Consider the following 72,089-nt stretch of genomic DNA (forward strand, 5'->3'; position numbering starts at 1 on the left):
ATTTCATTTTGGACTTGAAATTAAACTTGAGATTGAAATGAAAACTTGTAATTTATTATCTATGAATTTTCATATGAATGCAATAGATGATACTTCATTTTGAGATCTCATAAATAGTTGTGAATGATATGATAAAAGAGAATATGATATGGAAATATGTGAGATGACTATGAATATGTTAACAGGTGATAATGGAACCCACTAGATGCTAATAAAACAGAGGAGGATCTGTCCGGGTCTCCATAGAAATAAGATATAAAAAAAAAAATTCTACACATAAATTACCTGACTTAAATGACATTAAAATTTACAATAGACATGACAAGATAAGATAGGGTGCTCCGGCATCGAATGTGGCACTTCTTGCTCGGCTATACGGTAGACGGGTAAGGAGCGTCACAATCTGTCTGTCTTGAGATTGAAGGCTGATTAAAGAAAACAACAAATTAAAACATAGAAGGAAAGCGAAATAACATAAGCATTAAGCAAGACCCTCACTTTCTTACAAAGTTCCCCTACTGTATTCATTATTCCTTTTGTCCCCCTATGAAATTTTACATATTTATGCAGTATAAATGAATTGGGTGGTGGGGAAGTTCCCACAGGTGAATGTTTGGCTTGGATGAATGATTTGCTAAAATTGTTAATTATCATATCTCAGAACCCTTTAATTTGTATCTAACTGCATAGCTACTGCCTTTTTCCGATATCCACAGTGAACAAAAATATAACATGTAAAGTTTTATATCTTGAATTATAATAATTTAGCTATATAGAATTTTCCCATTCTGGCCACCTTCCTTATCTACCTGGGGCCAATTCACAATTGCTTGATTTGCTCTATGCTAATTATTACATCTCATGGCCATACATTATTTCATGTTATTATTAGATTAATTAAAAAGAACTAAGAATAAATCATCCTAAAACTCTTAAATTATGCTTTTTTTATTGAGTAATTAATTTTTAATAATCTATATTAAGCTCTTATAATTTTATTAAATTTCATAAACATTTTTTGAATTAACAACCACATATGTGTAAGTTTCACTTTTGTTAATTTTGAGAAACTAACTTAGAATAGAAATGGGGTAATTTCATAGGACAAAAAAATTATCCTAATATTCTGTGTTTTTCCTGTATCAAAAATTTTTTTTTCTGTTCTAAATTATATTTATATAAATTGATATCACATAAAATTCACAACTATTGAAAATTTATTATTAATAGTGATGCAATTTTGAAAATATGTTGTTCTAATGTCTCCATTCTGCTGTACTCGTAAAATTGAAGGTTTAATTGATAATCAACTTGTTGTTTTACGGTGATTTGGAATAAAAATTTTGTGCTGAATATAAGGCTTGAATAAACTTTTTTCTTTTCAGTTAATTTATGGGATTGAGTTAGGCTCAATTTATATTTTCTTTTTTTACATGATATTAGAATCTACACTGCTTTAATATTAAGCCGCTCATAGATGTGTTCACTAATAAACTTCATGCTCTAAATATTTATGTTTGAACATGAAAGGTGTGTTGTACCCCATTGATTTGGGATAAAAATTTTGCGCTAAATATAATAGTTGTGCAAGTCTCTTCCTCTTGAACTAGTTTTTAGGATTACTTTAGACTTGATCCATTTTCTCTGCATAATTCAAAGATCCAAGGGATCGAACTTGAAGCAAATCCATTTATGAAAATATGCAATATTGACAATCAACCTATATCTAATCAATAGAAAATAATAGTTTATGAGATTTTAAAATATTTATTTAAATTACCATGCGGACAAAATAAATTTCTAAACAAAATATTGATAAATAATTAATTAAAGGTGGCAAATTTTAACCCGATCAATCAACTCGACTTGAACTCGCTCCATCTCAAAGTAATTCATAATTCTTTTTAATTTAAAAAAATTTAAAATAATTCTAACTCAAATGAATCATGAAATGATAGTTCGATTACAATCAACTGAACAAATGAAATGACTCGATTTAAAAGAGTGTTTGGTTTAACTTATAAGTCAGTCAAATCTAAATATAAGTAGGAAGTAAAAAGTAAATTAATTTTTAGTTTCACTTATAAGTTAAAAAAAAATACTTATTAATTGTTTTGTTAAATAGTTTTAAGTGTATAGTTAAAAGGTATTTAAAAAGCCCTTAATTTGTCAAAATGACAAAAATGATATATCATTAAGTATTGTGATTGTTAAAATAAGAACAATATTGACATTTTAAAAAATTATTAGGATAATATAATATTTTACTTGATTAAGAAATATATTTAAAATAAGTACATAAATTATAAGGGTGCCTTACTTATGATTTTTGACTTATTGTAAATATTTTTTTAACTTATAAGTCAAAATATATGCTAATTTACTCACGATTTCTACTTATAAATAGATTTGACTGATTTATAAGTCAAATCAAACACCCTAATAGTATAAATAGATAGAAGAGTTGGTATTTCAGAAGTTCTGCAGTTGAACTACTATGCTTGTAATTATGTTGAAATCTTAGGTATAAACTAATTAATTAAAAAGCATGAATGGACACTAACACAGTATTCATCTTGACAACTTTTTAAATAATTATGATGAAGTTTGGTGTGTAATTATTGATCATTTGATAATATGGGAGCCAAGAGAAAAACAACAACTTTCTGCTCGTCTGTAATTCTTTTGAGCTTTCTTTTTCAAACATTTTCGCAGCTCCATGGAAGTCTCGACAAAGGCTTCATGGATGAGGTTCAAGTCGGAGTGGTTCTTGATATGGCATCACCAGAAGGGAAGATTATACAAAGCTGTAACTCATTACTCATTGAAGCAAGCATGTAACACTTAGCTCTCATATCATGCTCCTTCCACTTGTCCAAAGTTTCATGTTCTTCTTGATGCATACATTTTGCATAATCATTTAGGTTTAATTTCATAGCCATTTTATTTGATTATTAGTCACTTTTAGCTAATTTCATTAGTTATTTAGTTAGTTTTTCATAATTGTCAATTTTGGATTAATTTGTAATTTTTACTTTGTTTTGTAGGAAAAATGGTGTTTTTGAAGGACTGAAAAGAAATTTTGCCATTGAGGAGTGACTTCTACAGCCAAAGATGTCAAAAACAAGTTTTCAAGTGGAAATATGCATTGACAAAATTGCGCATAACTTGCCACATAAGCTATGCAGATCCGCATGAGGAGAAGAAACACTGTTCCAACACCTGCCGAATTGTGCATAAGGAGAGTGCATAGCTTATGCAGATTCACGCCTCCCTTATGCAATCTCATGGAAATGTGCATAACTTATGCGCTAAGTCATGCAGTTTTGCATAAGTGAACCAGAAACAGCCGAAAACTGCATAAGGGAATGCATAACTTATGCAGTCCACTTATGCAGTCCCACAAAGGTTTCATTAATGAGCTGGCAGAAGATTCCCTCAGAAAATTCCTCCTAAAACACACCATTTTAGGGCTCCATATCAGAAAAATGCTATAAATAGTCCCATTTCCCATTTTAGAAAAGAGGGAAGCAAGTAGAGGAAGAAAAGGAATAGGGGAGGCAGCAGCTGAAGAGTCACAATCATCTCCCACTCCATTTCCAATCAGATTTGGAGATTTCTTTCTTTTCTTACATTTTTCCTACATTTCTAGTGTTTAGTTTCTTGTTTCTTAGCTTAGATTAAAGCTTTATTTCCTTATAAACTCAGAATTTCTTGTAAACATTATGGATAGTGAGTAGTTTTACTTTGATTCTGGAGTAAGGGATGTAATATTTTAGTTATTTTTGTGGATTTGAACTGGGTTAGTCCCAATTTAATGAATTTATGAGGTTTAATCCATTTCTTGTGTGCTTATTCACATGCTTAATGAAGGGCCCCATTAAGTTATGTTCTTAATCCTTGGTTGAAGCACCGAAAGGAGAAAACCAAGTGATAGTTAATCAAGAAATTGGACTTAATTAACTTAGATCTAGAAATAGACTAAGGGTTAAGAGGGTTTTAATAGATTGATTAAAGAACCTAATGGGTCTTGGTTAATTTTAACTCCACGAAAGTAGGATTAAGTTAATTGAGGCACTCTTTGTCTCACTCGAAAGAGTTTTCAAAGGATTTTAGAATTAATCTCCTTTAAACCCATAAATTTCATGGATTGGGCTAGCTAGGGAAAATCCCAAAATGACTTAAATATGAACCCTTAACTCCAGAATCGTCTTTCATCAATTATTGCTTGGAATTTTACTTTTGAGTGTTTAGTTTAATCTCATTTTATTAATTTTCATTATTATCAATTTCTTTATTTTGCGAATTATTAAATTAGTCATTGTTTGAATTTAGTTTTGCATTTTCATACCTTATGCTTCAAATTCCTAAATTTCTTTTATTAATTTGATTAAAATACAATTTTAATATATTTTATTTTACATCAAAAATTCAATCATTAACACAACTCCTTATGGGAACGATATCTTTTTCTATACTACTTGAAGGACCCGTGCACTTGCGGTTGGGACACATCAAGTTTTTGGAGCCGTTGCCGGGGAGTTGTTTGTTTAAGATTGAATTCTTGATTATTTTAGTTGTTTATAGTTTTATCTTTGTTATCTTTTCATTTTGTGTTTGTTTGTTTTTTTTTAGGTACTCTTAATCTTTTATGAGAAGAGCTAGAAGCACAAGTGATACATCCATATTATTTAATACTGAAATTGAGAAGTTTTGTAGAGCCAACAAGAAAGAAACTAGAAGAAGAAAAGAAGCATTGAGAGCAGCTGAAACTGAACAAGAAATGGCTGAAGAAAGAGTTGGAATTGGTGGTGGTAATGCTGGAAATGATCGAAACAATGAAAATGCAGCTCATGGTGAAGAAGTTGTAAATGCTAATGTGCCTAAGGGAAGTATGATGGATCATGCATTTCCTCATTTTGATGACTTAAGAGAGAGTATAGCAAGACCAAGAATTGATGCAAATAGTTATAAGATGGATTTTGGAGTACTACAAATGATTCAGAATTCTCAATTTGGAGGTCATCCTTCAGAAAATCCTCATACTCATCTTAAGAAGTTTGTTATGATCTGTGACATGCAAAAGCAACCAGGAGTGTCTGATGATGCAGCAAGGCTAAAATTGTTTCCATTCTCTTTGAAAGATAGAGCATTGGATTGGCTTGATTCTTTACCTCACAACTCAATTACAAATTGGGAGCAGCTCACTGATGCATTTCTTGCCCAATACTTTCCACCTGGAAAAACTCAAGAGTTGAGGAATCAAATGATTGCTTTTAGACCAAGAGAAGATGAGACTCTTTATGAGTCATGGATGAGATGGAAGGAGTTGGAGAGACAATGTCCACATCATGCCATTCCTAAATGGATGATAAATCAGAAATTTTACACAAATGTCACTCCTGCTATCAGAGAAATCATTGATGCTCAAACTGGAGGGGAATTCATCATTAAGCATGAAGATGAATCTTATGAGTTGTTAGAGAAAATAGCAAAGAATACTCATCTTTGGAGTAGTCCAAGAGGACCAGCTCCAACTCAAAAGAGGCAAGCTGCTGGAATGTATGAGCTTGATCCATTCAACATGATCAATGCCAAATTTGATGCACTCACTAATGTCCTTGCTAAGAAAATGGAGGATTTAAGTATGCTAGTCAGTTCATCATCATGCTTTGGGAATTCTCAACAAGTTACTTATGCAGAAGGAACAATGAGCTGTGGAGTAGATTATCCTTCATATGCTTGGAGGAATCATCCAAATTTTTCATGGGGGAATCAGCAAACTCAAGCTTTAACTCAGAACTTTCCACCACAACAACAAGGGCATCAATACCAATGATGTGACTTATCCGCAAGTATACGGGTCGTATCAAGTAATAGAGTGATAAGTAAAGTATCGTTCCCACGAGGAATTGTGTTTGAGTACTAGACTATGGTTATTTCGATTATTTAGACTAATGACAATTTGTAAGAACTAATTTTACTAAATGCAGCAATTTAAGTAGAAAATAAAGAAAACAGGTAATGGGTAATGTAAATAAAGTGTTAATCTAAGCAAAAATTAACTAAATTAATAATGGGTAAGCAAAAACAAAGACTAATTAATAGTAAAATTGATTCCAAAGTTGGGGTTTATGAATTAAGTCTATTGGGATTTGTCTTGGGTCATCCAATTTTAAAAGAAAATAGAGTTAGAAGGTGATTGATTCTAAAATCCTTTGATATCTTTTTCAAGCAAACCAAAGAGTATTTTAAGAAAACCAAACCTACTTTAAATACGATATTTGATTAACTTAAAACCCATTAAGTTTTGTAATCAATCAATGAATCCTCTTAAAACCCTAGTTTATTTCTAAATCTAGGGGATTTCAAGTTCTAATCCTTGATTATCTATCAATGATTTTCACCTTTCGGTCCTTCAATCAAAGATTAAAAACTAGACCCAATGGGATCCAACATTAGGTAAGTCATAAAGCACACAAAGAAAAGAATCAAAACTCATATTTATATAAATCTAGATAAAACCCAATCCAAATCCACAAATAGATTCAAAATAGTGCGACCCAACTCTGAAATCTTAGAAAAACTATTCTATCATGATAAAATTTACAAGAGGAAATGATAAAGCTAGCAAAAGAAACATAAAAATAGACTAAGAAATAGAAAAACCCAGGGGAAGGAGAGCCCAAAACTCTGAAAAACTGCAGGTGGACATCACTTGGCAGCAGCTCTCCAGCAGAAATGGCGTGCTCCTTCTCCTTCTTATTCTTTCTTGCGTTCTTTTTTTTTTTTCTTTTCTTTGTTTCTTTCCGTTTTTCTCTCTTTTCTCCCCCTTCCTCTTGTGGCAAAAATAAGGAAATGATGAATTTATATGGTCTCAAAAAGTTGCCCTAAAAGTAAATAAGAGCCAAGGAGTGGATAGGAAATGAGGTGTAAAATTATCCAAGTCAGCAGCACTATTCACGTTCTGGGCAGTCTGCTTAAGGTTCGGCTTAACCCTAAGCAGCTTCTTAGCAAATTTCAGCTTTTAGTCGCACTGTCTGCTTAAGGTTAAGCAGACCTTCAGCAAATCTCGGCAGACTTAGAGTAGAATGGACTCTTTTGCTGGTGCTTGACTTGTGCTGCTCCTTAACTACTGCCGCTTTACCCTAAGCATGACCTTAAGCAAAGTCTCAAGCAAATTTCAGCTAACTTGCTCTTTCAAAGCTTGATATCTTCAACTTTCCTCCATGCTTAAAGAATCCCAAATTTCTTCAAATCACTTCCTAATGCACTCATTGATCCTCGATTTGCCACAAAATCCTATCAAAAACAACAAAATTACAAAAATCAAATATAAAGTATCTAAAATTAACAAATAAGCTAAAATAAAGCTAAAAACATAAAATATACTAAAATATAAGGGCAAAATGGATGCAAAACTACCCTAAAATGCCTATATGAAATGAGTATAACAAATTCCCCCAAACTCAAACCTTTGTTTGTCCTCAAGCAAATTAAAACAATTAATACAATTTGGGGTACCTTACCTTAAATTTATGAAAATTACTTATCCAAACTCTCAAGCTTACTTTTAGCCACCAATAAACTATATACCCACTTTCAAGATGCAAAGAATTCAATCCTTACCAAAGTTATCACCGCTTAGCCTTGGGTCAATTATCCATATCATTAAGCCCAAACCAATCAATCACAGAGAATAATCATGTCTAAATAGACATTAGGGTAATCCACAAACTAAAGTGTCTCAAATAATGATGGAAGTAAATGAATGGATTAATGATATCACAATCCCATAGGCAATTCTCCTATTCCAATCTCCACTAATGTAGCAAAACACCATCAAAAGATCAAAAGGACTTTCAAGGGTCGTAATGGGGCTAAGGGGGTGATAATGTGGCTAACAAGAAAGGGATAAGGATAATAAAATATGAGAATAATCAAATTATTAAAAGATCAAGACACACAAATTTTTTTTTTTTTTTTTTTAGGAAGGATTTGGGAGAAGGAACTTTACAACTATTCACCAATGCTAGCATATAATTTTGAAGCTTTTAGAGGGACTATATAAATAATATTGACTTTGAATTACAATTGTCCCTTTCAATTCACCCCCAAACTCATTTCTTTATGTATTTGGGTGGTGAATTACTTTACATACCATAATTGAATTTGCTAGCCCTTTTTTTTTTAGTCACTTCTCCCAACTAATTATTATTATTATTATTATTTTAATTGTATCTATCACTCAAAGGATTATCTCATAGAGGGTAGGTAAGTGTTTGGGTTTATGGCTAGGTATTAATGTGGGTTCCAAAGGAATAAGAGGGATAAATGTAGGCTCAAATTGGTTCCAAAGGGAAATTTTTAAGTAAGGTTGGCTAAGGCTAAAATATGGGTTTAAAATTCAAAGAATGCCTAGATTATTTCTTTTTCAAGTGTATGCTATGATTTCGCCTTGAAAGGTTTAGAAAGATTGTTCTAGGATTGGTGAGACATCAATTAGCTACTTCTCACCCTTGAGTTTTCTCTAAGCACTCAAAGTCAATGCAATTGATTGGGTGGCCCTTGGCTAAGAAGATATAAACTAAAGCAAGAATCTAATAACTTTGCACCTATCTAGAACTTTCAATCCATCAAACCCTTCTAAAAGTAAGCTCAATTGCTCTTCAAAGCAATTCTCAATCCTCTAAGGACAAGGTAAAAAAAAAAAAATTATTTTTTTATGATATGCATGATCCTAAAATGAATGCATAAATCAAATTAAAACTAAGTGTAATCTATATGAAAACTATATGCAAATATATGTGTATGAGTATAGACATGTGTGTGGTTTATGTATAAGTGTATGAATTATCTATATATGGATGAATGAAATGCAATAAATGAATGAATGAATGAATGAAAATTTTAAAGAAAATTTTAAAAATTTTGCCCTCACCCCCAAACTCAAATGAAACATTGTCCTCAATGTCTAAAATGAATGCAAAGATGGACAAAATTGTGTGAACTAATCAATTAATGAAATATATACAATTGGGGATTAAATCAATGTAAGCTCAAGTATTTCAAAATTAGCTCAAAATGATATTAACAATGAAGCTTTAGAGAGAAAAAAATGTGAAAAAGTATCCCAAATGTATGAATTTACACTGCTTAAGATGTTGCTTTACCTGTTGCGTAGGGTAAAGCGAAAGCATAAGCATTGGCAACATACCATAGGCATAAATAGTAAAAGGGTAAGCTGTTACCTCCAAATGATGTGAAACAGATGCGACTCAAAGGAAATTGTGCAACTCATCAATATCAACAAAATTAGGATTGAAGAAAAAGATAAAGTGCAAAAATAATGTGCAAGAAAATGAAAAAGTGTAAAGAAATAAAATCTAACATTTAAATAAAAAAAATTAAATCAAAAAGCATTCACAGAGTAACTATGTCCATAGCAGAAAATAAAATAAAAGTTTGAAGATTAAAATAAACAAATTACAAAATAAACCTAACACAGAAACTAAAACTGAATTGAAAAACTAGTACTGTTACTGCTATTACAACTGCACTAAAATTAATACTAAATTGCTGCTACTGTTCAAGCTCTGCTGTCAAGGCTTTGTTGCTGCATCAGGGTCTGCTTCAGGTTCTGCAGTAGGTTCATTGTGGTCCAAGCTTCGTACAGCTTTCTAAATTTTCTGTGAGGTCTTTCATTTCTTGAAGCATGTAGAATGAGAGTTGTGGCTTATCGGGAGTGTGGGCGAGGGTTTTATAAAAATGGCGGAAGTTTTGGGCTTTTTAAAATGTGGGATGCATAACCGATAACTGGTCAGGCTTGGGGTTAAGCATAAGGTTCAGCAGAATTTGCTTAAGACTCTGCTTGACAAGCAACATCATCAGCAAGTTTCGGCAGGTTTTGAGAAAAATTGTGGTTTTGCTTACCAAAAACAGTTCAAATGCTATGGAATCTTTGTCACATGACCCTTAGCAATTATCAAATACACACAAACACCATAAATTTGAGGAATTTAAGCTCATCATCTCTTAGAACTCATCAAACACTATATATTTTCATTTAGCTTATGCAAGCATTTTTCAATTTAGGCATCAATTTTGACTACCTTTGTGCACACTTAATGAAATGGTCTCCTTTCTCTACTTATACCAAAGGTACATTTCAGCAGCATTTGAGACAAGTTCCAAACATTCAAGAATTGCAGAAAAGACATAGAAATTGACTTTTTAAGCGAGATGAACAGAGCATGAATAAAGAATAAAAATCATAGATCGCAAAAACTAGCGAGAATTCAAACAAAAACATGTAAATTCCTAACAAACTACAAAATTATGTATACACTAAAAGGTAAAACTTAACAAACACTATTTTTGCACTTCAATAAAGCTCACATCAGTCCTAAATATCAAAATTGATCCTCATTCAAGTTGTATATCACAGAATTTACACAAGACACAAAATTAAACATGTGCTATCAAGTAGATTGCAATATCAGCAATTTAGCACAAGTTTAAAGGTGTTACTGTTCACAGGTACTGCATAAAGTGCAGAATTTTGCTTTACACTTGTTCCTTCTCAATTCTTCATTTTTGCTACAAGTGTTAATTTGCCCAATCTTCATGAATTACCTACAAAAGATAAACAAATGTCACTTTTGAGTTTTATGAGGGTAAAAACTAAAATGAAATGAAATGGAAATTAATAAACTATAAAAGGATACGCTTGGGTTGCCTCCCAAGAAGCGCTCGTTTAAGGTCTTTAGCTTGACCCCTTCAAATATGCTAATCAAAAAGTGGCTTCCTTCCATAATAATTATCATATAATATGACATATGGGTCTTGATGTAAAGTGCCCTCAAGATTGGCCAGATTTGAAGCAAATTTGCATGTAGCATGAACAGCACTTGGAGTTGAATCACATGCTTGAGTTGAAGAAAGCTTTAGCTCATGTAGGATATAAAATGATGAAGGAGGTATCCATGAGAGAAAAGGGTCTTCTGGTGGTGTATGTGAAAGATCCATCAATGACCTCAAGTTAATGGTTTTATCAATTTCCTCAACCACCAACTTCTTTTCTAACTCATTTCCATAGAAGCCCTCTTCTAATGACTCTCTAAGGATAAAAGAGTTGTTTTCTTCAACTTTAAGTTCTATTTCTTCTTCAAGTAACTCATTTTCTTGTGGAAACTCTATTGGTAACTCATCTTCAAAGGATTTTTCTTTTTCTGATTAAGGCTCCACTTCTTCTGCAGATTCAAATTCCCATGAAGCATTATCATAGTTTAACCCATTGTCCCCAGCTTGAGTATTTTGTTCCTCCTCATAAACTCCATTCATCATCTTAATTGATAGCTCATTTTTCTTCATTGATGTTTCAAGATCATCCAATTTAGCTACCATCTCTTTAAGTTTCATTCCTTGGTCTTCTTGAATCTTCAATAATTGGTTAAAGAGATTTTCATATTTATCTTCTACCTCTTCATGTCCCACTCCCTTCTCTTCTTCAAACTCAAATGATTGGTGTAAAATATTGGGTTTTTTGTGGTATGGGGGATATTGGTGACTCCAACCCTGCAGTGAAGGGTCCCAATGCCAATGGTAATCAAAATCCGCCATGTCATTCAACAAGTGAATGACATCCTCATGACCTCTTTGAAGAACATGATCACCAGTTGCCCAAGCTCCATAATCTACCCAATTTCTTGTCGCTTCATCCAAACCATCATAGAAACAAAGAATTAGAGACTGATTTGAAAGGTTGTGGTTGGAAAATCTCTCTACCATATCATTAAATCTTCCCCAAGCATCATAAAAGGGCTCCAAGTGTAGTTGAGCAAAACTTGTGAAGACTTGTACATGAAACATTTTGAAAATACCTCACAAGATAAGCAAATGGAAACAAAATTAGAAAGAAAAATTCAAAAAGAAAAACACAAAGTAAAGTAATAATAAAAGAAAATTAAAAAGAAAATGTCTAAATTAACCAAACAACCAAATCATCTAATATCAAACAACAATTCCCCGGCAACGGCGCCAAAAACTTGATGTGACTTATCCGCAAGTATACGGGTCGTATCAAGTAATAGAGTGATAAGTAAAGTATCGTTCCCACGAGGAATTGTGTTTGAGTACTAGACTATGGTTATTTCGATTATTTAGACTAATGACAATTTGTAAGAACTAATTTTACTAAATGCAGCAATTTAAGTAGAAAATAAAGAAAACAGGTAATGGGTAATGTAAATAAAGTGTTAATCTAAGCAAAAATTAACTAAATTAATAATGGGTAAGCAAAAACAAAGACTAATTAATAGTAAAATTGATTCCAAAGTTGGGGTTTATGAATTAAGTCTATTGGGATTTGTCTTGGGTCATCCAATTTTAAAAGAAAATAGAGTTTGAAGGTGATTGATTCTAAAATCCTTTGATATCTTTTTCAAGCAAACCAAAGAGTATTTTAAGAAAACCAAACCTACTTTCGTACGATATTTGATTAACTTAAAACCCATTAAGTTTTGTAATCAATCAATGAATCCTCTTAAAACCCTAGTTTATTTCTAAATCTAGGGGATTTCAAGTTCTAATCCTTGATTATCTATCAATGATTTTCACCTTTCGGTCCTTCAATCAAAGATTAAAAACTAGACCCAATGGGATCCAACATTAGGTAAGTCATAAAGCACACAAAGAAAAGAATCAAAACTCATATTTATATAAATCTAGATAAAACCCAATCCAAATCCACAAATAGATTCAAAATAGTGCGACCCAACTCTGAAATCTTAGAAAAACTATTCTATCATGATAAAATTTACAAGAGGAAATGATAAAGCTAGCAAAAGAAACATAAAAATAGACTAAGAAATAGAAAAACCCAGGGGAAGGAGAGCCCAAAACTCTGAAAAACTGCAGGTGGACATCACTTGGCAGCAGCTCTCCAGCAGAAATGGCGTGCTCCTTCTCCTTCTTATTCTTTCTTGCGTTCTTTTTTTTTTTCTTTTCTTTGTTTCTTTCCGTTTTTCTCTCTTTTATCCCCCTTCCTCTTGTGGCAAAAATAAGGAAATGATGAATTTATATGGTCCCAAAAAGTTGCCCTAAAAGTAAATAAGAGCCAAGGAGTGGATAGGAAATGAGGTGTAAAATTATCCAAGTCAAGAAGACTATTCACGTTACCGCTTAAGGTTCGGCTTAACCCTAAGCAGCTTCTTAGCAAATTTCAGCTTTTAGTCGCACTGTCTGCTTAAGGTTAAGCAGACCTTCAGCAAATCTCGGCAGACTTAGAGTAGAATGGACTCTTTTGCTGGTGCTTGACTTGTGCTGCTCCTTAACTACTGCCGCTTTACCCTAAGCATGACCTTAAGCAAAGTCTCAAGCAAATTTCGGCTAACTTGCTCTTTCAAAGCTTGATATCTTCAACTTTCCTCCATGCTTAAAGAATCCCAAATTTCTTCAAATCACTTCCTAATGCACTCATTGATCCTCGATTTGCCACAAAATCCTATCAAAAACAACAAAATTACAAAAATCAAATATAAAGTATCTAAAATTAACAAATAAGCTAAAATAAAGCTAAAAACATAAAATATACTAAAATATAAGGGCAAAATGGATGCAAAACTACCCTAAAATGCCTATATGAAATGAGTATAACAACCAACAACCTTGGCAACCACCACCTAGTTTTCAGCAAAAGAATGCAAATCCTGCACCTCTACCAAAACAGCAAGAACAAAGTTCCACCACAGAGGCTTTATTACAACAAATTCTTGCTAATCAAACTAAGCGTGATGAAGAGATGAGAGAGATGAAAGCAAGGCTGGAACAAATGCAAACACACAATAGGATGCTGGAAAATCAGATTGCACAACAAGCACGCTCATCAAGTACCAAATCTATGGGGAAACTTCCTAGTCAAACAGAAAATCCAAGGGAGCAATGTCATGCCATCACACTGAGGAGTGGTAAAATAGTGCATACTGAGAAGAGTGAAAAAGTTGAGAAGAGAGAAAATGAGAAAGATGTTGAGAGAGATGAAAAACAAAAGAGTGAAAAAGGGAGTGCAAGAAAGAAGAGAAATATATACCTTCAGAGCCTTACAAGCCACAGCTTCCCTTTCCACAGAGATTTCAAAAAGCCAAGATTGATAAGCAATTTGGGAAGTTCTTAGAGGTTTTAAAGAAGCTATATATAGATGTGCCTTTTATTGATGCTCTTTCCCAAATGACTTCTTATGCTAAGTTTTTGAAAGAAATTCTCTCAAACAAAAGAAGACTTGAAGATTATGAGATCAGAGCCTTAATCGAGGAATGCAGTGCTATCCTCCAAAGGAAACTTCCTCCAAAGCTCAAGGATCCAGGGAGTTTTTCAATTCCATGCCACATTGGGGAATCATGTTCTATAAAAGCTTTATGTGATTTAGGGGCAGTGAAAGCCTTATGCCCCTCTCCATCTATGAGAAGCTCAACATGAGAGATCTTAAGCCGACTCACATTTCTCTTCAGTTAGCTGACAGATCAATTAAGTATCCTGAAGGGATTTTGGAGAATGTGCCTCTAAAGGTTGGGAAATTCTACATACCTGTTGACTTTGTCATCTTGGACATGGAAGAGGATTCTAATATCCCAATCATTTTGGGGAGGCCTTTCCTAGCTACAGCTAGTGCTTTGATTGACGTGAAAGGTGAAAAGCTCACTCTCAGAGTCGGAGAGGATCATTTAGTCTTCAACATTGGCAATGATAAGAAGAAGCAACATGAAGATGTAGACTCTTGTTTGAGAATTGATATAGTTGATGAGTTAGTAAAAGAGCACTTTAGAAAGAGCTATCCGAAGGCTTCTCTTGAAAGTTGTCTTATCCATGAAGGGAGTATCAATGATGAAAATCCAAAAGAGGCTGCATTTGCACAACATTTGAATAGTAATCCACCTTGTCCTATGGCACCAATCTTTCAAGTTGAGCAAGTGGAGAAAAGTGAGGTCAAGCAACCATCTCTCAAAGGAAAAGATACACCAAAGGTTGTCAAGAAAGAAATGGTCGGATTTTTAGACAAAGCAACAAGGATCTTCTCATGTGATGGAAAGAAAATGAAGTGTAGATTCATTGAAGCACCTATTGAAAATAGAGGCAATAAATTCCAATTCCAGCCACCATGAAAAATGACAAAAGTCCAGCTAAGGACTATAAATTAGCGCTCTTGGGAGGCACCCCAAGTTCTTTTCTTTTGCTTTTGTTGATTTACTTTTATTTACATTACTTTTGTTTTTATCTTAAATCTCCCCAAATTCAATTTTTGACATTGTTGAATCTTGTCCCTTGTAGATGTATTTCAATGGAGGAAGGTTGGTGAACTGCTGGGGAGTGATTCTTAACCTGAAAATTTTGTCCTTCAAACTCTCCCAAAATTGATTGATTTTTACTGCATAACCTGTGCAGGGTTGCTATCTGGTTTATGCAGAGCAAAAATGACATTTTGCAGCAAGGAAGGGTCTGCAGCAGATGACTTATGTTCTTGGTGAGGTTGGGTGTGTAACTTTTAAGTATTTGTGCTTATCATGTTTATGTGGTGGTAAGTGGGTCATTTTTGTAGTTTTGAGCTTATTTGGGTTGTGAGATTCAAGGTGGATGTGCTGCATTTTCTTGGCATAACTTGGGGAGTCATTTCTCATTTGTGGAAAAATGCAACTTTATGCAGATTTTATGGAGTTTTATGTGCTAAAGGTTGATTTGCAGAATTTGAGTTGAAATGGCATGGTTCACAAAGGCCTTTTATGTAGGATTCACTTCTATAAGCTTGTGTGATGCAATTTTGATGGACTTTGTATATATTGATGTGTTTTTGATGACAATTTCTTATGATTTATGCTTCATAGAATTATATTTCTTCATTCTAGGGTATTTTTCACACTTGCAAATCATTTTCCATTGTAATCTCAATCTTGTTGAATTGTGCATAAGCAACTGCATAGCTTATGCAATCCTGCATAACCTCAATTCTTGCCATTTTCATCCCTGTTGCAAACTGCATAAGGAGAGTGCATAGCTTATGCAACTCTGCATAGCCTTATTTTTGTCAAATTTTATATCTGCCGAAACTTGCATAAGTGTGTGCATGACTTCACATCCTGCATTTTCTCTTTCCACCGAGACCTGCATAAGGGGAGTGCATAACTTATGCACTTCCGCATGACCACACTCTCCAAATTCCAAAACCTGCCGAGAGGTGCATAAGGAGAGTGCATAACTTATGCACTTCCGCATAACCACCAACCCCAAATTTCAAAACCTGCCGAGACCTGCATAAGGAGCGTGCATGGCTTATGCACTTCCGCATAACCACCAACTCTGAATTCCAAAACCTATCGAGAGGTGCATAAGCAGGGTGCATAACTTATGCACTTCCGCATGACCACAAATTCTGAAAACCAAAACTTGCCGAGAAGTGCATAAGAAGAGTGCACGGCTTATGCACTTCCGCATGACCACAATTCCTACACTTCCATTTTTAATCGAAACTTGCATAATTTAGCGCATAAGCTATGCACTCTTGCATAATCAATTTTTCACACCCTTTATCTTCCACCGAAACCTGCATAAGAAAGTGCATAAGTTATGCACACCAGTTCTCCCCTTATGCAGTTTTACACAAGTCCTGTGCAAAAAAAAAAAAAAAAATTTCGGCACCCACTTTCCCACTTCCCACTTTTCCACTAGGTATATTTTCATTGCCTTTACTAACCTTTTGTGCATACTTGTCCATACACTGTATATATTTGCATGCTTCTACTACTGTTTGCACATTTTTCCTTGCTAATCATCATGCAGCAGCTTTTGAATATACTGCACTGGCTGTGAATCCCCTTATGCAAATGTTTTGCATAGCCTGTGCAGTCCTTATTGCCACTCATGCAGAACTGCATAGCTTATGCACCCTCCTTATGCACTGCTCGACAAAGACTTTATTCTCGCATAACATGCGACTTCTTATGCATCCCCATTATCTCTTGAATTCTCATCTGCTCTATACCAGGTAACTCTTTCTTTTTGCTCTTAAATTTCACAATTCCTGGTAACTACTCTTTGCTTTGAGATTTGATAATACACTACTTGAGACATTGAGGACAATGTCCAATTTTGAGTTTGGGGGTGTGCATTTTGATTTTTGCTACATTTTTCACATTTTGAGTATAGGAACATCTCATCCCATTCCATTTACACATATTGTAAATATTTTACATATACATCCACACATACATATACATAAGTCATTTACACACACATTATACATCATTTACACACACATTATACATAACTTAGAAATTGTACACATTGCATACAAATAGATTTCCTCCATTTAGTTAATGCATTGTTCATTTTTAGGAATCATGCATCATGCATTAAAATCTTTTGTCAAATCCCTTGAGTATTGAAAAGTTACCTATGAGAGTGATTTGACTTACCTTTAGTTAGGTTTGTGGATTGAAAGTTTCCTAAGAGGTCCAAGGTTTTGAAGTGTCTATCCCTTGCCTATATCTTCTTAGCCAAAAAGCCACCCAACTAGTCCTTTAGAGATTGGAGTGTTTAGAGGGAGTTATTGGATATAAGGTAGTCAAATGATGTCTCACCAATCCTAGAACAAATTTTCTAAACCTTTCAAGGCGAAATACCAGCTTGTACTTGAAAAGAGAGATGATTAGGCATTCTTTGATTTAAACCTCCTCATTTTAAACCTTTGGCCCTTTTCTTTTCCTAATTAAAATTGACCCTTGCAAACCCCCTTGAGCCTTTTTATTCCTAATTTTCCTTAAAACCCTTATTGCTACCTAGCTAATGAACCAAACACTCCAACCCTTTTCATGAGAATAATAATTCATAATATTAGGTACATATTCAAAAAAAAATAATAAAAAAAATAAAAAATAAAAAAATATATAATAAAAAGGAGAAGAAGTGCTTGTCATCTTGTAAAAGTGCTAGTATATGTGTTTTTCACTATTGTCATTCAAAATGAAAGAAATCCACCCAAAGTATTAAAAGAAATGAGCTTGGGGGTGGCATTTTTAGGGACAATCATCAAAAGAAAATGCAAGATACAAGTTTAAAGTATCAAAATGTCCCTCCATTTTTATGTGTTTTGTATATTATGCTAGCACTTGACAATTCTCATTATGTATTTCTCTCCTCCATATATAAAAAAAAAAAAAGAGAAAAAGAAAAAGATATAATAAAATAAGAAGTGTACCTTATGTTGTCAAGATTGAAAATATTCTCATGCTTTGAATCCTTTTTACCCATCTTTCTTCTTAGCCTCATTTTGAACCCCATGGCCCCATTACATCCCTGAAAAGACCTTTGATCTCTTGATAGTACTTGCTCATTAGTGGAGATGGGAGTAGGGAATTTGCCTATGGGATTGGAAAACTATTCATTCATTCATTCAATTCCATCATTCCATATAGAGACACTTTGACTATTGATTGTCCTAGAATTCCTTTTGAGCATGACTCTCTCTTTTGATTGGTTGGTTTGGGGATTTTGAATGATAATTGACTTGATAGCTAAGCGGTGAAAGCTTGGATAAGCATTAGATTCTTTGCATTTTGAAGGATGGGTATATGGATTGCTGGTATGGCTAAAGGTGTGTTAAGTTACTTTAATAGGTGATTTTCATAGCTCTTTGGATAAGGCACCCCTAAAAATTGCATCACACTTTAAAGTTTGCTTGAGGACAAGCAAAAGCTTGAGTTTGGGGGTATTTGATGCATACATTTTGCATAATCATTTAGGTTTAATTTCATAGCCATTTTATTTGATTATTAGTCACTTTTAGCTAATTTCATTAGTTATTTAGTTAGTTTTTCATAATTGTCAATTTTGGATTAATTTGTAATTTTTACTTTGTTTTGTAGGAAAAATGGTGTTTTTGAAGGACTGAAAAGAAATTTTGCCATTGAGGAGTGACTTCTACAGCCAAAGATGTCAAAAACAAGTTTTCAAGTGGAAATATGCATTGACAAAATTGCGCATAACTTGCCGCATAAGCTATGCAGATCCGCATGAGGAGAAGAAACACTGTTCCAACACCTGCCGAATTGTGCATAAGGAGAGTGCATAGCTTATGCAGATTCACGCCTCCCTTATGCAATCTCACGGAAATGTGCATAACCTATGCGCCAAGTCATGCAGTTTTGCATAAGTGAACCAGAAACAGCCGAAAACTGCATAAGGGACTGCATAACTTATGCAGTCCACTTATGCAGTCCCACAAAGGTTTCATTAATGAGCTGGCAGAAGATTCCCTCAGAAAATTCCTCCTAAAACACACCATTTTAGGGCTCCATGTCAGAAAAATGCTATAAATAGTCCCATTTCCCATTTTAGAAAGGGGGGAAGCAAGTAGAGGAAGAAAAGGAATAGGGGAGGCAGCAGCTGAAGAGTCACAATCATCTCCCACTCCATTTCCAACCAGATTTGGAGATTTCTTTCTTTTCTTACATTTTTCCTACATTTCTAGTGTTTAGTTTCTTGTTTCTTAGCTTAGATTAAAGCTTTATTTCCTTATAAACTCAGAATTTCTTGTAAACATTATGGATAGTGAGTAGTTTTACTTTGATTCTGGAGTAAGGGATGTAATATTTTAGTTATTTTTGTGGATTTGAACTTGGTTAGTCCCAATTTAATGAATTTATGAGGTTTAATCCATTTCTTATGTGCTTATTCACATGCTTAATGAAGGGCCCCATTAAGTTATGTTCTTAATCCTTGGTTGAAGCACCGAAAGGAGAAAAGCAAGTGATAGTTAATCAAGAAATTGGACTTAATTAACTTAGATCTAGAAATAGACTAAGGGTTAAGAGGGTTTTAATAGATTGATTAAAGAACCTAATGGGTCTTGGTTAATTTTAACTCCACGAAAGTAGGATTAAGTTAATTAAGGCACTCTTTGTCTCACTCGAAAGAGTTTTCAAAGGATTTTAGAATTAATCTCCTTTAAACCCATAAATTTCATGGATTGGGCTAGCTAGGGAAAATCCCAAAATGACTTAAATATGAACCCTTAACTCCAGAATCGTCTTTCATCAATTATTGCTTGGAATTTTACTTTTGAGTGTTTAGTTTAATCTCATTTTATTAATTTTCATTATTATCAATTTCTTTATTTTGCGAATTATTAAATTAGTCATTGTTTGAATTTAGTTTTGCATTTTCATACCTTATGCTTCAAATTCCTAAATTTCTTTTATTAATTTGATTAAAATACAATTTTAACATATTTTATTTTACATCAAAAATTCAATCATTAACACAACTCCTCGTGGGAACGATATCTTTTTCTATACTACTTGAACGACCCGTACACTTGTGGTTGGGACACATTACCTCTTGAGTGCCCTCTAGAGGTAAGGGACCAGGAACATTTGAGTCTAAAACATATCTTATATGTTCAAGGTTTAGGACAAGTTTCAAATTTCTTAGCCAATCAGACAGATTAGGTCCTGTCAACCTATTGCGATCAAGTATGCTTGCAAGGATATTGGATGGTGGTAGTTGTTCTGTGCTCATTTTTATCAGAAAATTAACTGCAGAAAATAACCAGATTAATTAGTAAATGTATCATGTAATTAACCAAAATGATTATGGTCTTTTAATCAAATTGGTCCTCCCACTAACTTAGCGAATCCTACACTTCCAAAGTAGAAAACAAAAATCCTAGTTGGATGGATTTCTAGTGGGTGATTAAATTCTTATAATTCTATTGATCATCCTCAGGTACATCCATTATTGGAATTACAATAAATTATAAGTTAGCGACTCCTTGCCCATCACATCTCATGTGAGGTTCAATCCTTAACCTAGCCCCTAATGCTCAAAATCTCAGGTACGTCCATTATTAACTTATCTTGCATTAGTTAAGTTGATCCCATTGAGACAGTAATTATACAAATAATTTTAATGTCCTTAGGTACATCCAATATTGGCCACCAAACCATTTACATATTTACAATATCTCATGCTTAATAATTATTCTTAAGAATATGTTTTAAATTAATTGCATCTTATGCAACTATTTAAAATTTCTTAAAATAATTGCCCCCAATGGAGGGCCCATGTTATAATTACTTTAATTATAGCATTTCCAACTTAATCATTTGTTTGAAAGATTTTATGGTCATCCTAATTACTATTAAGGTCTCACTTTGCACATTATCCATTTAGCAAGCATATATCATATACTGCATACATTCACATGCATCTCATGCATTCATGGACAATAAATAAATATGGTATGATCATGGACTTTCTAAGGGATTCAATTCTGAGCCACCAAAAATTGAATCAGGGCATTCTTAGGTGCATTTCATTCATTCATACTACAAGAGTTGCTGAAGGAGTACATAATCAACAGTTGATATTGAATTCTTCACACTGGTCCCACCAATGCTCTTGACCTCCTTGATCTTCTTGCAATCCAATTATATAGTAATCCTTGGCATACCAAGGCGAATTTATAAGAACTTAAATAAATGAAATTACAACCCAAAATTATTACAACCTTAATAATACATGCCCAAAATAAATTAAAATAATTTACAATCCCAAAGAAACATAAAAGAAATAAATCCAATTACATTGGTCTTTTATAGTCCATGATCATCCATTATGCATATCACTATTTAACAATTAAATAAAACATACATACTTAAATTAAATTGAATATCTCATATTCAACTTAAAAATCCAGATTTGAATATGATTCAAACAAATTTAAAATTTCATATTTGAATCACATTCAAACAAATTTAAAAATTCAGATTTGAATCACATTCAAACAACCTTAAAAATTCATATTTAAATCACATTCAAACAATTTTTAAAAATTCAGATTTGAATATTATTCAAACAACTTTAAAAATTCAGATTTGAATATGATTCAAACAACTTTAAAAATTCAGATTTGAATCACATTCAAACAACTTTTAAAATTCAGATTTGAATCATATTTAAACAATTTTTAAAATTCTGATTTGATTTAAAATTTAATTGTGTGATTAAAACTCTAATTAAAAAATTTAATTAGATATAGGATTAGCTTTTAGATCATATAACAATTGCAAATTAAAAAGCCAAACCTTGCGCACACCATTGGAGGCCACAAAGTGTGCGCACCAATGGTGTTGGTCACCAAACCGCCACCTTTCATTGCAACCAGCAATGGATCTATCATCTCATGATCATACCACACAATTAAATCATATAATCAACAATCTAAATGGCAAACATAGTGGCTCTAATATCAATTGGTGGAACAGAAGCATGAAAAACACAAGTTTATACCATTGAATTCAAAAATTTTCACCTAGGATCACATACATAATGCAAGATTTGTTTTTATCTATTTGATTTCAATGATAAACAACATATTAAAACTCTTTTAATATGTTTTTGGATCTGTATTTTCCATTTAAGATTTTAGAATTAATCAGATTAAGTTTAGAACTCTAGATTAAATTAAGAATAAATACACTAACCTCTTGATACACTGCAGTGTATTTGTGCCTTTCGGATACGTCTTTAGGACACTAGATGTTATCCCTCTAGCTTGTCCACACCAAGTTCACCTATGGCAGCCCTTTAACAGCTTTTAAAGCTTTTTCTATTAATTAGAAAATCAAGTTTTGCCTTTTAAGAGATTAAAGATGTAAACAGGACACTAGAAACAATTTCTATTATTTTTAATTCAAGAGATTGTTTGCTAATCTCTTAGAATTGATGAGAGATGAAGAAGAAGAGAGAATGGGAGCTTCAAGGGTGGCGGCACAAAGAGGATGCAGTAGCTTGTGTTATTTTTCTTTACATAACAACACTTATATAGCTAGGTCACCACTTAAAACTCTTGCCACATGTCACCTTCAGATTGACCCAATCACATTGTTCCAAGTGTCAAACCTATATTTAATCTTAATTTTAATTATCTTACATGATTAAAAGACATTTGGCAAGCTTATGTGTAGTGCCATGTATCACCATCTCATGGTGCCACATGTCACCCTGTGAAATGACCAAAATGCCCCTGTATCTTAATTTTGAGTTCTCAACCCAAAATAATTATTTCTCTTCTTCTAATCAATTTATATCAAATATAAATTAATTAATTAATATATATTAATTAATTTCTCATTAATTAAATTCATATTTAAACACTTTAAATATAAATTTAACTTATACTATACATCCAATAATCTAGATTTGGTTTCAAGTCATGCTAGGAACTTTGCAATCTAATTGCAAACCAAACTTATTTAATTAATCAATTAAACTCTTTAATTAATTAATTAAATCATATTTAATTTGGTGATTACTTGTGTATGTTTGTGACTTACTAGGCTCATCACTAATTAGCAATGAGATATGATATCAACTCTTAATATCACCAGAACTCTTTCTTACCATAAATGATTTCTCTAAATCATTTTATGTATCTCATAGACCATGGTTACCTAGCACAGCATGTCATGGCCACCCAATTAGTAATAAGGTTTACCTTAAATGAACCTATAATCATATGTTACCATGCACTAGAATCTCTCTGTTACAAAATCCCAACTCAAGTTGGAGTCATGGTTTATGTCAAACCCCATTTGCTATGAATATTATGTTTTCTTTTAATTCCAGTTCTTGATTAAAAGATTTTCTCATTAGAAACTCTTTTCTGATTAAATCTATCTGTCCTAGCCAGGAACTTGAAATATCAAGAACAATTAAATGAACATAGGATTTTATCTCTATTTACGTAGAGGAACAGATTCCATCTTGATCAACACCTACCTCCATATATAACTAGTAGGAGTCAACACATGCCCATATACCCATACATAGTACAAATATGAAAGTAGTATCAAAATCAAACCACCTATATACAAGATAACTCTTCTATCTCAAGTCTAAAGATTATATGCACTAATATGATTTATGACAATATATTGACAAGAGTAAACTCCAAGTGCTTGTCATAAGTGTCACTGGTTCGGCCTACTTATCATGTATAAGTGCCTATCATGTTTGTCATATGGCATGAGACTTACCATTCCATCTTATTTATATCTTGTATAAATAACTTGGGAATAAACATGAATACAATCTTTCTGGATAAGTCATGTCCTCATTGTGAAGTATCCTCGATTGTACTAAAAATACTGTCACTCATATTCTTAACAACTTAAGAATAGAATTTCTAACAAAATATCAATGGACCTTTTCTATTGCACATAAATATATTATGTAAACGGAAAAGTGGAGATGCCTTTTATTAATAAAAACATGTACAAGATACATACTAAATGATATGCTATAGGGCATACTATTAACAGACTATGCTTTGAAAAAAGAAGTCCTCTTTCAAGAGCAAATTTTAGATGCCTCAAAATGTGTAAAACATCTATGTCAGGTGCTCGAAGATCATGCATTTATCGACTCACTAAACTCACTGCATAAGTTATGTCTGGTCTAATGTGTGAGAGATAAATTAATCTCCTTACCAACCTTTGATATCTTCCTAAGTCAATTGATTCCCCAATACTAGCTTACAGTTTATGATTAATTTGAATACAAGATTCTACTGATTTATTGCCTAACATGCTTATTTGTTCTAAGAGATTTAAAATATATTTCCTTTGAATAATTAAGTTTCCTCTATCTGATTTGATAACCTCTATTCTAATGAAATACCTTAATCTACCCAAGTTTTTAATCTCAAACTCCTGGGCAAGAGTTTTTTCAGAAGGGCAATCTCCTCTTTATCATCTCTTGTCATAACTATGTTATCAACATAAACAATAGGCAAGTGATCTTCCCTCTACAGTGTTTTATAAATAGAGTATGATCTGCATTACTTTGATAATATCCAAAGAAGATCATGGCCTTACTAAATATGTCAAACCATGCTCTGGTGACTACTTTAGACCACATAAAGCCTTCGTCAACCTATAAACTTTCCCTTCGGTTTTATTATAATGACCTAAGCTAAGGGCTATTACCGACGCTCGAGATTGGGTCAGCTTAAGGTTGCCAGAACCCGTAGCAAGCCTAAAGCCTGTGAACATACCTTTAACATTTGTACTATCAACACTCAAACATATAACAACTATTACACTTTAGTATTTTCATCCATACATAAACATCTTTAACATAAAAGTGGTTCATAAATTAAATCGATTCATAAATTGAACCTCAACATACATAAGCACTAAAGCGTAATGGTTTAACATATACACTCCCAAAAGAGTTAACATGAATATAGACATCGTTATTCATACTTAAAATATTACATAACTCCAATTTTCTATCATTACCAGCACAGTACCGTCCATTCACATTTTACATGTCCATCTACACATCATATATAGAGAGGAGCACTAAAACTATCTTTGATGACCTCTCTTCAAAGAACTCTTCTAATCCTGCAAACCTGCATCTAGGGGTTAGGGGAAAGGGGTAAGCTTACACTAGCTCAGTGAGTGAACTAACCAATATTAATTATATCATTCATTTCATACATATGCAATGCATCATCCAAATGAGTTTTAACATCATAAACATTTCACATAGGATGGACTTGTCACTAGTAACTCCCTAAATCCAATGTGTTTGGCTTACACAGAGGCTTCTCAGGACTTTCACTTAGAACATGACATGCGTCATACACCCGGGGCAACTTAGAGATCTCCCCTAATGGGGCATCGTAAAGATCTCCCCTTGGGATTTGCTTACGGATCTATAACATACATAACATAACATAATCATAAACATGGGGAGAGTCAGTGGGTCATCCATAATCCATCATGCACCAACAACAAATATACAATTATGTAACATATTCATGTTCTAGATATATATACCCTAAATAAATATGACATGATCCATGAGGATGATCATAAATTAAATTTAAAAGTTTACATTTATTAAGGGTAGAATCACTCACCTCTTGTAGCCTATCAATCACCTAACTCGAACGGTAGCTATCCTCGGATCCTTAACTTCTTAAGTCTCTCAAGCCCTATCCTCTAAAATCAAACCTTAGAGAGTTATGCAGGGCTCTAAAACTCTAAACACATAATAAATATCTTACTTTAGGCCCTTAAGAATCATGAAATTAGGTTTTAGAACCTTGAAATCAAAAGAAAAATAAAGTGGATAGAACCAAGTTTGACTGCTGGGGTCTTGGGCTTCAGCTACTGAACATTGGAACATCGAGTGTCATTTTGGGCAATAGCCAGTACAGCTGCTAAACCTAGAAAATTTCTAGATTTTCTGAGAAACTTCATGCTTTGACTATTGAACCTTTGATTTTCAACAACCAAATCTGGAAATTTTTTAGAATTCCTAAGTTGAAAACTTGTAGAATCCTTCTCCCTTCAACACCAGACTCACTCCAAAGTTCCAAAGCTCAAACCAAATGCATATACACATCTCTAAAGCCTAAAATAACTTGAAATCATATTTAATACCTGCATACATTAATCAAAAACTTAAATTTTAGGTTTTTCCCAAACCCAACATAGCATATCCATGGATTTCTTCAAATCTATCAAGGGGAACTAGCCATTTAAGGCCCATAACACTTAAGCATGACTAAACTAACAATACAAACATATAATATCAATATAAATCACAAAACTCTAACCCTAACATGCATAAAATTCTCAAAACTCATCTTAAATATAACTTTACAAGAAATTGAAGTTATAGAAACCTAATCCGTCATTAACTTTCTTAAATCTACCTAATAGATTAAGAAGAAAAGAATATTACATTTTTTCTTAGAGCTTGGAGGTGAGAGCCCCAAAGCTTAAATCTACTCTCCTGAACTTCTAAATGGAAGAATCTACCTCAAGATCTTGAAAGACAAAAGGAAATCTCTTCAAAGAGTTCCTTGTATGCTCCAACAGTTGAGAGAAAGAAAAAGAGAGAAAACCCAAGTGTTTTGGGTAGAAACACAGGCCTTAGTCCCTTTTATACCCTTGATAGTCGAGGGACTTTTGGCTGCAAAAGTCCATTTTGTCCAAACGAGCATTTGAACCATAAAAAGGACTTCGACTACTGAAAGTCCATCCTTCAGTTGTCAAAGTTCCTTCTATCCAAAACAACCACTTAAAAACATTTAGGGACAAAAACTTTTAAAACATTTTTTTTTTATTTTTAAAAGCATTTTGAACATTTTAAACACACACATATATAGACATATACCTATACAATTCCACCCCTATTCCCTTGTCCATGAAATCTTCTAATTTGCCAGAATATTTCATCTACGACAAAAATTCTGACGTTAGGAAATGGTGGATGTTACATTATCATCATCAAACCCTGGGGGAATTTCTATGTACACCTCTTCTTTTAAGCTCCATGCAGAAAAGCATTTTTTACATCAAATTGATTTAAGTCCCATTCAAGATTTGCTACACATGACAACAAAATTCTGATGGTATTCATCTTTGAAATAGGGGCAAAAGTCTCCTGATAATCCACCCCATGTGTTTGAGTGCAACCTTTAGCCATTTACCTGGCCTTGTACCTTTTAATGGAATCATCTACCTTATGTTTTACTGTGAACACCCACTTGAATCCATTGGTTTCTTTTGTAATGGAAGAGAAACACGATCCCATGTCTCATTTTTTTGACAAAGATCTCATCTCCCAACCATAGTTGCCTTCCACTTTGATCACGACATGCTTCCTTCCAACCCTGTGGGATAGAAACAGAAAAAACAGATAAGACAAAGGCTCTATAGGAAGGAGATAATGAGTAACGGAAAATAAAATTAGAAATAGGATGTTTGGTACAAGCCCTAACTCCTGTTCTAAGAGTAATGAGAAATCAAGATCATCGATAGTAGAATTAGAATTAAACTAAGAAACATAATTAGGATCATAAGGAATTAAAGAATACTTACTGCATTCTTCAAGAATTGATTCTAGGGATGCTAGTTAATCATTGTATCAAGTTCAATGGTTGTATCTGTCTTATTCTGATGCATGTAGGTTCAGAAATCTAATCTATTAAATCTCCCTAGTATTTGAGAAGATGGTTGGTCTTGGTTAGATGGCTTGTTGTGAAGGTGTGACCCAAGCCTAATAGTCTCCTCCTAAAGCCTTATAGCTTAGTTATAAAAAATGACCTCTTTCTCTTTCTTCTTATGCTCCTCCTGAAGGGGTGACTTGATGGGGAAATAAAGCTTAGATTCTCTAAAGGTAACGTCCATATTAACAAAATATTTTCTAGTAGGAGGATGATAATACTTATAATCCTGTTGAGTACCAAAGTATCCTACAAACACACATTTAAGATCTCTAGATTCTAATTTCCCAACAATTGTTTTGTGGATAAAACAAACACATCCAAAAATCTTTGGAGTAACAGTATAAAAATTATGACCTTATAAACCTTCTAAAGGGCTCTTAATGTTCAGTGTTCTTAGAGGCATTCTATAGATAAGATATGTTGTAGCATGAACTGCATCCCCCAATAAGGTGTAGGAAGATTCATGGTAAACATAAGAGATTGAGCCACCTCCAATAAATTTCTATTTTTTCATTTAGAAACCCATTTTATTCACTTGTATTAACACAACTAGTTTGATGCACTATACCGGTTGAATCCAAATAAGCACGAAAACACCATTAACATATTCTATGCTATTATCAGTTTTTAAGATTTTAATCTTAGCCTTAAACTATGTGCAAATCATTTTGTGAAATTGCTAAAAGTAAGAAAACACTTCACTTTTTACTTTCATCAAATAAACCTATGTCAACTTAATGCAACAGTTAATAAAAGTGATAAACCAGTTATAACTAGACAAAGAAACTATTTGAGTAGGTCTCACACATCAGAATGAATAGTCATAAAAGGGACCAAACTTTATTATTTATGGAAGGATAAGACTGTTTAGTGTGTTTAGCAAATCCACAAGTGCACAAACTAGTAAATCTGAGTTGTAATTCTTAAACAAATAAGGATATAACTTTTCTAGAGTAAAAAAAAAAAAAATGTCCTAATCTCCTATGCCATTGAATAATCTCTTCATTGGCACTCATAGACTTTCCTAACAAAGCCTAGTTTGCTCCAGGATTTAAGGAACCACATTCGTCATCTAATAGATACATACCATTTCGCGATCTACCACTACCAATCATTTTCCCCATTCTCAATTCCTGAACTATGCATTGAGTAGGAAAAAAAAATTCAATTTTGCAATTAAGAGCTTGGATAGTGGAACTGATAGATAAAAAAATTAATATGAAAGTTAAGAACATGAAGAATTGAATTGAGATTTAGATTGGGAGTGCATGTAATAGAACCTGCAATAGAAATTATGGTTAATGAACCATTTGTTATATGGACTTTTTCTTTTCTTGAGCATAGGGAAAATGTAGAGAATTTATTTAAAGAGCCTGTAATTTATTTGTTTGCTCTAAAATCTATAACCCAATAAGATTTATTAAGATTGGCAAGAAAAATATTACCTAATTTGACAAAATTGGAAGAAGAGACAACTGTGGAAGATTGAGATTCAAGTCGAGAAAAGAAATGTTTTGGGGATTGGACTTTTTCATTGGAAAAAATCCTGATATCATTTGTTCCTTTAGAGTAATCCATTATTTTAGACATATTCGCTTGTGAATAGGTCAAGGACAAAGGCTGGCGTCACAACCAACTAGAGGTCATAACCGGTGCTAGGAACTGGTCAATTTAAGGCTGTTGAAACTCGTAACAAGCCTAAAATTATAGATTTTGACCTTCTGAGGGCCCACATAACTACTTTGAAACTTTTCCTTGAAGTCTAGGGGAAGTTCTTTCCTCCCTAAGACTTACATTCATTAGAAAGAGCTTAAAACTTTAAATGCATTATGCAGAAATTCCTTTTTCTATTTTTGTCTTTCATTATCATTATTATTGTCTTAAACTTTATTTGTACAAAACTAAACTCTTTCTGTAACCTCTACATGACTGCTATAAACCACATAACTTCCTTTGAATTGTTTCCCTAGGAAGAGTAAGCTATAAACCTTTACTTTTTTATCTATGTTATGGCTGTTCATCATTTTCATACATAAACTATGAAAACGTTCCCTTAAAGGGACCTCTTTTACTTGGATAAAGCATTTTTAACTTTAGCTACATCTTATTATTCACACTATCTTTACTCTTTATGAACATTCGGTCTACCATTGGTATTGAGATACTCAAGAGGGTCATTGATTACCCAGCAGACTTTTATTAAATTCCTCAATTTATTGTGACTAATAGGACAAAACTTTACTCTATCTTCATTGCATAATTATCCATTCAGATTTTATCGTGCTCTTCCATTGGAATAACTCATTACACATACATCTAAACAAAGAATCAAGGGAAACTAAAAAATAGTATTTTAGACTATTTTTTAGACAATTTTAGACAATTTTTAGACAATTTTTAGACAATCAATGTTTTGATACCATGTTGAAAAAAAAGATATAGAAGACTCCTATTTATATACAAAGAATCATACGTAAATAGGAAACTAAAAAATAGGAAGCTAACTACAAGAATCTAATTACAATTAATACCTAACAATTTGTATTCCTAAAATCAAGGGATTCCAACATCTAGCTAGCTGTTATAGAGATTTGCCTTAGCTATAAGTTTCTTAAGACAAAAGATTAGTTACGACAAAATATTAACCTTATCACTTCACTCCTCACAATCTATTAAATTTAGACAACAATTTTTAACCAAAATGGTCAATCAGTTATGGTTTCAAAATGCATTATTGTGAGTGATTGATGAATAATAAATTCAGTGTAGAATAACTCTTACTTCTTTTCCATTGTTACAGGGGAAAGGTTGTTAAGCAACTTGTCAAAATTCATAGTTCTTGTGTGGGCATTTGTAGTAGTTATATTCACTTCTAGCTATACAGCTACACTGACTTCAATGTTGACGGCTCAGAAAATTCAATTGAACTCAAAGGAGAATAACATTATATGGTATGAACCTGTTTCTTCCCAAGCCCGTGGAGTTAGTAACTTGCAATTTGAATTTTTTCATCCTAAGACTTTTAACACTGAGGAAGAATTTGTGAAAGCTTTATCTAAGGGAAACCTCTGCTATTGTTGATAGCCTACCATACATCAAATTGTTCCTTGCCAAGTACCCCAAAAATTAATCCATGGTTAGACCCGTCATGCCTACAACCAATGGCTTAGGCTATGCAAGTACATAAGTGTGTGTGTGCATGAGTGTGTGTGTATATATATATGTGTGTGTGTGTGTGTGTGTGTGTGTGTGTGTTGATACAATTGATTCAGATTGAGTCTTGAAATTCAAACCTCACAGTCTTTAAACTTTTAGGCTTTTCGCAAAGGATCGCCATTGGTCCCTGACATCTCAAGAGCAATTGCTAAACTAAGAGAAGAAGGAAAGCTAGCTCTGATGTTTCAACATTGGCATCAGAATTGAAAGAAAATGCAGATAATGGTGTGAAACCTCTTACCTTTGAGAGCTTTAGTGGGTTATTCTTTATTAGTGGAATTTCTTCAACTTTTGCACTTGCTATGTTTTTCATGTGGCGGCTTCGTGAAAAATGGCAAGTTGTGAAAAGCTATAATTTTCATTTTAGTGATTGTTTCTTAAAAACTATATTTCAGAAGAAAATTCTTAGAAAGATTCCACAAACCAATGTAATGCACCCTTAGTTTCAAACTTTGGATAATTAATTAATATATTTAATAGTATATGATGCTACTTTATTTATTTCTAATTATTCTCTCTTTCACCCATTTCCCATTTGGAATAATGTAGAATTCAATCCAATCCTCCCAATATATAGAACTGAATTTTTAGCAGAAAATTAATTGGAATTCTATTGTATTAAACAATTGAAACCATGAGGGTATTTTAATTATATTGCCCTAAAAAGTTGATAGTTGTTGGATATTATGAGTAAGGAAAATTCATGTCTATGTGATTTGCCATGGAATCAAGACATAGGTATATAGGATCCATATATTTAATAGATAGGTTCTATTATATATTTTGTATCTTAAATTCATGTTAAATCATGTCTAAATAAAAAAAAAAATCATTATAAGTATAATCTAATTGTTCATACTTTAAAATTATATATATATATATATAACCGTGGATGATGGTTTCTTTCAAAAAGGTTTCTTTCCTAATTTAATCTTTTCTTCAATAATATCAAATAAAATTTATACAAATGACGAGAAATTTTCAACAATTAAAGTGAAAATAATATTCTTGAAAAAATTTTTTTGTTTAAATTCAATTCACTGTGGATCAAAATATAAGACGTATTGTGAGACTTATTTATTAAATATATAAATCTCACGTGATTATATTTTAAGATTATAATAGACCAAATTTAGATAAAATTTTCATTTATTGAAAGTAGTTAATTTATAATGAGCAATTTTCACATTCAATTAATTAAATATTTTTTTATTTAATGATGCCTGGTGTGATTTTGTCGCAAGCAATCATTTAAAACAATTATTAAATCGTGTGTCATTATTTTTTTTATTCATATGTAATTGAATACGTTTAGCAACTTTTTCATAATTAAAAAAATTAACATATATGTTATCCTACTTATGATTTCGGTTGATTCGATATATTAATTATATCGGTATAAAAAAATAATTTAAATTAATTTACAGGTTGGGACTCATTTTAATTTAAATAATTATTTTATCAAAATAATTAATTTTTTAATTTAATTTTAAGTTAGAAGTCAAATTCATATGAATTAAAACTGTCCAGCTTTAGAGGCTATTTAGTTTAGTTAGTTACATTTAACATTTTACTTAAAAATTATTTTTTTTTAATTTATAAATTAACATAAAATAAGTAGTTAATTGTTTAATTAATTATTTATATAAATTGATTCAAGTAACGGATGTTTAATAAGTAAAACTCTAATTTGACCCAAACACTCAGTATGCTTGGTGTTAATATGGTTCTCCAAATAAGAAAATGTTGTTATGATCAAATGAGTTCAATATGAGTTAATATCAAGATTTTAAAATCCGATCTGATTATTGAACCAATAAAGAAAGAGGGTTAAAAGTTTAAAATTCAACCGTGGTAAGCGAAATGTAATCGGTGTACTATTAAATAAATATTAATATATATTATAAAATGAATAATCTTTTAAAACAATAATAATATATTATTATAATTAATAGGTTGATATATTTTATAAATAATTATTATTTCATAATAAAAAATTATTTAGAGTAAAAATTAAATTAATCATTTTAATATCAATGAAGACTAAATTTTAATACATTAAATTTTATACATTAGGCTAAAAATCTATATACCTTTTGTGATAAAAAAAAAAAGATAATTGAATAGAAAACTTATTAAATAACTTAAAATAGCATTAAAATTAATTATCTATATGTTAGATGTCAAAAGGCACATCTTGGCTTAGTGGAAATACTCTTTATTTCCCCCATAAGTTGTGGGTTTGACACCTGCTGAACAAAAAAGACCATTTTTTCTTAAATGAAGAAGACTCGTGATTTTTAATCAGATCGAGGTTATTGGTTTGGATTTCATTTGATCCCATTTGATTAGCTAGTTCAGTGGATATTGAAATTAATTGTTTATTAATCGTTTATAAGGCTCAAAAAATGACTTAAAAGCTATTAGTTATTAATAAGGTTAAAAGTATAAGAAGAGTTAAAGCATTTAATAAACTTTTGACTAAAATTAATTTTTAATCTATTTCATTTTGAGCTCAATATCGTTATTGTATAAAGAATTTAAGATTTTAAGGGCCAAGCATATATTAATTTCTTAAGATATTAATCTATGCAAAAGATTTCGTAGAAGTATAAAAACAAAACAAAATGAAAGCCATTTTTTGTTTTCAAATTTTGTTGTTATATATATTTATATATATATACATTGAATTATTGTGATATTTTTTTATATAATTATTTATTTTATCTTGCATGCATATAAGCCTTATCTTTAGAAAAAAAAAAATTACTTCAAATAAAGTTGAGTTTGTCATTGTGGAAAATAATATCACAAAACAAGTTTTTTTATATTTCACACTAACTGAGACTTTTGAAAAAAAAAATTGTAACATTGAATTCTTTAAATAGATCGAATTTTGTGATAAACATTCTATTTTGAAATAACTTTAGTTCTTAATTTATTGTAAAATATATTTTTTATGCATAAAAATTATATTCTATCTCTCCTATTCCGAGTAATTAAGAGAATAAATCAAATAAAACTAAATATGTGCATTTTAACATTGGCAAGTGATCATATGCTTGGAATTTTATGTCCCTGTTTGGTATAAGTTCACAAAAAGTATCATTTGGTTTCATCCACTTTTCAGTTTGCGGTTCATTTTGTGAAAAAGTATCTTGAGGTTTTGAACCGTTAACAAATGACCACTTTCTGTTTTCCCTCTACCAAAAGGTACTAACGTGGAAGAGAAAGTTCCTGATGTGGAAAAGAAAGCTGTTGACGAGAAATAGAAAGTTGCTGTCGACACCATATTTTGGCCGATCCCCCCGAAATTAATAAACTTTGAAGCTGATCCCCAACACAATCCCCTTTGCCAACCGACCACACTTCCGATCTCCCCTCAAAAGGAATTTAATTAATACCAAGTCTCCAGGTCATTTAAAGCCTCACCGATCCCTCAAACCAATTCTCGAGTCCCCTAATCATTTAATTATATTTCCGATCTTTCTTGTCAAATAAGATTGAACCAACATAAGGCCTTCGTACCACCAGTCTTATTGCCGGTCTCTCATTTAAAAATTTGAGAATGATAAAGGTTTCGACTCGGTTTAAAGATGATCCCGATCTTAAGTGTTCAAAGCCAAATTTCTAATTTTAATTAAGTCCCGTTTCGTAACTGATCTCATGCATATTGTGTTTTCCGATCTCCTATACTTAGATTAATAATCACTTTCAGTTGTCATTCTAATATGTTCAAACAATCAAGTGCTTACGCAATTTAGAAACTTTCCGATCACAATCAATCATTGAACAAAAGGGGAACTTTCATTTCATTTCAAATTTTATACAAGTCATTCGGCTGGGGGATCACCCCCAGCCTAAACTACATGTTGTTCATTTTCTCTCTCACCTTCAGCCTCCTCTTCGCTACCCTCACCTTCATCCTCGGGAGCCAGGTTGGCCATCCAGGAGAAGTCCTCCTCGGGATAACGCTTCTTGAGCTCAGCCAGGAGATCTCTGTAAGCATTCACGTAAGCGTCGGCCACTCCGGTCACCATTTCTTCTTCTTTCGCCTTGAGCTCCTCAGCAAGATGAGCGAGTTGAGCAGCTTCATCAGCTCGGAGCGCCTGAACTTACCCGAGAACACGATCTCGCTCGGCCAGAACATGAGCTTGCTCGGCCAACTTGTCCTCATAAAACTTCATTCGTCCCTCAATTTGAGATATGTAGTCCTGAGCGGACGAAAGTTGGGATCGAAGAGAAGACACCTCATGACCCATCCTCTCGACTTCCTTACCCAGGCGATGAGCCTTCTCCCGGACCATGTGCTGGTTCACCAAACACTCCACGTTCAGGCTCATAGATCTGATCAAGATGTCATCAAGGTTATCCAGAGACAGCCTATCCCGATCTTCTCGAAGGCAGATGGAGGACGCTAAGACCTTAGCGAAACCAGGGTTTTCTCGAACCGTGCGATTCTTCTCCAGTGAGTAGATCAAGACTTGGGCACCGCGGGAAAGGGACCTTACAGGAGGTTGAGAAGGACCCCCTTCCGCACTCGGAGCGACTAGAGGAGGTGGAGGTGACTCTTCTCGGCGAGGAGGAGATCGGACCACTTCTATGATCGGAGGCCCAGAAGGTTGAGACGAGCCTTCCTGTATTTCCCCAGGCTCATGACCAGGCGTTTGAAGCAGCTCGGAATGCTTCATCTCCCGTACCTTCCGGGAGATCTCTCTCTTCCGCTTCTGGCTCTCCTTAGAGGCTTCGCTGCTTGCCATACCTGCACAAAGAAGAGGTCAGTGAGATCGCTAAGGTCCAAAGATCTGAGATATAGAAAATACTGATGCCAAGATCAGAGAGCTGAAGCCCGCGATCTTGGCCAGTGACCAGCTGCAGAGTCCAATGATGCAGCTCAGCCGTCACTGCATCCAAGCAAGAGAACTTCTCTCTGCCCACATGTTCCTTTAGCTCCATCACCATCAGGCCTTTTTCTCTATTTAGTGTGATGCGTTTCGGTAGTAGGGGACCTTGGTGCAGCCAGCTGCGGGGGAAGCCCTCAAAGCTGTTCGGAATTTTGCTCCTCAGGATAAAGAAGCGGTTCTTCCAATTCTTTAGGGAGGAAGGTAGGTTGGTAAAAAGTCCACAATGGGGTTTCGCCTGGAAGAACCAATACTCGTCGTCCTTTTGACGGGTCAACCTATGCAGTTCGGCGAATACCTTAGCTGTAGGACGGAGTCCCTTAGCTCGACAGAGGCCTCGGAAGGCTACCAAGATCCGCCACGAGTTCGGGTGAACTTGAGCGATGCACACTTGGTGATATTTCAAAACTTTTTTGAAGAAGTCGTCCAAAGGGAACCGCAGACCGGCCTTTAATTGTTCTTCGTAGACCACGATCATATCGTTCTCCTCGAAGAAGTGATCGGCACGAAGATCGCCGTGACACTTAATCAATTCGTAGGAATCAGGTCGAATGTTATACTCCTAGCTAAACGACTGCAGATCGGTTTCTTGAAGGACCGATGGCAACTCGTCCATGGGAAGAGTTTCCCTCCCCGAAGAAGGTACATGCCTTGATGATGCTGCTTGCCCCCGAGCTGGAACGGAAACCCTAGGAGGTTCGGGTCGCGCACTTGGCCCGACCACCTCTACTTCGTCAGACGACCACGAGAACTGAATGGAAGGAGGGCTCGTCGCTCTCTGACCCTCGGCGCCGCTTATTTTCAAAGGAAATAAAGAATTTAAACTAAAAGAAGGATCAAAATCCTTACCGGAGTCTGATCGGTGTCGGAAGAACTTGAGAAAATGAGAGAATTTTGAAGTTGTCCGTGAGAGATTGAAAATGACATAAGGGAGCAACTGGCTAACCCCCACCCCTATTTATAGTCATCCGAGCATTTAATGCTCACGATGTTCCAGGCAGTGCATCTGTTAGCGGGACTCTCCAGCTGTTCTGACACGTCTCACGAATATTCCAAAATTCCATAAGGAGAGACCGGCTAGTTAGGGATCGGCTAATTAAGGCAAACGTTTTGAAGTGCGGATCGGATAAGGGCTGTTCAGTTGGAGACCCAATCGGATAAACACACTAGAGATCGGAGAACAATCAATAATAATAAAGTGATAATTGACAAAATAAATTTTATTTCCAAAAGATCAAATTACATCATAAGGGCGATCTCTAGAGATCGGTGGAACATCCTATCTAAAAGGCCTATGTCAAAGCCTAGTCTCATGGCTGAGTCAAAAGATGTGTTTGACCAGGAGACCGGCTGAGGGGACTATGACTCCCATGAGAATGAGAGAGGTTGTCATCAAAGTTACCGCTCGAAATCGAGCTGCTGTCGAAACACCCAGTGTGGAGAGGAGCCAGATGAACGCCAAAGAGCAAACACCGGCGTTGAGGGGAATATTAGCAGTCTTCTCGCCCGAAATCAGTTCGCCGATTATATCGGGCGAACGATTCGAGATCGGTACGATTGAGGTCCTCGATCCAGATCGGTTAATTAGTCCAGTTCTCTCACTATCATCAGATAAGGTCATCATGATTTTTCGATCACCGGGATCGTAAATTTTCAGGCGAGGAACAAAAAGGGCAACCGGAAAAAGATTAAAAATGGTCATCTTGTCCGGGATTGTTGCCGGAGCAGCTAGAACAGGAAAAATGAGGAGAATAGGGGAGAAAGTCAAATGAGGTAGGGCTTCCAGGTTGAAGGTATATATAGGAAAAATTTGAGCATTTATTGCAAGTAGAAAACGAGGCGGACGCCTCGAGAAATGAGGGAAATAAATGCTTTGACTAGACCAAACCCGATAAAAGGAAGACCGATGTGGTAAAGATCGGTAGAAGGGAGACCGGCATGAAAGATCGGAAGATCGAAAAAGAAAGTAGGTCGGATAGCAAAAAGAATAAGACAAACTTCCGCTAACCGTCGTCATAATCAGAGCTGAGGTAGTTAAAGCGTGGCAGACGAGATCCCCACCGCACGCCTCAGAATCGCCCGCATTCCTGACAAGTGCCAGAATATGTCACGACAGTGCTGTACATCTCAATCTCCACCGTTGATCTTATTTGTAAGGACGAGTCCAGAGCCCTTGGATCAAAGAAGAAGATGACAAGACTGCCGCCTTTTATTCCCAGCCCTCGGATCGCCCCGGATAAGAGAATTTGGGACCGTCTGATTAGATGAGGAAAAGTACAAATATTCTAAAGGGGATCTCGGCCGTCCGTTCTGATCCTCTTTAATTCCTGAGCCTCAGATCATGTCCTTCGAAATCCTGACCCTCCATCTCCCTCAAAATAGATCCTGACCCTTCAGGGGAAGCACCCGGTTCCTATAAATACCTGCATGAAAGCTGTTCAAGGGACGGGCAAAAAAAGAGAGGTAGTTACTATAGCGGAAGAACTCTGAAATTTAATTCAGTTCGTTACTCTGCTGTTTTTAAGCTTTTGATAAGGAAAAACTTTTGAAACTAGTTTTCTGAAGTGTTTTCTTGCAAAAGGGATTCTTGAAATACTGGAACTCTCCATTTTCAGTTCGTTCATTATCCTGTGACGCTCTTACTTTCATTTCTTTGTTATCTTTATTTCCATTCTCATTCTCCAAGCTCAACTCCATTCAACTTGGTTGTTTAAACCTTACTGCAGTTTAGCTAAGCATCCTTCGTTTCTAGGCGAGCTTCAACCTTCAGGCTAAACAGCCCGCGCTCCTATTACGTTCTGCGATTAGTTCAGTAGGTTCGGCTCCTTACAGGTGAGTGTTTATATCTCCGTTTCACTAAAAGCTCTCTTTATTTTACGCATTCCCTTTACTTTTATGTTTGTAATCTTCGCCAAATTTATATGGTGTAATGAAGGTTATTCCCGAAGTTTACTTTCTTTGTCAACTGGTCCATTCTTTTTGTTAAGCCTTGCTACTTCTAAATGCGAGAGTCCTCATCTCGAGTAGCGTATAAGTAGTTCGATAAAATGTAGGTAGCTGTATCTTAAGTGTTTCTGTAAAATAGAAGGCCTGAATAATACGTCAAGAAAATAATAGAGTTGAATCACTAGGCTAACATAGAAGGTGATTCAGTATGACGTCATAAAGCGGAATGAAACTAAATTTCAGATAAATAAACAGAATGGATTAGGTATAAAAAGGTACTGGTAAGGTAATTACATAGGAGATCGGTAAAATTTAGTCTGGTATCCTATGTCTGGTCACAAGGTACCAACAAGTTAACAGAAGCCTTATTCCGACCCTTGGCATCTTTGAATGCCGGAACTCTTAGTCTCAGGTTCTTATGATGCGTAGCTGTAATTAAACCTCGAGAGATCGGAAAAGTCCTTATCCGGTCCCCATTTAAATGTTTAATAGAGGTCGGAGGAGAGTTCTTATCCGATCCTCGCCCAAAATTTCCATAAATATTTAATAGAAGTCGGAGGAGAGTTCTTATCCGATCCTAGCCCAAAATTTCCATAAATATTTAACAGAGGTCGGAGGAGAGTTCTTATCCGATCCTCGCCCAAAATTTCCATAAATATTTAACAAAGGTATCCTCACCCGAAATTTCCACAAATATTTAACAGAGGTCGAAGGAGAGTTCTTATCCGATCCTCACCTAAAATTTCTAATAAATATTTAATAGAGGTCGGAGGAGAGTTCTTATCCGATTCTCACTTAAAAATTTTAACAAATATTTTGAAAAAGGAGATCGGAGGAGAGTTCTTATCCGATTCTCAACCTAAGAATTTTAATAAATATTTCAAAGAGATCGGAGTAGAGTTCTTATCCGATTCTCAAGCCTAAAAATTTTAATAAATATTTTAAGGAGATCGGAAGAGAGTTCTTATCCGATTCCTAAATTAAATTTCAACAAATACGTAAGATGATCCCCCCTGAAATAAAATTAATACGCAACAGCAACTCACTAAGGTTGTTTCATTTACTTATGTATCTGAGTAATCCGGATTAGTGAAAAATCAAATATTCCTTTTTGTCAAAAGGATTAACATTTCCATTCAAACCCTCCTAACTATGAAGAACGTGAAGTTAAATCTGCTTACCCTCGTTGAGGGACGAGGTGGGGTGCCTAAGACCTTCCTTGCCCGTTTACGGACCCCGAACTTAGAATCTCTGTTTTTGAAGTGGTTTCATGTTAACTTACTTTCACAAATGGTTTTCTTTAATTTCCATTAAAATTAAAGTGGCGACTCCTCACTTTTCCCATTTCGGTGAGTGTTCGTCCAGGCGACCGCTAAACACCTTGCGACAGTTGCTTATGTGAAATATAAAATAATAGGAAAATTACAAAAAAGTAGCCTGCGATTTCATCCATTTTTTACTTCAGGGTCTGAAGTTTACTTTGTGACAAAGTGATACCTTGTGATAACACTATAAAAACAAATTGCAATATTTTATTTGATGCTGTCAATTTTCACTGATGTGTCATTAATATAATATATTTAATAATTTTTTATAATAAAAATAAAAAAGAAAAAATAATTCATACACCGCTAAGATATTCATAAGAAAGAGGCTTTATTCACTTTGGGTACAATAATTCCAAAAGTGAAGGTATGCTGATGTGGAGTTTTGCATGAAAATCCTGACTTTCGGAATCACTATCAATAAATTTCTGAATCTAGAGTTTGCATTTTCACTTTTGAAATCACTATCAAAGGATGTGGCATAAACTCTCGAGTGAGTTACTAAATTAGTATTACTGAGAATTTGTGTAAGAGTAACAATTCTGCTGTTGAAGTGGCTAAATTAAATCAATGCCTTGGCTGGCTGGCTGGCCACTTGTTCCTCCCTTCTATGAGGCGGCTAATGCTTTTCTTCTCTTTGGGCACACTTCTGGACATTATGTCTGTTTCTTTTGGTCTAGAGACTTTGCCATCAAAAAATATTGCAACTAGCAAATTGAATTTTTAAGAAAGAACATACATAAATTTTCCATGGTATTCCAAAAGTGAAAGATCTCATATTCTAATTGTTTTCGAAAGTTGAATAATTCACTTGGTTTGCTAACGGTGTAAAATCTCATAGTACTACTTTGTCACGTAATGAACCATAGACATTAAAGTGAAAATGAGTGAAACCACGGGATATCTTTTTGTAATTTTCACTTTTTTTTTATTTCACATTAGCAGATTTCTCTTCCAACCAAGGTCAACACTTTTTGACAAAGAGAAGACGGAAAGTCATTATTTACTAATGATGTGAAACCTCATATATTATATTCTCATAAAGTGAATTACAGACCCTGAAATGAAAATGAGTGGAACTGGATACTTCCTTGTAATTTCCTTTGTACTTTAAGACCCATCATGCCACAATAGTCAGGGTACAACATCAAACAAAAACCCCAAAATACAAAGTAATCCAAACAGAAAGAATCTGTCTTCTCTTCTTTGTAAACTTTATAGCGATAAGGTAATGAGTCAATCCTGAAAAAGAAGTAGAACATGAACACAGGTTCATTGTATTACAAATAAAATCTACTAATTTCATACGCTCGAAGTGCTCAAAATATAGAGTTGGGTATTCATTTTCTGCACCTCTTTAAAGGTGTAAGAAGCAATCATAACCATAATCAATGCCTTCTCGGACTTGCAAGGTCAAGAAAACTCGAGCCACTTTTGTGAAGTTTAGAAAAGAAGAAAAAAAAATGTACAAGGAGGATAAGCTCATGAGAGATATCGCCATAAGTTCTACAGCATCATCATACTATGATTTATTTGTGTATGGCAAGGACCAAGATTGTAAGTAGCTGACGAGACATGGTAGGAGCTAACATGAATTATGATTTTCAAAAAAAAAAGCCGGGGGGTGGGGGTGGGGGTGGGTGGCTGTGTTGGGGGAGGAATTCTATAAGAAAGAGGAAGGGGTTGAAATTAGTGAGGCTTGGTCATGGTGTATGGTAGGTATATGCAAAGCTTGCATTCCTCAAGATGCAAAAATCTGCCCACCAATCCAAAACCATATCTGTCTATCTTAAGTTTGCAGGCTGATGAAGGAAAATAGCAAAACACAGAAGGAAATAAAAATCTTTATGCTTTTTTAAAAAAAAAAAAGGGGAGTTTAGCTACAAAAGGCACTTTCTTACAAGTTCCACTACTGTATTCGCTGTTCCTTTTGTCTCTATGAAATTTTCCATTTTCACACAAAACAAAATACAAAACCATAATTCCCATGTCGTATGTAATAAGTATTCACTGCATTTTGCATTGTAAGGTCAATCTCATATGGGCCTCTTTCTTATTTAATGGCCTTTCTTTTTTTTTTTTTTTTTCCTTCTGTACAGATAAAAACAAATTACTCCATATTTCACTGATGCAGTATGAATGAATTGGGTGGGTGGGGAAGTTCCTAATGGTGAATGTTTGGCTTGGTTGAATGATTTGCTAAAATTGTTAATTACCATATCTTAGAACCCTTTAATTTGTATCTAACTGCATAGCTACACTCTTCTTTCTATATTCACTGTAAACTCAAAATGTATCATATACAATAGAATCTACATATTAAATAAGTAGAATTTATATTTTAAATTTCAAACCAACATATTTATATCTTGAATTATAATATCTTATATGGAATTTTCCCATTCTGGACCTTCCTGGGGCCAATTCACAATTGCTTGATTTGCTCTACACTAATTATTATATCTCATACCCATACATCATTTCATGTTATTATTAGATTAATTAAAAAGAAATAAGAGTAAACCATCCTCAAACTCTTAAATTATGCATTTTTATTGAGTAATTAATCTTTAGTATTCTATAGTAAGCTCTTATAATTTTATTAAATTTCATAGTAAACTTTTTTAATTAACAACCTCATATGTGTAAGTTTCACTATGTTAATTTTGAGAAACTATCTTAGAATAGAAATGGGGGAATTTGATTAGGACACAAAAAAAATCATCCTAATATTATGTGTTTTGTCTACTGAGTTCCTGAATCAATTTTATTTTTCCTGTTCTAAATTAATTTATATAAATTAATATCACATAAAACTCATGACTATTAAAATTTTTTTATTAATAGTGATACAATTTGATGCTAATGGCAGAATTGAGAGTTTATGTAACACCCTCCCTGTAGCAACTCTGTACATTCTATTGTTCTGGTGACCAGTGTTGGTCTGGACAGCTAGAACATCCGAAAAAATATTTAAACTAAAGTAAGGAACCATAATTAACTCAAATATTAATAAGAAAAATTTAGGAAAAATTTTAGAAATGAAATATAACCAAGTTAAATGAGCCGGTACCCTAGCGATGAGTAACCCAGTGGGAAGTTGCGGTCCTCGCAACTAGGAGCCCTAGACCAGGGGGAAAATTCATAAAATAATTTTTGGGACTCCAGAGAAGGGTCATTGAGGTTTCTATGGCATTAGAATGCCAAGAAAATGCTTAGAAAAATTTTTCAATTGGTACATACAATTTTAGTCTATTAAGCCAAATGGAAAACATTTTGGTCATTTCGCCTTTAGAGGTGATTTTTTGCCGAATTGTCCAGTTAAGTAAATAATTATTATGACATAAAATGTGAATAAATATTGCTAAAAATTAAATTGAAAATGAGTAGAGAAGAAAAGGAAAGAAAATGAGATTTAATGACAATTTTGACATCACATGATGTCATCACCCCTATCTCCACCAATCAAAATTAAAAGCCACTAAATTAAGTAATAAAAGAAGATAAAAAAGAAAAGAAAAATAAAAAAAGTCATCAGCTTCTTCTCCTTCAACCTGCCGTTTCCTCTTCTCCTAACCCTTACCACTATTAAAGCTTATACAAGCTTTATAACTCACTAAAACTCACTTGAAACCCTAACCTAGCTTCACAAAAAATTAACCAAGCAACTTGAATATCCTCTAGGCAGCCAAAAGAGGAAGAAAAAAAGAAGTTTGTGAAGAGAGAAAATTCTGCTCCAAGTTGTAAGTGACCAAACTTTTGCTATTTTTAGTTTAATTCATGTTTAATGGCATGAAATGTGTAGGAAATGTAAGAAAATGAAACAAACAAGTGTGTGTGTGCACCCTACAAATTTAGGCAGCTAGGGTTAGTAAGGGTTGGTGATTTTGCTTGATAGCAAAGTGTTGAGGAGCAGCCCTTGGTGCTAAATGAATGATTGAACTTAGTTGTGTAGGTGAAATGCAAAGATTAGGCATGTATGAATATGGAAAAATATGGACACTTGAACAATTCTAGGGTTTGCTCATGTGATGGTTCATTAACCTTGTAATGGTCAATTAGTGACCATTTGAATGTGTATGATGAGGAAATGAAGTGAGTTGAGACTTGGTATTTGAGTTGGGGTAAGCTGCCTTGGCTGACCTGTAAGACTGAGTATGAGTCTAGCAGGTTTGGGCAGTTATAAATGGAGTTGTAGAGGTTCAATTGGTGTAAGGCCAATTGGACATGAAACTAGACACATAATAGCACAACGTTGATGAAGAAACCCTACCCAGAAAATCAAACCAAGTTGACCTAAAAATTGCCCTAATCTGGGTGACTTGCATTCTGCTTGGGCAAAATGACTAAATGAACAGTATTTATTCATTTGGTCATAACTCAGTGTATAAAGGTCCAATTGACCTGAAATTTTACCAGCAGAAAGCTGAGACATAGACCTACAATTTTCATGAAGAACACAAATCCAAATTCTGACCATAACCTAGTCAAATTGCCAACCAAACTTAGGTTACCAAATCTGGCAGAACCAGTTTTGCCCAGAATTTTGGATTCTATCCAATCCGGCCAGTTATGGTGTTTAGGCCATAACTTGAGCTACAAAACTCCAAATGGAGTGATTCAAAAAGGAAAATGTAAATAGAAACAATAAGGAACAACATTCATGAAGACAACTTTGCCAAATTCCTACTGTACAAATGACCAATGGAACAGTAAACATAAGGCTTGAAATCTAAAAATTATGAATAATTAACACTAAGCTTAGAAATGGTATTGGCAACCAATACCAACAACTTTAGAATGCAAAATGTGGTATGTTGAGAGTATTAGAACCAATGTACCTATTGTCTATGCAAAAGACAATATTTTAGTTGACTAAGAAAATGAATAGTAACACCTAAACCTAAATTTCAAGAATTATAAAATTTAAAAGTGTAACATGCCCTAGTACCTAGCAAGATTGGTTTAGATAGGTTGGTATGCCAATAAGGTTCAATTACCAGTACTGCACTTGGCATTATGTCATTATGTGATTTTATGGCTTTTAGCCATTCTGACATTGTGATGATACTTGACCTTGTGCCTAATGTTTATTACAAGCTTATTAGCTATTCTGTTGCACACCGGGAGATACATATGTGACCGATGGTGTGACAGCCCGAGGTACTTGATACCCAGTGCCAGTTTACCCGTTTATCCAGTCCAGTCATCCAGTATAGGTTACTTGGGCAACCAAAAATAAAAGTGAATAAATTTAATGAAATTATGAATATAACAAATACAAAATAAATAAGATTACTAATAATGATCGAAAAATTGTCTGCATAAGACATTAGAACATGCACTGCATATTTATTTTCTGTTATTTTTTTTTATTTTATTATTTGCACCACTAAGCATTATTGCTTAGCGCGTTGCTTTTTGCCACGCGTAGGTTCTGGAGAGACCGATAGAGAGCCCAGTAGACCACAAACTGGGTGAGATCATCTGCAGCTCTGCATAGTGTCTGTGTCACCTCACCGTAATCAGTGCATTGGTAGGACACTAGGTTTTATTTTGATATTTTGTAATTAACTTTTATTTTCTCACGTGTAATTGAGACTTATATAATGTATTTTGGTATTAAGGTAAATAGTGAAATTTGTGTTTATGAATGAAAAATTGAGTATTTATTTATGATTTGTATATGAATATCATGAGGAATGAATGAATGGGAAATGGAATTGTTATTGAAAAATATTGAGACTTTGTTGATGAAATGAAGTTTGGGAATGATTGAAAATATATTGGAAGTGTTTTTCACAAGTTCTAAAGAACTGTTTTCTCCGTTTTTAGCCGGTACTCTGTCGAATTTTCTATAAAATTTGCGGAACCTCAAATGAATTTATGTTTCAATAAATGACTTAAATGAATGATATCTCACAAATTGTACTTCATAACTATAAAAAAAAAATATGGAAAAATAAAAATAATTGAAATAAAATAAGGTGTTTTGGTACACGGAGTGGCATACCTTACTCTTCTATACTGTAAACGGGTAAGGGGTGTCATAGTTTAATTGATAATCAATGCAATGATCCAAATGATTCAACTTGAAGCAAATCCATTTATGAAAATATGCAATATTTGCTTGAGGAGGGAAAGTATGCCGAGATTAACATAATGTGCAGCATCTGTGACGTCTATTAGCAGTATGAACTACGAAGTTGACATATTTGTTAAGGGTATTTTTTAATGAAAAGAAAAAAAAAAATATTTATATTGTATATTTGATACATGAGGTATAAATATACAATTTAAATAAGTAAAAGAATATAAAATTAATCTAATCTAAACATAAATGATAAATACCTTTCTATTTTAAGATATTTACAATCTTTTAAGCAGAAATATGAACGTTCCTATTCTATTTTTTTTTTTTTTAAAGATAAACACACATGCGATTGTGCTAATCCTTATAAACAAATACATGCACATGTCCACAATTAATATAGAATCTCGAAGGACTAGCCCATTTTTCGGCGGTACATTTTGGCCTACACACACATACATCGGCTCACCTCTTGACTTATTACCTTTTTAATTAGAAGATAGACATACACATGTAGCTCAAAAAAGGGAGATGCTCCTTATTAAATTGTAAAATAATTACAATCTCTAAAAATTTCAACGTTTATTTGAGTTTTATTTACATTTGTGTTAACATTTTAATATAATATAAAATAATTACATATAATATATACCCCTGTAATTAAAAAAATATGTCGCTAGGGAATATTCTCTAAAATATACTATTATCAATTTTTCCCATAAATAGGATTAGGTAAAAGGGAAGGAGGTTACTTTCCTACTCCTTTTCTCTTTTCACTCTCTTTGCTCTACCTCTCTTCTCTCCCTCTTTTTCTCTACCATTTTTTCTATCCTAATGTTAATGGAAAATATCATTTCTCTAACTTGAGTGTTGGAGGTTCTTCACCGAAAATCTCTCCAGTGGAACTCTTGACTCTTTTTTCTTTACTCACAGGCCTCTATATCTAAAACAATGAAAATGAAACCATATTAGTGAAGCAACAATTTCAAATTTTATCACATTTGACATCTTTTTAATATTTTTTTTTTAATTTTATAAAAAAATATAACAAAAACCATGTCATAAATTAAAATGAAAAAAAAGGATATTTATTACATCAGAATTTAATCAGACTTCCACAATTAATACTTCAAACTTTCTAGACTCATATAGTAGGTATCTCCAAACTTCAGGTATATGATTACTATGACCTATATATATATATCCAAAGAGACTGTGATACTAATACCTCACATCTAAAGGTGTTGCCAATCAACCTATATCTAATCAATAAAAAATAATAGTTTATGAGATTTTAAAATATTTATTTAATTTAGCATGCAGAAAAAATAATTTCCTTAATAAAATGTTAATAAAGAATTAATTAAAGGTGGCAAATTTTAACCTGATCAATCAATTCGACAAGAACTCACTCAATTTCAAAGTGATTCATAATTCTTTTTAATTCACATAAAATTTAAAATAATTCAAACTTGAATGAATTGTGAATTATGATAGTTCAATTCAAAGTCAACTGAATAAATGAAGTAATTACTCAACATAAAGTTGGACTCTTTTAATTCAGATCAATTTGAATTTTTATTTAAAATTAAATTAATAAAAATTAAGTAAAAAATTTATAAAATAATATTTCAAATTAAAATGAGTCCCAACCTGCAAATTAGTTTATAATTTTTTTTTTACACTAATATAATTCAATAAAGTTGCATAATATGCTACCAAATTTATTTTCCAAAGTTTGAAACTAAGGGATCATTACATTGGTTTGTGGCACCCTTCTAACAATTTTCTTCTGAAATATGGTCTTTAAGGAACAATCACTAAAATGAAAGTTATAGCTTTTCACAACTTGCCATTTTTTATGAAGCCGCAACACAAAAAATATAGCGAGAGCGAAAGTTGAAGAAATTCCACTGATAAAGAATAACCCGCGGAAGCTCTCAAAGGTAAGAGGTTTCACATCATTGTCTGCATTTTCTTCCAATTCTGATGCCAAAGTTGAATGGCTTTTAAGCCATGCATTTTCCATCATAGCAAGCTTTCCTTCTTCTCTTAGTTTAGCAATTGCTCTTGAGATGTGAGGGACCAATGGTGACCCTTTGCGAAAAGCCTGAAAGTTTCAAGATTGTGAAGTTTCAAGTTAAAGCGTCAATCTGAATCAATTATATATATATATGTATACACACACTTTTATACTTACGAAGCCAAAGCCATTGGTCGTATGCATGATGGGTCCAACCATGGAATAATTTTTGGGGTACTTGGCAAGGAACAATTTGATGTATGGTAGCCTATCAACAATAGCAGAAACTCCACCATTCTTTCTTCCCTTGGATAAAGCTTTCACAAATTCTTCCTCAGTGTTAAAAGTCTTAGGATGAAAATTTTCAAAATGCAAGTTACTATCTCCATGGGCGTGGGAAGATATAGGTTCATACCATATAATGTCATTCTCCTTTGAGTTCAGTTGAATCTGCCGAGCCGTCATCATTGAAGTCAATGTAGCTGTATAGCTAGAAGTGAATATAAGTACCACAAATGCCCACACAAGAACTACGAATTTTGACAAGTTGCTTAACAACCTTTCCCCTGTAACAAAATGGAAAAGAAGAGATATCCACACTGAATTTATGATTCATCAATTACTCACAATAATACATTTTTTAAACCATAACTAATTGGCTAATTTGGTAAAAAATTGCTCTTAATTTAATGGATTGTGAGGAGCAAAGTGATAAGGTTAATATTCTGTCGTAACTAATCTTCTGTTGTAACCAACCTATAGCTAAGGCAAATCTCTGTAACAACTAGCTGGATTAACCACAACCTGTACATCTTGTAATCCCTATATATATTCATGTAACATCTGTGATACAGCCAATAGATGTTCTACATGGTATTAGAGCCATTTCGCTTAACAACATTATGTCTACAGAATAAGCCCTCATTTCCAATGCTTCCTTGTTTGCTTTTGCTATTGTTTCTCACACCATGTCTCTTTCGAATGCTTTCCTGTACTTAACCATTAAACTAGCCTCAACTAATTATCTTCTTTGGCAAGCTCAATTTTTTTCTTTACTTCATAACCATAACCTTGCGTAGCACATTTCTCCCACCTAAACTCTACCTTCTCAAAAACTATTTGATGGTACTGTTAATATGGAATGTAAAATATGGTTTCGCCATGACTAGCTCATGTCAAGCTACCTCTTTTCTTCCATTGCCAAAAATATTTTTGCCTCAAATCATTAATTTGGCAATAGCTCAGAAAGCCTAGTAGAAATTGTACATCATCTTTGGCTTCAGGTCTCAAACTCAAATAAAACAATTGAGGAAGCAACTAAAACACCTATCCAAAGGATCTGATTCCATTGAAGTTTACATGAGAAAAAAAAAGTTTCTATTTGATCAATTTTCTGTGTTACAGTGTCTTGTTATAGAAGAAGTTGTTAGCCCCATAAGCTCAAAATAAGGAATTGTTTTTTATGATATCAAAACTCAAATGGAATCAACTAACCTTATTTCAAAGTGTTGTGAAAAGGAAGGTGAAGTGTTAAGCCATATACATAGAAAGAGATTTGTCAAGGCTAACGCAAGATGAATCAAAGTGAAGAAAAGATAAGAAAATTGCTTATCAAAGACTTGTGAAGACTCAATGAAGGTATAGAGTTAGGTGTTAGAGTCATTAGGTTGAATGTAAAAAGGTTAGAGGGAGTTGTGCCAATTAATTTTATTTTTAATCTCTTGGTTTTGAAATCTAAAATTTCAGAAAATGCATTTGGTATGATTTTGAAAATCCTTTTGGCTAGATCAACTTTTCAAAATCTTGTGTTTTCAAAGTTATTTAGACTAAGAAGGGTTGCCAGGTCTGCTAATTGGTTTGCCACTTGTACATTGTTTTGTAAGACGGTTTACTAACTTGATTAGTTTGTTAACCAATTTGCTAATATGTTTGCTACTTGTACACAAAATTTTCATCAGTTTGATAAATGCACAGAGTCACAAAAAAAGACAAAATAACAACTATTTTTTTGGAAAACATACATGCAACGTTCTAATGAAGTTCCTACTAGTCTGAAATATTTTTGAACCTATAAATACATTATTTTTACACCTTTCCACACTTAATGAAGGCTTGAGATTGATATACACTCTTAGAAATCATTTAATGCTTTTGTTCAAGTGCTTTAACTTCTATTTGAGCTACATTGGCATATCAACTCTCTCTCATCTTTATAGTTTTTGTTGTATTATGTGAGATTGAGTGAAAAACAATCTTTTATGTCATTTATAAGTGTTGTTCAAGCACATTGTGAAGCTTGAAGTGAGTGAAGTGTTTGGGATAACACTTGTAGAGGTTTGCAAGCATCTTGAAGACTTGTGGATGTAAAAGGCTTTCTCTTGCAAATTGGAAAAAGGTTATAGTGGAGTGAAGACTCAACTAAGCATGGAAAAGCTTTCATTGGAGAATTCAGTACCACCACCAGCATAATTGGCCATCAGAACCATAAGAGGCTAATGGAGTTCAAAAGGATAAGGACATGGTCATTCCAACAATTCGCACATTGTGACAAACAAACCAAGTCCGAACACTATCTTCTATAATTGTCAGGGTCATGGTCATTTAGCTAGATAATTTCCTTCACCAAAATCCCAATATTCAACAATGCCAGCTCAATCAAAGGCACAATCCAACCTTCCGGCCAATAAAAGTCGTCCAGCACAAACATGGACCATGGACTTAGGAGAAAAGTATCACTCAATTGTTGATTATGGAAATGTAATGGCCTCTACAACTTGCCTCTTCAAGTTGGATGGATTACCATCTGGCTCAACATCATCTATTTACTCTTTAGGGGATGCTACTTCTAATACCAAGGTGAAGGAGATGGTAATTCTAGCTTCAAAAGGGAGGCTAACCAAGAGTCTGTTAGAGACCTCAATATTTATAATCCACCAACTAGTAGTTACAATTATTACTACCTAGGTGGGATATTGAGACAGTTATATATTCTTATATATAATCTCTTGGAATTGTGATAAAGTCAATTAAGTGGGATGCCATAATCTTAATTAATTAAAAGAATAGTTTTAAATAATGGCTGTTAAGTGGCCGTTATTCAAAAGCTTGCCTCTTCAAGTCATTCCTAGTTCTTCTTCAATAATGAATATTGCTCATCTTAGCACTTGGCATGCATGTCTTACTCATGCCAACAATAAGTCATTAATAATGTTTTATCATCAAATAAATTGCCTATCAATAAAAATAGCTCAGGTTCTCCATCAGATTCTTGTCATGTTAGTAAAAGTCATAAGCTTCCCTTTTCTGATCCAGACACATGTATTACCCAACTCTTACAACTTATTTTTTTCTCATGTTTAAGGCCATCCCTAATTCTATTCGTCAAAGGTTCTAGTTACTTTATGATTTTTTATGACCATTATAAATAGTATTGTTGGATATATTTCCTGAAATAAAAATTACATGTCTTAAATATTTTCTTTAAATTCTATCACATTGTTAGATATATTTCCTAAAATAAAAATTACTGGTCTTAAATATTTTCATTAAATTCCATCTCATTGTTGGATATATTTCATGAAATAAAAATTAGATGTCTTAAATATTTTCATTAAATTCCATCACATTGTTGAAAAGTATTTTGGACTCCCAATAAAGTTTTCAAACCGATTTAGGGGCGAGAGGGGTGAATTCCAAGCCCTTACAAAATATTGGCGAGACAATGGGTTTCTCAACAAATTTCCTGCTCACATACTCCAAAATAAAATGGGTTTACTGAAAGAAAACACGATACATAGTCAAAACTGGAGATGCCCTTTTATGACGTTCTATAATAAATACTGGAATTATGCTTTAGAAATAATCGTCTATATAATAAATCATTTACCATCCGTTCACACCACTCCTTCCTCCCCATTTCAAATATTGTTTCAAAAAAGACCAAATTATGAAAAATTAAAAGTTTTGAGTGTCAATGTTATCCTTGGTTAAAACATAGACTCCAAATAAATTAGCTTCTTAGTCAAGTCCTTGTATTTTTCTTAGGTACAATAAATTGCATAAAGGTTATTTGAGTTTAGATTTATTTCTACTAAGATCCATGTCTCATGTTATGTTTTATTCCATGATCAAGTGTTCTCGTTCAAAAGTACAAGTGATATTGTTCCTATTGTGCACGATTCAAGTTTGTTACATCCGTTCTAACCATTTCCCTTACCGATGTGCCCAAACACTCCCATGCACCATACTATTACATCCAAACGCCAACAACCACAACTAGTCTTTTAGGACTTCACCCACTAACCATCCCAACCCAAACACATGACCACCCTTATCCTGTAACAATTAACTCACCAACAGACACCTCACAATCATCTCCTACACAAACATGACTCATCACGCCATCTATTATAACCACTCAATCTCAATATAAAATATTATCCCAATGCCATCTTATCAGTAGATGCCCATCCTCCCCTTAACCTTCCTTGCCTAGACTTTTTTTGGTAGTAGATCTCTTAGCTTATCCAACCTCTCCACCATCCTCATCTATAAAATTGAATCAAAAACAAAACCAACCAACCGACCAATGTTCACTGGTAATGAGAAGTAAAATTGATAACTAGAAACTAAGATTATTTATTGCCACCATATCTCTCCCTCTTGTTCCCTCCTGCTACTTTAAAGTAGCTCCTAATGAGAATTGGTGAAAGGCAATGTTTGATGAAATAAATGCTCTCCTTCATACTAACATATGGACACTAGTACAAGAAGTGTAGCATAAAATGTTATGGGTTACAAGTGGGTTTACTACATCTTGCAAAAGCTTGATGGTACCATCGATAGGTTTAAAGCCTAATATATTGTGAAGAGTTATCGCCATAGGCCAGGGTAGATTTTAACGATACATTTCCCCTAGTACTCAAGCCTAGTGCACATCATATAGTGTTTTTCATTGCCATACGGCAATTGGATGTGTCTAACACCTTTACAATGGTGACTTTGTAGACATAATATAAATAGAACAACCTCCCGGATTTAATGACTGTGAGAAACAATATCAAGTTTGCAAGTTGAATCATTTTCTCTATGGGCTTCAACAAGTTCCATGTCAATGGCAAGCTAAGTTTAAACAAACTTTTTTTTTATTTAAACTTTAAGTCTTTTATTGTTGATACAACATTGTTCCATTACAAATCAGGTTTGGTTCATATTATATGCCTTGTGTATATTAATAAAGTCAAAAGACTTAGGAAAGTTAGATTACTTTCTTAATGTTGAGGTCCACCACATGCCCATAAGTTTGCTTCTCACACACAAAAAAATTATATTGGAGACTTGTTTGCTAAGGCCAACATGTCCTTGTGCATTGGTATCACTACTCCAGTATGCACCAAAACTATACTGAGCATTCAAGATTCTAATACAATAATTGATCCTCAGTTGTATTCAAGATTCTAATACAACAATTGATTCTCAAATGAATCATCCTATTATTAAAGGGTTATAATACTTATCCCTCATAAGACTTAATGCTTTGTATGCAGTCCATTATGTTTTGCAGTTTCTTATGCATCAACATAAAATCATTAGGCTGCCATCAAACGAGTCTTTCGCTATACCCAACATTACGGCTTAATGATCAATAAGTTTTCCAATAATAAAATTATTGCCTATGTTGATGCTGACTACTCCACAAATCTAGATAACCGTAAATCAATAATAGGGTATGCAGTATACATGGGAGACAATATAATATCATGGTCCAACAAGAAGCAACCCACAATAGCTAAGTGTTCTTCATAAGTTGAGTATCGAGCTATTGGTGTTGCAGCAACTAAACTAATCTGGCTTCAATCACTTTAACATGATATTGGCTTCTCCTTTCCATGTTGTCTCATTCTATGGTGTAACAATATGGGTGCAACTTATCTGTCTACTTATCTTATTTTCATTCCTAAACCAAGCACATAGAGGTTGAGTTTCATTTTGTTCAAGATTTAGTGTCCAAAAAGCAACTTCAGATCTGCTACATTTCATCAAAGGACTAAATTATAGATTTTTTAACTAAAGTTATTGCCTGTACAAGACAAATCTCCATAAATTAGTTACTTTTAATCTAACCACTCTCAAGTTCAGATTGAGGGGATGAGATAAGGTTAATCTTCTGTTGTAACTAATCCTTTATTGTAACCAACTTCAGATTTGCTACATTTCATCAAAGGACTAAATGGTAGATTTTTTAACTAAAGTTATTGCCTGTACAAGACATATCTCCATAAATTAGTTACTTTCAATATGACCACTCTCAAGTTCAGATTGAGGGGATGTGATAAGGTTAATCTTCTGTTGTAACTAATCCTTTATTGTAACCAACTTATAGCTAACGCTTATCTTTGTAACAACAAACTACATTAACCATATCCTGTACATCTTGTAATCCCTATATATATTCATGTAACATTTGTCATAAAGCAATGCAATAGATATTCTACACGAAGAACCAACACTACTCTAAGCAACTATGAAATACACAACTCCAACCAACTCGAACTCAATTCTCAATTTTGCATATGAGTGGTTGACCAGCTAGGCAACTCTAGACGTCATGCATGTGGTAAATTAATTTTACCTTCAATGGTCAACATGGGCACTCCTTACAATAAGGAGAGCAAACAACTGTGAAAAATGGTACATATGCACTAAGAGCACTAAATAAAAGCTCCAAGTTAACTTAAATAAAAATAAGAAATAGATGAAGGAAGTTATAGATAGAAGCTCTATTTGAACCATTTAAGAAGGAATGAAAGAGATTAAAAAAAAAAAAGCTAGAGTGAGAGAGAGAGAGAGAGAGAAAGAGAAAGAGTAGATATGAATGGTTATTACCACTAGCAAAAACAAGTGTTGAGAAGGAGAACCAAAATATTGTTCCAATTTGTTGAGATGGTGAGCCTTGGAATTCATTGTTGATCCCTTGTTCTATCACCCACACAATAAAGCCTGTCAAAAGGAAAAATCCAGCACTCGATAGCCAAAGTTCTTTCGTAAGTGGCTTCAAGAAAATCCACATGCCCTTTTCATTTTGTTTTGGAGCTACCATTGCGGAGCCCATATCTGTGAATGGTAATGTGAAGTCAACATATAAGGATCTGTTTGCAGTGATTGTTATATCTCCAACAGCACCATCAATATTCTTCATTTTATCCAAGTTCATGCAACACATAAAACCATGAATCAAAGACTGGAATAAATGACATATAGAGCCAAAAAGAGAGAGAGAGAGAGTGAGAGAGAGAAATGAAGGATACCTGTAAATAGACTTGGTCGATAAGATCATTGTATAAGTGAATAGCTGATGATTGTAATTTTGTAACATTGAAGGGTATAAACTCATAATATACATCATAGGGTAGAGTTTGGATGGCAGTCTTAAATATATCAACACAAAAGCCAGTAGCAACAGTTGTATTTGTTTGAGGATCATGATCCACCTTCACCAATTCTTGAAATCCTAACCTTACTGGAACACCTATTCTAAGCTTTTGACTAATTGTTTTCATCACAAAACCTTTAGGAGTGGTAGCAGAACCTCCTGGCCATATAATGTCTTCAAGATCATTAGGATAGCTAGCAGAAGAAGAAGAATAAGAAGACAAATTACTTCCATTATTTGATAATGAGTATAATTCTCTTGTGATGTTTCCAACAGCATTCCAGTATCCAACTCTTCGCTCTCCTCTTCCTATCACATTCACTATTTCAAATGTATTTAAGACTAGTTTTCCATCCACAAATTGAAAGGCACCGCTTAAACCTTTAAATCTACTCTGCAATATCTCTTTAGTAAGCATCGAACCATATTTAGATGTTGTCAAGTTATACAAATCAATTAGGTTCAATCCCATTTTATTTGGCTTATGGGTGAAAGCAATTTCCCAGTTTACCTTCTCAATTGCTTTTGCTAGAGCCCAAGCAAAATCATATGCCCACAAACTATATGCACTTAAATCCGTCACTTCAATTTCAAGCTGTTGAGCATGGATTTTTCTTCTCCATCTTTTGGTAAAATTTTCAAGCTTCTTGGATGGTGGAATGTAAGACTTGAAACCAATCACTCCTTGCATTGATTCAATCACAGATGAATCCATGGAATGGATAACATTCATGCTCTTTGTGGTCATAATCCAAACATATCCTTCATTCATCATCCCTAAACTTTTGGCAGTTAAGCAAATGCGAGATACAAGAAAATGTGAGGCATGCACCACAAATACTGTAGTTTGTAATTCCTTTAGCTTTTGAAGCTCCTCAATGATGTGATCGTCTTCAGATGTAGTACTAAAGGCATTTTTAAAAGCAATTCGAATGTTTTTTTCATAAAAGAAATCAAAAAAATATAGTATAATATCTCTTACACTATCTGTGTCCTCGTAGATAAGGATCACATCTCTCCACTTGAATGCTTCAATCATAGCAACAATGCCTTTAGCTTGATGAATGTCATCCTCCGTGATTTGGAGGAAGTAAGGGTATTTGGCAAACGATGGAGAAGGACTAGGCGTAGAGAAAGAAATTACTGGGAATTTAGCTTTGTTTCCTAACTCTGCCAAGAGCTTTGCTTCAAGTGATGTTTGTACACCAATGATTGCTCTCACTTTTGTGTTTTTTAGAAGATTGAGAGCTGCATTTTGCAATAAAGGGAGGTTGACTTATAATCATTACACCAATGTCAATGTAATTCTCAGTATGATAGGATCCACATAAACTCAAGATACAACATGTATGATAGGATCTACATGCAAAATAGGTTAGATTCATATATTTGTATATTAATATTAAATTCATGATAGATTGAACTCAGACAAAAATTTTCCATGCGTCTCCTATCCCATATCAAATATTCATAAAATTGTATATAGGTCATGAAATAAAGGGGAAAAAAAAAGAACAGAAATGAATTTTTCCCGTTTATAATTTAATAATTTAAATAGTGTATACTAAATTACCTTGTTGATTTGTTAAAAGTTTATAAACTGATAAAATAAATAAAATAAATAACACACTAATAATATTTACAAATGAGCAAGGCATACAACAACGATAATAATTAAATAGATCTCTCTAGCTAGTATTACATTTATGGATATGCCATAATTAATTTTCAATATCAATTAATAAGCTTAAAACTAATGAGAGAAATTTACATATGCCTCGTCAGTCTATTGTGTAAGAACTCCTGTCTTATGGACTAAGTCCTCACTCTAATAGAAAAGGCCAAATTATTTTTAGGGAAATTTATTATTTGGTCTTTGAGTTTTGATTAACATTATAAATTGGTCTATGTATTTTGGATACTCACTTTCGTCAAAATCAGAGATCATTTCATTCAATATTACTGTTAATTTAAGTGAAAAGACAAACATACATTTATTCAATTAAGGAAAATTTACTATTTGGCCCTTAGAATTTGATTAATATTATGATTTGTTCCTTCTATATTAGAAACTATATGATTTGATCCCTCACTTATGTTTCTCTTCAACTAAAATTAATTGTTATCAAACAAATTAATTCTTTTTAGTCTATAAAAAGAATTCAAGAAAAAGTTTTAATAAGAACAAAATTAATAAGAAAGCAAATTCTAATAATTTCAACAATTATTAAATATATAGAGATTAAATTGTTCAATTTTCAAAATATAAGGATCAAGTTGTAATATTGATCAAAATTTTCTTAATTGAATAATGAATATATTATTTATTTCACTTAAACTAATACTAATGGTAATAGTAGACGAAAGGGCCTCTAATTTTGACAAATGCATAAGTAAGGAACTAAATTTTTTAATTTTTAAAATATAGAAATCAAATCATAGTATCAATCAAAATCCAATAACCAAATAGTAAGTTACCCTTATTTTTATTACAAATTTAGAGAGTGCAATTTTCAATTCGAATTCATCCATTTAACTTGAAACGAAATGATATGTAATTCATTTAAATTTATATTTAATTTAAATTTAAATGACTTATAAAATTAAAATTCAATATAGTAATGATTTATATGATTCAACTTAAAGATGAACAACTTAAATTTATCCGATCAATTCAAATTTAATTAAAAAAAATCAAACGAATAAAAATTATTTTGAATTAATTTTTTTAAAAAACGTAATATTTTAATTAAAATAACTCAAAGTATGTAAATTGAATCAAAATCAATTTTTTCATATAGCAAACTGAAGAGAAGTTTAATCAATTCACAACTTAAAATAACTTGATTTAAACTAAAAATAAAAAGGATTTAAATTCATTCAATTAAATTTATACAGCCTCTAATTATTATACTCTTATTTTTTAGTTAGAAAGTATTTCACCCGAATCAGATATCTTTAAAACTCTGAAATTTTTCAAGTTTAAGAGATGTATTAATAGCTTTTAAATGTAATATTAAAATAATTTAATTTTTTAGGGTATTGAGAGGGAAATTGTTACTGTTGATATCAAATTTTGATATCCCAAGTCCAACTCTTAATTAATCTTAGCTTTTTTTTACAATTAATTAATTATTCTTAGTATTATCTTCAAACTAAGAGACTAAGAGGCCTGGCCCATCTTGGTGTAATCCCAATCCCTCAATTTTCTATTTAAGAAAAAAAAAAAAAACATACCTGCTGATAGAGCATACAGAGGTTCTCCTTTCGAATCCTCAATGTGGAGAACAAGTCTTGTCTTATAATGAGTATGTAGACTGTAGAAATCAGAAATTGCCATGGAAATACAGCTGTGTATAATCTTCCCTTCTGGTGATGCCATATCAAGAACCACTCCGACTTGAACCTTGTCCACGAGGCCTTCGTCCAGACTTCCATGGAGCTGCGAAAATGTTTGAAACAGAAAGCTCAAAAGAATTACAGAGGAGAAGATAGTTGCAGCTTTTCTCTTGGTTCCCATATTATCAAATGATCGGTAATTACACACCAAACTTCGTGTATATATATATATATATATATATATATATATATATATATATATATATATATATATATATATATATATATATATATATTCCTTAGATATTAAAATGTACCAAGTGGCACATTTTAACTTATATGCTTGTGTCAAGAGCCATGCTTAAATTTTTAACATATATATTTATTTTTTTATTTATATTTTTTATCATTAATAATAATTTATATGTACCAATTAAATATAATTTATTAGATTTATTGTTATCACTATTTAATGTAACTTATTAATAATAATAAAGTGAACTTCTAACGCACTTATTTTTATTATATATATAGAGAGAGATAGGGTGAACATGCACATAAGGATGTGTACACCTATTTATTTTCCTCTGCATTTTTTAGAAAAAAAAAAAAAAGCTTAATATCTCTTATGCGCATATTCACCCATCTTTCTTATATATATTTCTTAGCAATAATTTGATAATAAAAGATTATATAAAAGGATTTTAAAATCAAACTAAAGTATTATTCATTAGTTTGATAATTTTTTTTTCTAAATTATAATTAATACTATCTAAATAATTAATGCTATATATATATATATATATATATATATATATATAATTATACGAAATCAATAAATATAAATAATTAAAAATATATTTATATAACAATAATTTTAAAATTTAAAGCCTACATATGACTATATCTTTATAATTGATTCATAAGAGATTATCCCAATAAAATTGTGAAAAGTGGTACATTTAAACTTCTAATTCATTGTAACATAATAATAATAATAATAGCTAGTGATTTAATATTTCTTGTATGCATGTCCATTCATGTTCTTTACATATCTTTTGGGCAATAAAAAAAGAAAAGAAATCAATATTTTTTTATGTGCAAGTATACCTATTCACTTTATACATCTTTTGAGCAATAATTTGATAATAAAAAATTATATGAAAAATTTGAATATCAAATTAAAGTGATAGTCAAATTATTGTGTACCTTAATAAAATCCCTAAAACAACTCTCTATTATTCCTCTTATTTTTAAACTTTTTTTTCTTTCTTCTTTTCAAAGTTATTTTTAATTTCCTTTAAATAATAATTGTGGTCATTTTTTTCATTTAATTTCATTTTTAAAGTGAGTTTTTAATTATAAAAAATATTTGTTGTTTTCTATTTATTTAAGTATGCCCAAAAAAACTTTCTTTTAATGATTTTAATTAAAATTACAAACATAATTCAAATTTAAAAATATGGAAACTTATTAATAATTATGATAAAATTTTAAATGATATAAAGTAATTTACTCTAAAGTTTTTTGTTCTTTTTCTCTCCTTTGGCCTTCCAATCTTACTCAGCTTTCTTCTTTCTTTTCTTTCAATGTCAATTTCAATAGATGGGTTTGGGCACTACAATAAATTTAGGGATTACAATATTGTTATCAAAATAATATATAAAATAATAAATAATATATACGGTATCATATATAATAGCACCATAAATTAATATAAAAATATTATTAAAAATTTTAAAATATGACATATATATCACTTACTAATAATTTTAATTAATAATATATTTTAAATTTTTAATAGTGTATAAAAAACTTTCTTTTAATGATTTTAATTAAAATTACAAACATAATTCGAATTTAAAAATATGGAAACTTATTAATAATTATGATAAAATTTTAAATGATATAAAGTAATTTACTCTAAAGTTTTTTGTTCTTTTTCTCTCCTTTGGCCTTCCAATCTTACTCAGCTTTCTTCTTTCTTTTCTTCCAATGTCAATTTCAATAGATGGGTTTGGGCACTACAATAAATTTAGGGTTTACAATATTGTTATCAAAATAATATATAAAATAATAAATAATATATACGGTATCATATATAATAGCACCATAAATTAATATAAAAATATTATTAAAAATTTTAAATTATGACATATATATCACTTACTAATAATTTTAATTAATAATATATTTTAAATTTTTAATAGTGTATAAAAAACTTTCTTTTAATGATTTTAATTAAAATTACAAACATAATTCAAATTTAAAAATATGGAAACTTATTAATAATTATGATAAAATTTTAAATGATATAAAGTAATTTACTCTAAAGTTTTTTGTTCTTTTTCTCTCCTTTGGCCTTCCAATCTTACTCAGCTTTCTTCTTTCTTTTCTTCCAATGTCAATTTCAATAGATGGGTTTGGGCACTACAATAAATTTAGGGTTTACAATATTGTTATCAAAATAATATATAAAATAATAAATAATACATACGGTATCATATATAATAGCACCGTAAATTAATATAAAAATATTATTAAAAATTTTAAATTATGACATATATATCACTTACTAATAATTTTAATTAATAATATATTTTAAATTTTTAATAGTGTATAAAAAACTTTCTTTTAATGATTTTAATTAAAATTGCAAACATAATTCAAATTTAAAAATATGGAAACTTATTAATAATTATGATAAAATTTTAAATGTTATAAAGTAATTTACTCTAAAGTTTTTTGTTCTTTTTCTCTCCTTTGGCCGTCCAATCTTACTCAGCTTTCTTCTTTCTTTTCTTCCAATGTCAATTTCAATAGATGGGTTTGGGCACTACAATAAATTTAGGGTTTACAATATTGTTATCAAAATAATATATAAAATAATAAATAATATGTAGGGTATCATATATAATAGCACCATAAATTAATATAAAAATATTATTAAAAATTTTAAATTATGACATATATATCACTTACTAATAATTTTAATTACTAATATATTTTAAATTTTTAATAGTGTATAAAAAACTTTCTTTTAATGATTTTAATTAAAATTACAAACATAATTCAAATTTAAAAATATGGAAACTTATTAATAATTATGATAAAATTTTAAATGATATAAAGTAATTTACTCTAAAGTTTTTTGTTCTTTTTCTCTCCTTTGGCCTTCCAATCTTACTCAGCTTTCTTCTTTCTTTTCTTCCAATGTCAATTTCAATAGATGGGTTTGGGCACTACAATAAATTTAGGGTTTACAATATTGTTATCAAAATAATATATAAAATAATAAATAATATATACGGTATCATATATAATAGCACCATAAATTAATATAAAAATATTATTAAAAATTTTAAATTATGACATATATATCACTTACTAATAATGTCACGACCCAACCTATGGGCCGGACCGGCACTAGGACCTGGGCCAGACTAAAGCCCCCGAGGCCCGTAGTAAGCCTAACTGTTCATTAACCCAACTCTAAGGCCCATTTGGGCCCAATATCAAGAAAACAAATGGACAGAGTCCGGCCATAAAATGGACTTTCCAACGGAGAGTTTTCGACTCACCCGACCTGTAAACATAATAAATACTCAATTGGGGAGCTCAGCTCACCCTCCACATACTCATATCCTCATAAAAATAAATGGGAGCTCAGCTCCCTCATCCAGTCCATCAAACATGCATATAATAATTTTACAGGTCCACATAACAATTATATTACAGACCCGAATCAAATAAATAATTCTAACACATGCGGAAAATCTAGGAGTAAATAAAATTACACAAATATTGAATAACAACCTGCGAAGAAGAAAAGCAGGTTAACCACAATAAAATCCTCTTGTAGCCTGAAAAAATATTGAACAGGAGTGAGCGTTCGACTCAGAGAGTAAAATATCAATTTTAACCATAATCTCTATAACTATCTAAAACTAATGCACCCTGTAGAGTGAAATGCAACATCAACAACATTTTCACATCATAACATCAAAAAGGTAATTTGGAGCACTCACGCACCCTGTAGCATCAATCATAACATGTGGGAGCTGATCCCCTATACAGCTCTCTTAAATCCAACCTGGTGCCCAAGAACTCAAGCCGACTTTCGCTTAATAAACCAAATCGAGGGTCCCAAATAAGAACTCAAGCCGTGACTACCCCTCGAAGGATCGGGTCCCAGCGAAGAACTCAAGCCGTGACTACCCGTCCTATCCATAGTCCACACCACATCACACGCACGCCAACGCACGCACACTGCTCCAAATTACCACAACAACATCCATGGCACTTTAACAGTTATCAATGCAACATAAATCGTGCCTAGAGTTTAACTACATAAATATATGCATATAAGTGATGCATGGGCATGCTTGAACATATAATAATAGTGAAATTACAATTAAAATTAATATTTTACTCACAGACTTGACGACAATCACTGTGGCGGCTGGGCGGAGGAAGAAGGCTGTCTCGGCTCACCTGACAATTACATTACAATTATTTAACACAATTGACTCAATACAAATCATGAAAAGACCAAATACGTCCTAAGTCGTGCCGAAAATCCGGCAGAGTCTCCCCTATACCTAGGACCTACCCAACCTGCAAAAGGGCTCAAAACACACTTCTATACTCACAATCCATATATCCACAACTCAATCACATCACACAGCCCCTCCTGGGCCCATCAAATCAATCATCCGTCACAATATGTAAAATTTCAATTTAGTCCTTATAATTGACCATTTTTGCAAAAACTGCCCAAATAAGTTCTAAAAATTCTAAAACTTTGCCCCGCGGTCCTTAGCAACATCACTAAGCTATTGCAAAAAGAATCATAATTTTCTAAGCTACCACGAATATTTTATGGATTTTTAATCCTATTTAAGCACTAGAAATTTACGAAAAAGCAAGGTTCGGGTTTACCTTTGCCGATTCCGACTTCGGGGACGCACTCGGGACATCTGACAATGGGGGGCTAGCCAAAACCTCGGTCCAATTCGGAGACTTTTCCGGTAACGGGTCTGTCTGGCCAGAATTTCGCAGACCCGGTCAACTGTCGAATTTCCACGAATCGAGGATACCTACACGAAGCCCATAACACGGGGGTTAGTACATAAATTTTTCAGAATTTTCTAAACTCATTAAAGGCTCGGAAAAATACTGGGAAGTTTCGTGGGACCCACCAAAAAACGGTGTCAGAAAAATTTGAAATTTATGTCGCCGCGAAGCTCTCGACGAGTGGAGCGTGCTGGTACCCTCGGTTTTCTCGTGGGATTCACGGTTTTCGAGAAATCTAGCCCAAAATTCGAAATGGGCTAAAATCTTCCCGAGCAAAAATCGAACAAACCGCTCGATGGATTTCGGCGTTCTTGGTGTCTATGGAAAGCTCTCGCCGAGTAGATAATTTTAGACACAAGACTCGGTCCAATTGGTGGCCGGATCGGCCGGATTTTGGCCGGAGAAGCCGAAACGCCGCGCGCGCTAGGGAGGGAATTCGCGCGTTTCCGCCGTGGGCGCGCACCGGCCGGGAGGCTGGGTGGCGGCGCCGGTCGGCTGGGGTGGCAGGGGGAGGTGGTTGGCCGGCGGCAGGGGAGGGAGGAGAGAGAAAAGAGAGAGAGAAAAGGAGAGGGAACGACGCGCGCGGGGAAGAAAAAAGGGAAGGGAGCCAGTCCGATTCGACCGGTCCAATCCGGTCCGGTTCGATTCGGCCGGTTCGATTCGAAATACAAAATTTTAAATTTTTACTCTGCCTCGGGATCGAAAACGAGGTCCAAAAATTCCGAAAAAATTCCAGAAAACTCAGAAAAATACGTAGACTCCAAATATATTTTTAGTTTTGCCACGTGGTCTTTAAATTAATTTTTAAAATTCATCAAAGTTTATATTTTCGGAAAATCAAACCCGATTTTTAAAATTCGAAAAAAATCTCAAAAAAATTCCTAAAATTTAAATAAAATTAAAATACCAAAAATGCTCATAAAATTTAAAATTTTGGGGTGTTACAAATAATTTTAATTAATAATATATTTTAAATTTTTAATAGTGTATAAAAAACTTTCTTTTAATGATTTTAATTAAAATTACAAACATAATTCAAATTTAAAAATATTGAAACTTATTAATAATTATGATAAAATTTTAAATGATATAAAGTAATTTACTCTAAAGTTTTTTGTTCTTTTTCTCTCCTTTGGCCTTCCAATCTTACTCAGCTTTCTTCTTTCTTTTCTTCCAATGTCAATTTCAATAGATGGGTTTGGGCACTACAATAAATTTAGGGTTTACAATATTGTTATCAAAGTAATATATAAAATAATAAATAATATATACGGTATCATATATAATAGCACCATAAATTAATATAAAAATATTATTAAAAATTTTAAATTATGACATATATATCACTTACTAATAATTTTAATTAATAATATATTTTAAATTTTTAATAGTGTATAAAAAACTTTCTTTTAATGATTTTAATTAAAATTACAAACATAATTCAAATTTAAAAATATGGAAACTTATTAATAATTATGATAAAATTTTAAATGATATAAAGTAATTTACTCTAAAGTTTTTTGTTCTTTTTCTCTCCTTTGGCCTTCCAATCTTACTCAGCTTTCTTCTTTCTTTTCTTCCAATGTCAATTTCAATAGATGGGTTTGGGCACTACAATAAATTTAGGGTTTACAATATTGTTATCAAAATAATATATAAAATAATAAATAATATATACGGTATCATATATAATAGCATTATAAATTAATATAAAAATATTATTAAAAATTTTAAATTATGACATATATATCACTTACTAATAATTTTAATTAATAATATATTTTAAATTTTTAATAGTGTATAAATATGCTATTAAAATCAAAATTTATTACAGTGATGTTTGGTCAAAATAGGCTTGCTAAAAAGAAGAAGATTTAAAGCCTAAGGGACTAGGGAGTACAAGTAGCTTTACAGGCGAAAGCCCAGCATAGGAACGAACCCCTCACCCCAGCCCAATCAAGCTTTGCAATACCTATGAAATGGTCCAACTCCAAACCTACTTAAGCAATTATTTATTTATATGTGCATGAAATAATACACATATTATTAATTTAATATTATAATTAAATAATAAAAAATATTTTTATAAAAAAAAATTTTTAAAAAAATTTTTTATGTATAAGTTATTTTTTTAAATAAATTTAGCCTTAATTTATAGAACTTTTTGAATGGTTTTACTTTTTTAATTAAATAATATGCAATTCTAAAAACCTTTTTTTCCCATTTTTCTGATAATTTCTCCTCAACTTCTTTTTGATATATTCATTTTCTTCCTTTTCTATTTTTATTTTAATATCTCTCAAAACTATGTCTGTCGGAAGGAAACGAACTCAAAGCATATTTTCTCAAACTTATTGTTGCTGATATATTTTTTTAATAAATATTTAAAAAAAACTTTTTAAAAAATAAATTTAATTAATTGATTATTTTGTAAAAATAAATGAAAAATGTAAAATTCATTATTGAAAGAATAAAAGTAAGTGCATTGTGTATTTTTTTATTTGAAATAAAAAAAATCGCATAAAAACTGAAAATTTAATTACATGACTTCCTCTTTTTCAATTATATTAATTTCCTATGTTTATTTTATTTTTTAATTACGTTAATTTCTTATATTTCACCCAATATATTAATTTCCTATTTTTTGTTATTTCCTATATTTAATTTAATTGTATTAATTTATTTTTTAATTTTTTTTATATTTATGTTAATAAATTTATTTCTTACTACTAATTATATTATTAAATTCTCATATTTTATCTAATTGTATTGATTTATACTTTTTAGTTATTTTAAATTATAATTCAAAATTTATTTCCTTATTTATATTACAATTATAAATAATTGTAATAATTTTATTAAATTTTAATTAGTCAAAAACTTTTCCTTTAAAGTTTATAATTAAAATTGATCAAATAAATTTACCATATATCAAATTTCCATTATTTTTTAATTTAATTAATAATTGAAATTTTCTTTTTACAAAGTATTCAAACTAGCTCAAACTTTTTGGGGGAAATGATGATTTTCAGTTTAAAGGAAAAAAGAAATTGAGATCAATACTTTTCATGAGTGATTTCAATTTGAATGAAACCCATAAATTAATAAAAATTCCAATTAATTTTAAATTTAATTAATTTAATTTTTAAGTCAATGCAATTCTAAATCCAATTCATATTAAAGTTTTTTTTTGTTATAAAATAAAAGTAATTATTAAGGTATAATAATTGTGGACTTAAAGGACTCTAATGTGCAATGCCCACTTCCCAATCAAATGGACCATCCATTGTGAAACTTTTCCATCACCTTTAACGAATAGCCTCAATTCATGGCAATTTCTCAATGATCATGTCTATTTTATATTACATTTTTCTTTTGGGTAGGATTTTTAATATATGTAGATTCATTGCACTAACAAGATTTTTTTATCAGAAAGTCAATTGTATTTAACATTTTGTTTGGGTTGATTCTTATGGTAAATTTTATTTCATTTATAAATGAATTCTATAATAGTATTCATTTATAAATGAATTTTTTTTTGTTATATTTATATTAAATATAAAATTTATTTCAAATAAAATAAATTTTGTGTTTAAAATAAATAAAATAATATAATATATAATAAGAAGATAATTTTATCACTTGGAATATATATGATTTTAAGTTTGGAATTCATTGGCAAATTCATTTGCAAATTCTATCAATTTTGATAGATTTTGGTTTAATCATAATAAAATCCGTGGAATTGATTATTAAGAGTTCTAAATGAATTTTCATTTAAACCAAATACTAAATTGTAAATTTATAAATAAATTTTATAAAATTTTGTGAAATTCATTTATACCAAACGCTACCTAAAGTTCTAAAACAAATAGATTTCAAGCGCGCTTAATACACTCAATATTTACATAATTTCAAAAAAAAAAAAAAAGAAAATTAGTGATGCTGTTATCATCTTTTGTAGTTATAGAATGATGGACCTCAGGCTTAGATTTACACGACAATATTAAAGAACACCAGATGATTTAGTTAACTAGCACTCTGATGCTTAAGTTAATATTAAGAACTAAATTGGCATAAGAATGAGAATGTAATTAAGAGATTAACATGCATACCTGATAACTTTTATATAGGTTTTGGTGCAAATTTCCTTTGGGACTAGGAGATTGTACCAGGATAGGATTTGGAGTTCTATTTGCTTGAGAGTCCTACGAGTATTTAGGACTATAGACACGGTAAAGATCATGGGATCCTTATTTTGTAATGGACATTTCTAAATAATTGGGAATACAATGTGTAAGCATTATTACTCGAATGATTAGAGTAAGTGTTCAAGTTACATTTAGTAACTCGGACCTTATTCAGGTATTCTTATCTATTACTCAGTTACTCCCCCATTAATACTATTTTAAGAGTTATAATATCAATTAAATTTGTAATCAGTGAGCCACTTAAATTAGCTAAGACAACACCACAAGATAAGTCCGAAGAAATTAAAATAGAGGACAAAATATCTGCCAACCGTGTATAGGTAAAATAGACCAACAAAACGCTGGAGAGTGCTAAGAGTTCTTAGCGATCCAATCAGCACCTACATTTGCTGATCTGCTTATATAAACAAAAGAGCTAGAAAATAAAAATAGACTTGTGTGATTGATCTTGTCACACAGGGTATTAATTTAGATTCAAATGTTAATAAGTACACTTCATTTGATGATAATCTACAAATGTTCGATTCCACAGTCTTTTTACAAACTCGGCCTGGAAGCTATCAAACTTTGATATTTCTATTATTACACTTCTACCTAAATAACGAAGAAAAACATCTAACAATTTTATGATAAAAAAAAAAGACAAATCATGATAAAATAGAAAATACCAAATCCTTATTAGAAATAAAACAATAAATTCTCTTCAATAAACAGATAAAACTCAAATTTATCAATAAGAATAAATCTATCAATAAGAATAAATCAAGGGCATTTATAAATTTGTTATAAAATAATATAAATCTAAAGATTATTGAGAAAAATAAAGAGAGAGAGAGAGAGTTTTGAGAAGAAGTCTAATATGGAAAAAGTAGGATTTAAAAAAAGTCAAAGTTTGTTTGGTAAAGTTAATAACTAGAAAATCAATTAGCATATTTCTTACGGAACTTTTTCAATTTGTCTTTATTAGTGGTGCGACTCTTCCTCCAAAAAAATATCATTTCCCTAAGGTCAAATTAATAGGCTTCCATCGCTATACCATCTTTTTCATATATATAGAAACCATTTTTTTTTTCTTTTCATAGATAATAATATATATAAATATCCAACTAAATAGGCAAACTCATCCAACTTTATCTGAAAATTTGTATTAAAGATGATAATAATAAGCAATTTTTATAAGCCATCATCTACAAATTTCATCGTTGAATTAATCTTTCAATTGAATAATTTATCAGATATAATAAAAAATGGCTCTATTATTACTTAAATTTTGTAAATTACTCAATATTCATAAAATGTTGAATTTAATTCCAAAGTCTTGAGATATATATTTTATTTCAAAGTCATCAATTATAAAAAGATGATATTCTTTTTTCTTGTAAGTCTAACTCTCTTTTTCTATGTAAATGATCTATATGTATATTGACCATATAATATAGTTGTAAAAATTGACTTAAATATAACTTTTTTTTATGAACAATTTTTTATTTTAGTAATAATGGCTTGAATATAGCTTTATCATCTATGATTTGTAATTATGAGTAGGGGAAAACGCATAAAATGAATAAAAAATAATTTTTAAAAACTCATATAAATGCAAAATTAATTTATTATCCTAAAGAGAGTGTTTGGCTTAACTTAATGCTTATAAGCTAATTTAAGCTTATAAGTATTCAAAATTTTAAACAGTCATATGTTTGGTTAAAGTATTTACAAGTAACTAATAAATAGTTAATGTATTTAGTAAAAAATAGCTTATGAGTACACTTATCATTAAAATAACTAAAAAGGGTATAAAACGAGATTTGTGATGAAATTTTAAAAATTAAATGAAGATTATATAATACAATATTTGATCAAATTAACTATAAATATAAAAAGTGAGATTCTCTAACTTATTTTTTTAACTTATAAGCTCAAAAATCATTATAAATAAATCAGTTAACCTATTTTTAAAGCTTATAATAAAGCTCATTTGACCAGTTTATAAATTAAAACAAATACTCTCTTATTTTGATAAAAAGAAACTTTGTTATTGATTTGTTTATTTGGAAGCATTAATTGAATTAATCAAAATAATTTAATTTTTTTAATAATAATATTTATAAATTTATCAATAAAATATTATTTATAGTATTTTTATTAAATATAATTATAAGTGTAAAATTAGTAATTGGTAATGCAACATATTTAAACCTAAAAAATTGGGTTTTCAATAATTGTGGACTTTGGGTTTCGTTAACTAGATTTGAAAATCACAAATTGACTTTTAAAGATAAACATTGTCGTAGGAATTGAGACATGCACGAAGTTGTCCTAACACGACATCTCCCTCTCATCTCCATCTCCACCTCCATTTCTTGACTTAGTTTTTCTTGTTCAAGAAATAATAACGTGTGGTTCAATCCAAATAGATAGACAAGAAAATTAATCAAATTATAAGATATTTGATATTAAAGTGATGCTATCAAAGTTCTTGGGTTTGGTCTTAATGCCATGTAAATCGGCAAAAACAGAAAAGATGAGTGAGTGGCCTTCTAGCAAACTATTCTGACACTCAAGTCAAAGAACTGAGTATGAGAATATGGGAAAAAAACTATAATGAGATCTTAATGATGAGAATATACGTACTTTGTTTCTGGTTACTTAGTTGGTATTTATGAGCCTTTTAGAAAATTATCATTGCTTCGTTTATAGAGATAATCTTGTCTGATGTGTTGAGATCGTCTCCATGAAATCCGCTCTTGCTTCCTCACTGATGTGACTATTGCTCGGTACGTGAGATCTGGTCTTACTTAATTACTAGCTTAATTATTGTTCGGTATATTTTTTGCTCGTCTTGTTGGGCTATCAAAAGTGTTTTGTTCAGTCTTATTTTACTCCTTAGTGCTTTGTTCGGTTCGCTTGATATTTTGACTATCTAATACAGTATTTGACCTTTCTGACTATCACGTTAGACATTTATGTAGAATTTTAACTATTTAACTTACATTTTAAGCGAGTAGTATCATAAACCAATGATTTAATTTTGTTGTATCTTTTCAATAACTCTCATTTCCACTTAGAATGAATTTTGGATATGAAAATAATTCTCTTTATTGTAGAGCTTATCTATGTAATTTAATTATGTTATTTCGTTGGTTGAACAAGACTGCGATAACAAGTGCAGATATTTTCTCCAGTAGAAGATTTAAATTTGATTGGAATATAAGTATAACAAAATTTTAAAAATTAAAATATTGTGAAATGATTTACTATTGAATGGAGTGCATTTCTCACCAATTTAAAAGTAATGGGTTTTAAATTTTAAATTTTAAAATTTTCATAATCTTTATTTTTCCAACCTATAAAATTTATAGATTATGTAAGTTTTGATACCTTACCTTAATTTTAAAAAATCTCATACACTCTATTTAAAAATGGATTAATAATACACGCGTAATTTTAA

At 32.1% G+C, this 72,089-nt stretch overlaps 1 protein-coding gene and 1 non-coding gene across 2 annotated transcripts; both read right to left on the minus strand.

The window, feature by feature from the left end:
• Nucleotides 1-5,250: 5,250 nt before the first annotated feature.
• On the minus strand, nt 5,251-5,358 carry LOC131170053 (small nucleolar RNA R71). The gene has a single exon (XR_009140996.1). It is a non-coding gene; the product is annotated as a small nucleolar RNA R71 (small nucleolar RNA).
• Nucleotides 5,359-11,235: 5,877 nt separating this feature from the next.
• On the minus strand, nt 11,236-59,421 carry LOC110652347 (glutamate receptor 1.2-like). Its single transcript, XM_058128546.1, has 10 exons — nt 59,253-59,421; nt 56,527-57,263; nt 55,891-56,496; nt 55,469-55,775; nt 48,761-49,149; nt 48,320-48,670; nt 27,620-27,745; nt 25,657-25,774; nt 25,038-25,093; nt 11,236-11,577 (listed from the first exon to the last, which is right to left on the minus strand). Exons 1-10 carry the CDS (start codon nt 59,395-59,397, stop codon nt 11,236-11,238), a joined length of 3,177 nt encoding a protein of 1,058 aa, XP_057984529.1. The 5' UTR covers nt 59,398-59,421.
• Nucleotides 59,422-72,089: the final 12,668 nt, after the last annotated feature.

This window comes from Hevea brasiliensis, chromosome 10 (assembly GCF_030052815.1).
Source record: "Hevea brasiliensis isolate MT/VB/25A 57/8 chromosome 10, ASM3005281v1, whole genome shotgun sequence".
Classification (NCBI taxonomy): domain Eukaryota; kingdom Viridiplantae; phylum Streptophyta; class Magnoliopsida; order Malpighiales; family Euphorbiaceae; genus Hevea; species Hevea brasiliensis.

Coding starts and splice junctions, on each gene's coding strand:
- LOC110652347 (XM_058128546.1), bottom strand. CDS start 59,397: ATGGCATCACCAGAAGGGAAGATTATACACAGCTGTATTTCCATGGCA. Junction 27,746..48,319: donor GAAGGGTGCCACAAACCAAT/GTAATGATCCCT, acceptor TCTATCCCACAG/GGTTGGAAGGAAGCATGTCG. Junction 11,578..25,037: donor TGACCCAATCTCGAGCGTCG/GTAATAGCCCTT, acceptor CCTTCACTGCAG/GGTTGGAGTCACCAATATCC.